This window comes from Phoenix dactylifera, chromosome 11 (genome assembly GCF_051530095.1).
Source record: "Phoenix dactylifera cultivar Ajwa chromosome 11, Ajwa_hap1_PhDact_Kaust_v1.1, whole genome shotgun sequence".
Lineage (NCBI taxonomy): Eukaryota > Viridiplantae > Streptophyta > Magnoliopsida > Arecales > Arecaceae > Phoenix > Phoenix dactylifera.
The window spans coordinates 18,399,515-18,460,462 of NC_143200.1; the positions used below are offsets into that span (position 1 = coordinate 18,399,515).

The following is a 60,948-nucleotide window of genomic DNA, read 5'->3' on the forward strand; positions in this document are numbered from 1 at the left end:
TCAAGCCATTAAATTAAAGTGATCATAGCTCCATTGCACCTGTTGCTGGAAATTGGACCCGGGGGCAATCTTCGGTCGAGTAAGAGGGAGCAGCGGGTCACCACGGCGGGGAGGCGACCAGTCGGCGGGCGGCGTCCTCCGCTTGGGGTGGCCGGAGAGAGGGAGCTGGGGGTCCTCACGGCGGGGCGGCGATCCGTCGGGGAGCGGCGTCCTCCGTTTGGTGTGCCTGCAAACAAGCCGGTGGCCGGGTCTTCCGGCGCCGGCCCTCCGACGCTCAAGTCAGGGAGGGGGCAAATAGTGTTGAAGAGGAGATAAAGTGTTTGTAGAGCGTGTAATTTCCCCTCCCCCCCCCCCCCGCCTGAGAAGCCAAGGTTCCCTTTTATAGGCGGGGGTCGGTGTACCTGTGATGTAACGGGGCGAGGCCGTAGTACGGCTTGGCATGTTGTCCAGGTCGGCGCATGGTCAGGCGAATTATTACATCGATGTCAGCGGTGAGGTCGTCGTACGACCTGAATTGGGGCGCTGCCAGGCGAATTATTGCATCGGTGTCGGAGGTATGGCCGAGATCGGGGACTTATCATGGTTGACTAGACTCTGCTGGGCTAACTTGCCGTGGAGAGTCGAGGATCCGTAGATGTCAGGAGCCATGCGCATTAATTGTGGAGTAAGCCGGAGATCCGCATTAATTGTCGAGTAAGCCGGAGATCCGCATTAATGGTGGAGTAAGCCGGAGATCCACATTAATTGTAGAGTGAACCGGAGGGTTACAGCGGCCATGCGCAATAAATGCTGAAGCAGTGGCAGGGTATGGTCCTCAGTTGGACCTCGGAGGAGTACGGCCGTAGTAGGTGGCTGACAAGGGTAGACCTTGAGCATCAAGATTTTTCTAGGTCGGATGTCTTGAGGTCGGGCGTTCCGAGGTCGGACGCCGACTTCGGCTGTTCAGGGTCGGCGATTGTGCGGCTTCTTGGGGGCATTCGTGTCACTTGGGGGAAAAATCTTATTCCCCCAACACTACCCCCCGACTTCCGAGTTCGAGCGGCTTGCGGGCTCGGACGTGGGAAGTAAAGTCTGTCATTAGAGTTAGGGGGCGAATCTCGTCCGCGCCCTCGTGTTTCTCGGAGTGTTTATGGCGAGACCCGCGCCCTTGGGCGTTTCGAGGTTGCTTTATTCAGCGAACTTATGGTGGAGCCCGTATCCTTACGTTTCTCGGAGCGGATGTAACGGGGGTGGCGTCTCTTGGATCGCCAAGACCGCTTCGTGCGGCGGACCCATGATGAGGGTCCTCGGGCTCAACGAGGCGACGCCTTGATCCCGTAATCGGAATTCCCCGCTCATCAATGAGCGTGCCGTTACGGGGTTCAAAACGGACACACGGCATGACCTAGGATCGGACGCTTCCGATCTCGTATTACTGGATCATGGATCCGGCGAGGTGAAGGCTACGTCGGGGCTCCACGTGCCCAGGGCCTTATTAAATGAGGGAAGCGGAGGTGCCGTCCGTTCGTTCTTCAAGGCGATTCGATTCTGCGGACCCATAATGAGGCCCCGAAATCCGATGGGACAGGGCTTCGATTTCGTACCCGATTTATTGATCCGGAGTGAATACGGTGCCTCGGTCTCCGAGGTCAACACGTGGCGCAATCCGATCGGGGGATGGGAACCGACCCTGCCGATCTGGACCGCCGAGGGGGTCTATATAAACCCCTCGAGTTTGCCCTAAAGGTTTTACTTGGCTGCTTCTTATTTTTGTTGTCTTTCTCCCTCGCTTCCTTCCTCAACCGAACCTCGCCGTCGGTGCCCGGAGCGATTTCCGGCGATGTCTAGTAGGTTCCTACCCTGCAACTGCTAGGGTTCCCCTTCCTTTTCCTTCCCCAGTTTTCATTCTCTGCTTTCGATTTCACTTCGCTCCTGTAAAATGGGTCTTGGTCCGGAGGAGGTAGGGTCCAGCCTATCAGGGGAGGAGTTGGAGTTAATCCGCTCCCGGTTTTTCTTCCAGCCCGGGTTTCGTCTCGAAACTGCGGGGCCGGAAGACAGGGTGACGCGGCCGCCCCCAGGTCGGATCGCGATTCACCGCGAGACCCTCTGGGCCGGCCTGCGGTTCCCTGTCCACAGGTTTGTGAACGACTTGCTGGTCGAGTACCAACTTGTCCCAGCACAGCTCGCTCCGAACTCGTGGAAAACCATCATCGGGTTCCTGTCTCTGTGCCTTGGGCATGGGGTCCCGATTTCAGTGAGTATTTTCCGCCGATGTTTTCTGTTGAAGAAGAACCCGGCGGACGCGGAGTGGCTATACTTTGCCTTCCGAGGCGGTATGTCGCTCTTCCGCGGGGCCCTTTCCTCTATACACGAGTGGAAGGAGAAATTTTTCTTTCTGGCGTCTGAGGTGCCGTGGGGGTTTAATCCGAGGTGGGGACACCCTCGGTTGAAGGCCCTTAACAAGCTCTCCGAGCCCTCGGGGAGGGAGCAGAGGACCCTGGATTCTCTCCGAGCCCTCGGGAAGGGCTACGACCTGACCGAGCTCCCACGGGAGGACGCCCTGGCGAGCGTGGGTCTGAGCTCGGCGCGCCCCGAGGGTAAGGGTAGTTACATTACTTTTTTTTTTGTCCTTTGTTTTTACTGCTAATGGTCTAACACTTGATGATATTTTTGATTTCAGATATTCCCCATATGCCGACCAGCAACACGTCGCTTTTTTCTCGCCTGAGGAGGCGGGAGGCCAAGGCCGGGGGAGCTATGCCCCAGCCTCGGAAGAAGGCGAGGCTGGCCGGCGCTTCTACGTCGGCCGAGACGAGCGGCCTTGAGGCGGGGGCCTCTACAGCCGACCCGAGGCGGGCGCGGGTCGTCGACGACGCGGGCCCGTCGGCCCCTCCTTGCCCTGCCCCCGTTTCCCAGCGGGAGGGCCCGGCTTCGGGTTCCTCACAGCGCCCGGGGCCCGAGCCGACCAGGGGCCCTGAGGCAAGCGGCCCCAGGGTCCCGAGGCCGGACGCGCCGAGCTCCTCAAGGTACTTCGAAGAGGAGTCGGATGAGCCGGACTCCCCTATCCCTGTGGGGAGTTCGGCTATTCATGATGCTGAGGTCGCACGCGTCGTGTTTCGGCGTGCGATGCTTCCGGCGGACCGGGCCGAGTTCCGGAACATTCCGTTGGAGGACATTGTTGACAGTGCCTACTACAACACTGCCCGGGTAAGTCCTTTTCTTGATTTCCTTAAAGTTATTAGCGAGTCCAGATGTTTTTAACTCACGATCATTTTGTCTCTTTCTTTACAGCATATTCACGAGCTCGATTCCCTGGTGTTCATCGCCCGGGGATGTCAGGAAGAGACCCGGCGGGTCAGCCGGCAATTGGAGCCGACTAAGAAAAGGATCGCCGAGCTGGAGGCGGCGTTGGCCGAGGCCGAGGCTCGGAGGGCGGCCACCGAGGCCGAGCGCCTCGCTATGGCGGAGGGGCTCAAGGAGGAGAAGGCTGCTCATGCCCTAACCAGGTCGGCCTTGCGCGCCTCGGAGGCGCGCCTGGGGGAGGTCCAATCCGAGGTTGCGGGCCTCAAGAATGAGGACGGGGTTTCCCGCCTCCGAATCGAGCAGCTCGAGGCCCGAGAGAGGAGGGCACTCGAGCGAGCTGATCATGCCGTGGAGCTCTTCAAGGGGTCGCAGGAGTTCCGCGACATGTTAGAGGAGGAGACGGTCGACGGGTTTCTCCGAGGTTTCGAGAACTTCCGGCTACAGATGGCCCGGTACTGCCCCCAGTACGACCTCTCGACGGTCCGTCCGAGGATGGACTTGGGCTACGGGTCCGACACGGAAGACCTTCCTGCCATTTTGACATCCGAGGCAGGATTGTACGAACAAGACCCCGCCGAGCCTTCGATGAGGGCGGCCGAGACGGACGGCCTCCCGGAGGCGGCACCGGCGGCCGAGACGGACGACGTCCCGGAGGCGGCACCCGAGGCCCCTGCCCCCGATCCCGAGCCTGTGCCGGCTGAAGATCCCGAGGTCATCACAGTGCCAGACGATCCCCCGGATGTAGCTGCCGCCGCTTAAGGCTTGGCGCATTTTTCCTTTTTCATTGTATCCGGGGTCGGCTCTTGAATGGCCGACCTCCAATTTTGTAATTGGCCTTCCGGCCCTTTGTCAATGAAAAAATACTTTTGTCATTCTGTGTTCGTCTTTTCCTTTCTTGTCGTGAATGACGCTAGAGCCTTAGCTAACCGCCTCGACGACCTCTAACTTTGCATTTTAGTTTTCGGGCTACTTAACGAAGTTGCCCTTTTCCTGAGTTATATCTTAGCCTTCTCGGATCTTAGTCATTCCGAGCAAAGGGAGCTCCGAGCTTAGGTTTCCAGAAAATTTTCCTAAGTCCTATAACTCGGATCTTAGAATCGCGAAAGTCGTCACGTTCGGCCTTTAGAGAAATCCCAAGGCATTGAGGTCGGGCCTTAGCCCTTCGAGTAGGACCGGGCTAGGTCTGTTCGTGCCGCTATTCGGGGGAGTCTAGTCGGGTTTCCGAACTTGACTTCCGGGTCCTTTGTAGGGAGCGCGGGCTAATAGTCGAATTATCGCCGAAGGTTTTCATAGTTATTGTTCTCGGACTCTGCCGAGATTTCAGTGAGTAAGGCTGGAATCTCTGAAGATCGCCTTAGTATCTGTGTTCGGCTGGTGCATTCGCGGCCGGGACCGCTTTCTCAGCTAGACATCGGAGTTATGTATGGGGGCCGAGTTGGGCCCTAACTTACGAAGACTTTGTTCAAGTTGAAACTTGACGAGTGGAGACTTGTCGAACGGAGCATGCATAATGTAGTTAGGAGATCAGTCTTAAGCCGACCCATTGGAGTAGCCAGACTTTGGGGCGAGATAGGACTCCAACGTTAGATGATTAGCGGTATGTAGATAAAATTTGACAAGGAGGGCATCGAGTTAGATGTACCTCTTGCATTCTCAGAGTTGTGTTTCACATGGCGGAGTAGGTTGCTTCCCTTCCTCGTCGTCCTCCGGAGTCATTTTTGACTTGTAAGGGGGCTCGGGCTTCTCACGGACCCGACGACACCCACCGAAGTTAAGAGGATCTGGGGAGGCTTCATTGATCTACAGTTCTTTTCGAGGTCGAGGGAGCTTGAGACCCTCTGGTCGGACCCCGGGGCGCCCCAACCTTAGTCGAGGAGTCTTGTGTCAGGTCGGCGGGCCTGTGGGCGCTCTACCGAAGTAGGATGCACGCTAGTTCAATGGCAGAGCTCTGCTTCAGAAAGTATTGTCCGCTTCGGGGATCGGGGATCGTCGACCGCTCCCGGGGGTCCATTTTGTGGCGCCCCGGGTGGAACCACCCTTTCCACCCCTCACGGCTTCGTCCCGAGGTCGAGGGAGTTTGGAACTCAGCGGTCAACCCTCGGGGCATCCCGACCTTAGTTGAGGGATCGTTCGTCAGGTCGGTGGGTCTGGGCACGCTCTACCGACCTGCGACGCTTCCCGAGGTCGAGGGAGTCTGGTTCTCTATGGTCGACACTCGGGGCATCCCGACCTTAGTCGAGGAATCGTTTGTCAGGGGATCGGGGATCGTCGACCGCTCCCGGGGGTCCACTTTGTGGCGCCCCGGGTGGAACCACCCTTTCCACCCCTCACGGCTTCGTCCCGAGGTCGAGGGAGTTTGAGACTCTACGATCGACCCTCGGGGCATCCCGACCTTAGTCGAGGGATCGTTCGTCAGGTCGGTGGGTCTGGGCACGCTCTACAAACCTGCGACGCTTTCCGAGGTCGAGGGAGTCTGGTTCTCTACGGTCGACACTCGGGGCATCCCGACCTTAGTCGAGGAACCGTTCGTCAGGGGATCGGGGATCGTCGACCGCTCCCGGGGGTCCACTTTGTGGCGCCCCGGGTGGAACCACCCTTTCCACCCCTCACGGCTTCGTCCCGAGGTCGAGGGAGTTTGGGACTCTACGGTCGACCCTCGGGGCATCCCGACCTTAGTCGAGGAAATCTTGCGCCAGTCGACGTTTCGTCCTCCTGCGATACTTCTCGAGGTCGAGGGAGTTTGGGACTCTACGGTCGAGCCTCGGGGCATCCCAATTTTGGCCGGGGAATCTGAGGATCATAGACGACCCAACATTAGAAGAGAATTACAGTCATCAAAATGAGAGAATTATTTGCAAAAAGGAAGCTGAATCCATTGTCCTAATTGTCTTGAACCCCTAGGGGTTTCATTGGTGGTACATTCGTAGATTCTCGGAGTTCCAGCTTCGCGGGATCAGAGTCCCCTCCAGGGACTTCAATTTGTACGCCCCTGGTCGTTGTACCCGGGCGATTCTATACGGCCCTTCCCAATTCGGGGCGAGCTTTCCTTGCTCGGTCGGTTGAGAAGCCTCGGCTCTCCTGAGGACGAGGTCCCCTACTTTGAAGAGCTTGGGCTTGACTCTGGAGTTGTAGTATTGGGCCGTTCGCTGTTGGTATCTTGCCATGCGGACCCGGGCGACCTCTCGTGTCTCTTCGACGAGGTCCAAGTTGCTCCTGAGCTGGGAGGAATTGGTGTCGGGGTCATAATGCTCCACCCTTGGAGAAGGCAGGCCGATCTCCAACGGGATGACGGCCTCAGTGCCGTATGCTAGGTTGAAGGGGGTCTCTCCCGTGGGCAGTCGGAACGTGGTCCGGTACGCCCAAAGGACATTGTACAAGTCCTCGACCCACTGTCCTTTGGACCGATCAAGCCTAGCCTTGAGTCCCTGCAAAATAGTGCGGTTAGTTACCTCAGTTTTCCCATTTGTCTGGGGGTGAGCAACCGAGGTGAAGCGGTGATCAATGCCGAGCTCGGAGCAAAATTCCCTGAAATGAACATTGTCAAATTGTCGACCATTGTCGGATATAAGGATACGGGGTAGTCCGAATCTGCAGATTATGGACTTCCACACGAAGTCCCGCATCTTTTGCTCGGTGATCCGGGCGACAGGTTCGGCCTCGACCCATTTGGTGAAGTAGTCGATGGAGACGACCAGAAACTTTTTTTGTCCGGAGGCTTGGGGAAAGGGCCCCAGGATGTCGATCCCCCATTGGGCAAATGGCCAGGGGGCGATGATAGAAGTCAGCAGGGCCGAAGGTCGGCACTGGATATTGGCGTTTCGCTGGCACCGATCGCATTTTCGGACGAAATCCGTCGCATTCTTCTGGAGTGTGGGCCAGTAATATCCTTGCCGCAGGATCTTGTGGGCCAGTGCCCGACTCCCCATGTGATTTCCGCAGATCCCTTCATGGACCTCTCGGAGGGCATAGTCCGCCTTGGAGGGGCGGAGGCATCTGAGAAGGGGAGAAGTGAATGATCGACGATAAAGTCTATTCTCGTACAGGACATACCGGGGGGCTTGGCGCTTGATTCGGCGAGCCTCCGTCTCGTCATGAGGTAGCGTCCCGTCTTGGAGGTAGCAGACGAGCCCATCGATCCAGCTTGGCTCGGAGTCGATGCACATGGTGGGCTCGGGTTCCTCCGTGCTGGGGATCTGAAGATACTCGAGCGTTGTTCTCTTGGGAAGCTCGCTCATGCGGGAGGTTGCCAATTTGGACAGCTGGTCTGCCCTAAAGTTTTCCGCCCTGGGAATGTACTGAATATTGAAAGAATTCGGGGCAGACGTAAGTTCCCGCACCTTTTGGAGATACTTTTGCATGGATGGCTCTTTAGCTTCAAAGTCTCCTTGGATCTGGTTCACTACCAGCTGGGAGTCGCTGAAGGCCGTCAGGTCTTCCACTTTCAGTTCTTTCGCCAGCTTGAGCCCGGCAATGAGAGCCTCATACTCGGCCTCATTGTTCGAGGCCGGAAATTCGAGGCGCAAGGCTTGCTCGGCCACTACTCCGTCTGGACTGGTGAGGATGAGTCCGGCTCCGCTACCCCCCGAGGTTGAAGACCCGTCCGAGTGCAGGACCCATGGCTGCCTCGGGGCTTCCTCCGCGGATACGGGTGGCAACTCGGGGTCGTCCGGCAGAGTACACTCTACGATGAAGTCGGCGAGTATTTGGGCCTTGATAGCCGGCCTGGTCCGATACTCGAGGTCAAATTTCCCGATCTTAACCGCCCATTTGGCGATCCTCCCCGCACGATCCGACCTTTGCAATATTTGCTTCATAGGCTGGTCGGTCAATATAGCTATTGTGTGGGCTTGGAAGTAAGGCCTGAGTCTCCGAGCCGAGATGATGAGAGCGAAGATGGTCTTCTCAAGTTTAGAATATCGGGTCTCAGCATCCCTGAGAACCCGGCTGGTGTAATAGACCGGCTTTTGGAGCTTGTCCTCTTCCCGGACGAGGACTGAGCTCACTGCAGCTGGGGAGACGGACAAGTATAAATAAAGGACCTCGCCCTTCTGGGGCTTGGTGAGCAGCGGGGGAGAGGCCAGAAGGCTCCGGAGCTCTTCAAAGGCTCGCTGGCATTCTTCTGACCACCGAAAGTCTTTCGGCCGTTTGAGGCTCTTGAAGAAAGGAAGGCAGCGCTCGGTTGATCGAGAGACGAACCTTCCCAAGGCGGCAACTCGCCCTGCGAGCCGCTGCACCTCCTTAACTGTCTTCGGAGGCGACATCTCTTGCAGTGCCCGGATTTTCTCCGGGTTGGCTTCAATTCCGCGCTGGGTCACTATGAAACCCAGGAACTTGCCCGAGGTGACCCCGAAATTTCGCCGGGTTGAGCTTCATTTTGTATCTTCTGAGCTTGGCGAATGTCTCGTCGAGATCGGCTATGTGGTGTTCCGCCGCTCGGCTTTTCACCAGCATGTCGTCCACGTAGACTTCTATATTTCGGCCGATCTGGTCTTTGAAAATTTGGCTGACCAGTCTCTTATAGGTGGCCCCAGCGTTTTTCAGGCCAAAGGGCATCACCTTGTAGCAGTAGGTGCCCTTGTCGGTGATGAAGGCCGTCTTCTCCTCGTCTTCCGGCGCCATTCGGATTTGATTGTACCCTGAAAAGGCATCCATAAAAGTTAGCAGTTGGTGCCCTGAAGTAGAGTCGACGAGCTGGTCGATGCTTGGAAGGAGAAAGCTGTCTTTCGGGCAGGCCTTGTTCAGGTCGGTGTAGTCCACGCACATACGCCATTTTTCATTGGCCTTCTTTACGAGGACTACGTTGGCGAGCCAGTCCGGGTAGGAGACCTCTCGGATGAAGCCGGCTCCGAGGAGTTTGTCCACCTCCTCGGCCGCAGCACGTTGCCGTTCCGGGGCGGAGCCCCTTTTCTTCTGCTTTACAGGCCTGCTGGTTGGCCTCACCTGGAGTTGGTGAACCATGACCTCAGGGTCAATTCCCGGCACGTCCGCAGGCGACCAGGCGAAGACGTCAGCATTGTCCCGCAGGAAGCTGACGAGGCGATCCCTCTCGCGGGCGCCGAGGCCAGAGCCGACCTGCACGGTTAGCTCGGGAAAATTTTCTTTTAGTGGAACTTGAACAAGAAGCTCACCGAGCTCTACTTGCTTCTTCCAGAGGGTGTCCCTCGCATCGAGGGTTTCTATGGGCAATGAAGGGCCCGTTGGCTGAATTGTCGCCTCGGTCGGTTGCTTTACTCCGTGGGCCGCCGTGTAGCATTGCTTGGCGACCAGCTGGTCTCCTCGGACCTCGCCTACTCCTTGGCCGGTGGGGAACCGCATGAGCAGATGGTGGGTTGAAACTACGGCTCGAAGGGCATTCAGCCCTGGCTGCCCAAGGATGGCGTTGTAGACCGAGGGCAGTCGGACCACCAGGAAGTCCGTCCTCACAGTGCTCTCCCGGGGGGCGAGGCCAACTGTGACAAGGAAGCTGGTCTCACCTTCGACCGGGACCGAATCTCCGGTGAACCCGACCAGTGGGGCGTTGATCCTCCGGAGATGTCCTTCTGTCAACCCCATTTTTTGGTAGGCATGATAATACAAAATGTTGGCTGAGCTCCCATTATCAACTAGGACACGCTTTACATCAAACTTATTTACAATCATTGAGATGACCACAGCGTCATCGTGAGGGGGTCTCGACCCCTTCTAAGTCCTCGTCCGAGAACGAGATGACTTCATCAGTGCGTGGGCGTTTCGGGGGTGCTCCCGGGGCGGCTGCTCCTGCTGAGGCCCTTCCAATCATGTTGATGGTGCCGGCAATGGGCCTGTTGTCGTCCGGATTTTCGGTTGGTACGACATCCTCCGCCGGCCTCCTTTCCTCGCGCCGGTTTCTCACGAACCGGTTGAGTACTCCTCGACGGACGAGTGCTTCTATCTCGTCCCGGAGCTGGAAGCAGTCCTCCGTGTCGTGCCCACGGTCTCGGTGGAAGCGACAGTACTTCCTGGGATTACGGGGAAATCCCGTGTCTCGCATAGGCGGCGGGGGTCGGAAGAAGTCCCGACCCTCGATTTCCATCAGGATCTCGGCCCGGGGGGCGTTGATGGGTGTATAGTTCTCGTACCTCCCCGGGTACGTCCGAGGCTGTGGTGGGGACCTCGGTCGAGGAGGGGTCCTCTGCTGAGGTCGCCCCTGCTGACGGGGCAGGCTCCTCAGTCTGGGGAGATTCTTCTTTCGACGGGGGGATCGGCTCCTTTGTCGGTCGCGCTCCTCGCGGCACTTCTTCTGCTTCTTAGAGGCGGGCTCAATTGCTCCCCGCCTAGAGGCAACTGCCTCCTCGGCCTTGGCATACTTCCGAGCCCGGGCCAACATTTCGGTGAAGTCAGCCGGGAAGCTCTTCTCGATGGAGAAGAGGAATCGGTAGGAGCGAACCCCAGTCTTCAGAGCCGACATGGCTATCGACTGGTCTAGCTCGCGAACCTCCCATGTGGCGGCGGTGAAGCAGTCCAGGTATTCCTTGAGGGACTCCCCCTCTTTCTGTTTGATGTCGAGGAGGGAGTCTGACGTCCGTCGCTGGCGCCGGCTGGCAGCAAAGTTGGTGGCAAACTGCCTGCCGAGTTGCTCAAAAGAGGACACCATGTTCGGCTTCAGTCCAGAAAACCAAAGCCGAGCGGTCCCTCGGAGGGTTGCTGGGAAGGCCTTGCAAAGTATGGCCTCCGAGGACCCTTGTAGGGCAATGAGGGCCCGATAGTTCTCCAAGTGGTCGAGAGGGTCGGTGATTCCGCTGTAGGGCTCCATCTGAGGCATTTTGAACCTCGCGGGAACCGGCTCATCCTCGATCCGGCTGGAGAAGGGGGACTTGGTAGTGAACTCAAAGTCTCCCTCTTGCCTCGCCTTCTTGCTGTGGAGTGCCGCGATCTGGCGCTCCAGATGCTCAACTTTTCGGTCGAGCTCCCCTGCCTGCGGAATTGTTGTCGTGGTTTGCACCGGCTCACGGCGGTCCGGAGCTGACTCAGCCTCAGAAGGCTGGAGTCTTCTGTCGAGATCTTCCCCCGGCAGCTCTCTCTAGGGGGAAGTCCGCTCCTCGTTATTGGCTCTGGAGGAGCCATGTAAATTCTGGCCGGGGAGAACCAGGCCGTTGGGAGGAAATTCCGGCGGGAACTGGGCCCGCGGGGGAAGCGTTGGTAAAGCTTCCTCGCGTCGCAGGCCCTGAACGGCGGCGGCCAGGGCCTGGACTTGCTGTACTAAGGCGTTGAACTGTTCCGGCTGGACCTGAGGAATTGGGTCAGCCGGAGTTGGAGAATTCTGGACGGAGCGTCCAGGACTTTGCGGGGGACGCCGGGAGACGTTGGAGGCTCCCTTACTTCTCAACTTCATGACTGCTACTCGGGCCCTTCCTCTAGCGCCAACTGTTGCTGGAAATTGGACCCGGGGGCAATCTTCGGTCGAGTGAGAGGGAGCAGCGGGTCACCACGGCGGGGCGGCGACCAGTCGGCGGGCGGCGTCCTCCGCTTGGGGTGGCCGGAGAGAGGGAGCTGGGGGTCCTCACGGCGGGGCGGCGATCCGTCGGGGAGCGGCGTCCTCCGTTTGGTGTGCCTGCAAACAAGCCGGTGGCCGGGTCTTCCGGCGCCGGCCCTCCGACGCTCAAGTCAGGGAGGGGGCAAATAGTGTTGAAGAGGAGATAAAGTGTTTGTAGAGCGTGTAATTTTTTCCCCCCCCGCCTGAGAAGCCAAGGTTCCCTTTTATAGGCGGGGTCGGTGTACCTGTGATGTAACGGGGCGAGGCCGTAGTACGGCTTGGCATGTTGTCCAGGTCGGCGCATGGTCAGGCGAATTATTACATCGATGTCGGCGGTGAGGTCGTCGTACGACCTGAATTGGGGCGCTGCCAGGCGAATTATTGCATCGGTGTCGGAGGTATGGCCGAGATCGGGGACTTATCATGGTTGACTAGACTCTGCTGGGCTAACTTGCCGTGGAGAGCCGAGGATCCGTAGATGTCAGGAGCCATGCGCATTAATTGTGGAGTAAGCCGGAGATCCGCATTAATTGTCGAGTAAGCCGGAGATCCGCATTAATGGTGGAGTAAGCCGGAGATCCACATTAATTGTAGAGTGAACTGGAGGGTTACAGCGGCCATGCGCAATAAATGCTGAAGTAGTGGCAGGGTATGGTCCTCAGTTGGACCTCGGAGGAGTACGGCCGTAGTAGGTGGCTGACAAGGGTAGACCTTGAGCATCAAGATTTTCCTAGGTCGGATGTCTTGAGGTCGGGCGTTCCGAGGTCGGACGCCGACTTCGGCTGTTCAGGGTCGGCGATTGTGCGGCTTCTTGGGGGCATTCGTGTCACTTGGGGGAAAAATCTTATTCCCCCAACAGCACCAGTCTTCTATGATATGGGCAATCAACAGCATAGCCTTTCTCCTTAGTCTTATTGCGAGCTTCTCTATGCTTGTATCCTTTGCTGGCCTTGTACTCCAACTCATAACTGTAAAGAAATTTTATTGTGAGGATGAGGTGAAGGTGGGCGGAGATCATCCAACGTCCGATTCTTACTTGGATTTTTGTTGCCAATTGCTCGTAAATGAGGGGGTGATATCAGAAAAAAAAAGGAGATCATGCCTAGTTCTTCATGCTGATCATCAACAGATTAGAGATATTCCTACTTTAAGTCCAATTTGGTGGAGAATGCTAATCATTGTACCTGCTTAATTATATTGGCGCATATTAAGAGTGCAGGATACTTATAACCAGACAGCTGCCATCCAGCACTGGGAGCCGGTAGCTCTTTAGTCTTTCCATCGTGATCTCGTGACAGCCCCTTGCCCTGTTAAGCAAGCAGACAATATTATTACATGAGCTGGAGCATCTCTCGAACCTTATGTTCTTTTGACTAAGCTGAAGTCACAGGAGCTCTGAATCATGAGTTATCGGATCCTTTGCTGTGCAACTTTTACAACATAAAATCATATGGTATCATAAATAGCCACCATATTATCCATTTTGGAGACGAATGGTTTTCATTCATTGTTGAAATATGATGAGGCATTATTAGTGTGAAAAATTGATGCCGGACCAAATCTGGAGGAAGAACTTCAGCGGGATTTTAAACCAGAACAGAAGAAGAGGGAGAAGAGAAAGAGGAGGAGGGGGAGAAGAGGGAGAAGAGAAGAAGAGAGAAGGAGATTAGGTGGGGAGAAAATTTCTAATTCTTCATTAAAGCCCTAATCAACATAAAAGTTCCCTTTAAATAGGGCCCCATAAGAACAATTAAAATAAACCCCTTACATAAAATAATTCCCCACAAATAAGCCCTAAAATGCAAATAAGCCCAGAATAAAATAAACCACAAATAAATCCCTAAACACAAATAAATCCAGAAATAACAATAAGCAAATATGCAAATAAAATGGGGACCTAGCTGATGTCCACATCAACTCCTCCCGGGTGAGAAAAAAAACTCGACCCCGTCGAGTGTAAATCGGGTCGGCTGTCGTACTGCTCCAGAAGATCCGGGTCAAGGCGCTGCAACTCAGCTCGCGAAATCCACGACACATCTGATTCGGGTCGACCTTTCCACCGAACAAGGTAACGTTGGTAGCTTCCTCTCCTGGTAGATATAACCTGCTCATCTAATATATGTTCTATATGTTCTCTGCGTGCATGAAACTGTAGAGGTGGAGGCTCACTAGCAGGTGCTGGAGCAGGGTGACCAACAGCAGTGGATGTATCAACAAAAGGGTCAGAAGGAATGAATGTTGATTTCTTGTATGGGACTAAATCTTCAATATTAAATGTCGCACTAATCCCATAGTCTTCAGGAAGATCTACAACATACGCATTCGAACTGATTTTCTTTAGGACTTTGAACGGTCCCGCACTACGAGATTGCAACTTTTTGAACGTCCCCGAAGGAAGTCGTTCAGGTCTAATTCTTACCATGACTGAATCACCTACATTTAATTCTTTATAACGTCGGTGCAAATTAGCAAAGGATTTATATTTTAAGTTATTAGAGTGAATAAGTTTGCTGATCTCCTGATGCAATGAATGCAGGTGTGAAGCAAATGATTGTGCAGACTCAGAGACTCTATGTTGATGAGACATGGGAATTAAGTCATGGGTTGCCTAGGTTTATAGCCATTCACCACTTCAAAAGGACTCATGCCTATGGTCCTATTGACCGAACTATTATATGCAAACTCGGCAGTTGGTAACACGAGATCCCAAGTCCTAGTATGCTCACCTACCAGACATCTGAGAAGACTCCCTAGACTTCGGTTGACAACTTCGGTCTGGCCATCCGTTTGGGGATGATAGGCAGAGGAAAATTTTAATTTGGTACCCATCATGTGCCAAAGAGTTTTCCAAAAATAGCTCATAAATTTAACATCCCTATCGGACACAATAGATTTAGGGAGACCATGGAGTCTAACGACTTCGTCAAAATAGAGTTTTGCAATCCTAGAAGCATCAGAAGTCTTAGAACATGGGAGAAAATGAGCCATTTTAGAGAACCGGTCCACTACTACAAGAATGGAATCGTGTTTGGTCGAGGTACGTGGAAGTCCTAACACAAAATCCATGCTAACATCTTGCCACGGACAATCAGGAACAGGTAATGGAGTGTAAAGCCCAGTGTTCTGTTTACGTTGTTTGGCTAATTGACATGTGCGGCACTGAGCGACGATTTTGGCCACGTCTCTCTTGAGACTCGGCCAGAAGAAACGTCTTTCTACCATCTCAATGGTTTTGTCTCTCCCGAAATGCCCAGACAGTCCTCCAGCGTGTACTTCCCATACTAGAAAATCTCTCAAAGAAGTTCGAGGAATACACAAACGGTCGGAGCGAAAGAGATAATCATCGTGTAAAAAGAAATCATCGTGCTCTCTCTCTACTCCATCTCGTAAGGTCAGGTATACATTACTAAAATCGGGACAGGTGGTATATTGTTCCCTGATCCTTTCAAAACCAATTACTTCAGTGCTCATCATGGATAGGAGGAAGATCCGTCGACTGAGCGCATCAGCAGCCTTATTCTCAACTTTAGCTTTATGTTTCAGCACAAAAGTATAGGCTTGTAGAAACTCAATCCATCGGCCATGTCGAAGGTTTAATTTCTTTTGAGAATTGAGATACTTTAAAGCCTCATGGTCTGAATACAGGACAAATTCTTGCGGTAGCAAATAGTGTCGCCAATGTCGCAAAGTTTGCACTACCGCATAGAATTCCTTATCATAGGTGGAGTAACGCAACCTGCCGTCACTTAACTTTTCGCTAAAGAACGCAACAGGGTGACCTTCTTGGCTTAACACACCACCTATGCCAACGCCAGAGGCATCACATGCGACCTCGAATACCTTAGTGAAATCAGGGAGGCGCAAGACAGGTGCTTCGGTCATCCTATGCTTAATATCTTTAAATGCTTGGGATGCCGACTTAGTCCAGATAAAGTCTCCTTTCTTCATGCAATCTGTGATGGGAGACATTATTGAACTAAAATTCCTAATGAAGCGACGATAGAAAGTAGCCAGACCATGAAAACTACGTACTTCGGCTAAGGTCTTGGGCTCAGGCCAATCGACTATCGCGCATACTTTTTCTGGATCAGCGGAGACACCCTTGGAAGATACTATGAATCCTAAGAAAGTGACGTGATCAGTCAGGAAGGCACACTTCTTAGGGTTTGCAAAGAAGCTTTCTTTCCGCAGGACTTCACAAACCTGCCTTAGGTGTGAGAGATGGAGCTCTTGAGTTTGACTATAAATAAGGATGTCATCAAAGTATACAACGACAAATTTGTTCAAGAAAGGTCGAAAGATCTGTGTCATCACCCTCATAAAAGTACTTGGAGCATTTGTTAATCCGAAAGGCATTACTAACCATTCGTAGAGTCCATCTTTGGTTTTGAATGCAGTTTTCCATTCATCCCCAGGACGAATCCGAATCTGGTGGTACCCACTCTTTAGGTCGATCTTGGAAAAAACTGTAGCACCAGACATATAGTCTAAAAGGTCGTCCAGCCTAGGAATGGAAAAACGATACTTTACCGTAATTTTATTGATAGCACGGCTATCGATGCACATCCTCCAAGAGCCATCTTTCTTGGGAGTGAGGAGTGCAGGTACAGCACAGGGACTCAAACTCTCACGAATATACCCTCGAGTGACGAGTTCGTCAACTTGACGTTTTAGTTCAGTGTGCTCGTTTGGATTGAGTCTATGGTGGGGAAGATTTGGCAGTGACGCTCCAAAAATGAGATCAATTACGTGCTGGATATCACGCATTGGAGGGAGTGCCTCTGGAAGATCAGTTGGGAAGACAGAGCGAAACTCCTCCAACAGAGGAACTACGGCGGCCGGATGTTCGACATTTGACTCCACATTAATAACTCTAGCCACAAGGGCGAACACAGGTGAATGGCTTTCGATATCTTTCATTACTTCTTTCGAAGTAATGATGTGAAGTGGCTCTTCTTTTTGTGGTGTAGCATCCCTCTTCTCAGGGCCGGGCTCTCTAGGAGGCAATGAATTCAGTATAATTTTCCGACCCTGGAACATAAAATTACACGAATTTGACCGACCATGAAGTGTGACGTCCCTATCGTATAACCAAGGTCTTCCTAGAATGACTTGACCTACGTCCATCGGAAGGCAGTCGCACCAAATCTCGTCTTTATAAGATAGGAATTGAATCGGGACAAGGCATCTTTCTGAAACCGAAATGGACGTCTTATCTACCCAGGCTACTTTATATGGATTAGGATGAGGGGTAGATTTCAGGCCAAGGCGAGAAACAACTCCAGATGCAATGGCATTGATACAACTCCCGCTATCAAATAAGATTTTGCATGTTTTACCATTGATCTTAATAAGTGTATAAAATAGGAAGGTTCTTAGCCAGTCTTGTTCGGTCTTTGTTTGGGCTAGTGTGCACCTAACCACATGGAGCCTATGGTTTTGGTCATTCCTATCAGTGGGCTCATTTTGGTATTCAGTCTGAACAAACTCTAACCTGGTCTTTTCGTCTCCAAAGTCATCTACAAAATCCTCGATGTTTGGTTCATAGACTTCTTCGACACATTCAGTATCCTGGGTTCCTACTTCCAGTTCAGTCATTAAATAGGTCTTGGCATTACATTGGGACGCAATATGGCCAAACTTTTGGCACCTGAAACACTGGGTTTGGTTTCTTAAGGGCGGGTTGGACCCTAATATGCCTTTTCCTTTATCAGTTGATGTACTTTGAGCAGGCACCGGGAACGTCCTAGTCGGTGTTTGGCTAGAACCGGGTTGGGAGGGCTGGTTGGAGAGTGGTCTGGGTTGTGGGAGATGGCTTTGATTAGGTCGAGCTCCTGGAGGTAAAAACCGTGAGTCGGTACGTCTCACCACAGGGACTCGTAAAAAACTATCCACGTCTTGAGCCAATTGGTATGCCTGGCCAAGGGTAGTAATCTCTCGGAGGATCAATTCTTTCTGGATCTCCTCGCGGAGTCCTGCTCGAAACCTAGAAAGAGTAACAGTCTCCTCTTTGATTACACCGCACCTCATGTGAAACTCCTCAAATCGTGCAATGTAATCGGCAACAGTTGAGGTTCCTTGAGTTAGTTTCTGCCACCTATCCATAAGGCGTTGTCGGTAAGAGAATGGCAGATACTTCTCATTCAGTTTTTCTTTCATATCCTCCCAAGTGGTGATGCGTGGAAGCCTTTGGGTCTCACGCCGATGTTCAATGTTATGCCAGTACCAGTGAGCTTGCCCAATAAGCTTCATTTTGGCAAACCGTACTCTTCTATCATCAGTCATATCGTACCACTCAAAATAATTATCCATGGCTGCTCTCCAATCAAGGTACACGCTCGGCTCTAATTGACCAGCAAATGTGGGGGCTTCTACTCGCACGGTACGAAGTAGTCTCTCGTCAAGATCGCGCTGGTGATCAGGATGATGTTGGTTCCTAGGGGGATGGGAAAAAGCTGCAGGCGGTGTGGTCAAACCAAACTCGGAATAAGCTGCGATTGGGGATGATGGTTCCGGAGTCCTAGGGTGTTGTACTAGAGCACGGATCTCACGTTTGAATTCGTCGTTATCAGCTCATATTGCAGCTAATTGTTCCAGAATATCTTGTATGACTCTGGGGTCCATGGTGGATGAAGGGGTCTGAGAGTCAGTGAGGAGGTACTCTCTACCACTACGGGTGGGCATACAGGAACTACTCTAGTTGGTAATATGATATGCAATACTACTAATGAACCCTAATTGTCCAAAGGTAATGCAGGACAACCTACTGATGCAACCCACTAATGCAACCTACTATGAATTCGGAAATCAGCAACTTTTCACAAAAATAATCTTAAAATTAAATGTTACTAATTTGTACTTTGGTTATTTCAGAATTAAAGTAGAAAATTAGTCACTATAAGAAGTTAGGTTGCAAACACGTTTTACAGTCATTCAAAGTCTGAAAGTAATCTGATCTATGGATGTTGATGATGTCCTGACACTAAGGTGTGCTAATTTAATATTTAGATTTAATTGGTAGGTAGAACGGGTGTGGTGGAAGATGTTCTAGGTTTTGCAGTTTGACAAGAAAATAAGTTTCAAAATAGGGCTGTCATGCAAGAGAACTAGAACATATTTAGATAAGCAAGCCCAAAGGAGGAAGAACCTATTACCTGTGGTGAATGCAGTTGACCAGAATCGTCTGCGCGTGGAGTCTCGAATACGAAGTTGGCGCCGGGCAGAGCTAGCTGGAGTTATGGAATTGGATCTACAGCACAAAGCTTCCTGGGCTGTTGAAATGGGCTGAAGAACACCCTGGCTTGGACCTGAAACAGGGCCTGCGGCCAAAGGCCTTGGGCCGCGCTCAAGGAGACGCGCACGGCTTGGACTAAAATGGGCTTTGGCCTGCAATGGAGAGAAACGTTGGCGGTCTGTGGAGTGTGATCGGGCCAGTTGAGCTCGGGTGACTCTGTTGGACTTGAACGGGATGAAGGAGGGGTGCTGTGGAGTCAAATGAAAGGGGCCCGTTGAAAGGGGCTCTGCAGGGGCGGCCGGGCTGATGATCTGAGCTCGTGAGAGGAGGAGTCGGTGGTGAATGACGGAGGGGCGCGGACGGTGGAGCTCTGGCGGCGGTGGCGAGATGAAACAGGAGGCGGTGAAAGGCGGCGGAGGTCTCGGGCGATGGTGCTGTGGTCGACCGCGAGAAGGAGGCGGCCGAGGATGTGGTGGTGGCAATCGGGCGGTCGCGGGAACGGCGGGGACGGCGACGGCGAGGCGGCGCGGCTCGGTTGACGGAGGAGAAGGAGGCGGCGGAGGTCTCGGGCGATGGCGCTATGGTCGACCGCGAGAAGGAGGCGGCCGAGGATGTGGTGGTGGCGATCGGGCGGTCGCGGGAGCGGCGGGGACGGCGACGGCAAGGCGGCGCGGCTCGGTTGACGGAGGAGAAGGCGTCGGCGGCAGAGATGGCACGGCAGGGGCGGCGGCAACGGCGTCGGCGGCGGAAACCCTAGGATTTCCGTTCGACAGAAACAGAGGTAAGTTTTTTTTTTTTTGGAAACACGTGCAGGTCACGTGATCCTATGGGATTTTTTTTTTTTTTTTTTTGAACCCTAACGGGTTCGGATTATCGGTTTCGGGTTTCGAATGAAACCCGCTCCGATAACTGTGAAACTCAGCACGTGCGGGTCACGTGCCAAATTTTTTTTTTTTTTTTTTAACTTACTGGATGTGAACCGGGCTATCGGGTTTGGGGTAACGGGTTTAGAACTTACCCGTTACCACCCGTCTCCGTCTTCAACCTCCCGAACGATTCGGGAGGACGTTCCGGCCGCTTCGGCGGTGGTTGCGGAACGGCCGAACGGCACGGTGACGGTGGCTCCGTTGTCGGCGACGACAGGCGGCGGCTGGTCGTGGTGGCGGCCGGAATCTTGTTAATGCCTGCAACAAGTTTGTGATTATAATACAAGAATACGATACCACTCATAAGAGGTCGAGCTCTCATCTCTTGGTTTCATCATTTGATCAACAAAGATTGAGATCGAGGAGGAGTCACCGTTGTTGTCATCAATAAGGATGGATGTTAAGAAGTGTCCCTACCATGAAGTCTGGATAAAGAAACAAAGCAAGTGGTTCGCTCAGAGCCTAGAGCAAAAAAAAACTAAGGCTAAAAACCATCTCTGAGCAAAGCCAAGTAGTTCAAACATAAGGCAAGAAAATAAACGTTTTTTATCTTTAATTCTAATTTAGAAGAAGCGAACCCCTCAGGTGGATCATTAATTCATTAGACTCAATGTGAACTACTTTGACCACTACGAATAGGGCTGAGCAAGGTCTAGAATTAAAATTTGTCAAATAAGGAAACTCAGTCATGAGCCAAACTTTTAAAAGCCATTGGTCATATGACGTCTGATCAAAATTATCTTTTTTTTAAAAAAAATAGGTAAATTTTAGAGATCTACAACTTGGGGCTAATCCTAGATCTCTAGGATTAAAACTGGTCGAAGTTCTATAGTTTGAGGCTCGAAACTAGCCAGTTAAACTGAAAGTTTTTTTTTTCAAAAAAAAAAAACTTTAATCAAGTGTATCTTTTAATCCATAAATAATTAGGTGGTATAACAAAAGACAAAGTTGAGGTAGAAGTTGAGATCTACCTCTTGTAAAATTTTTATTTTTATTTTTTTGTGATTATTTTTACTAGGCATATTTATTTTTGGAGATCTCAATATATTCAAATTAGGAGAGGAATCTGACACGAATTGTGAAAGAAAGGACCTCGCTACTATTATAAATAAGAGTTATTTTAATCAATAAAAGAAAAAAAGGGCATAAACCCTATTTTTGTAATTTTTGTATATTTTTCTATTTTGTAAAAAAAATCGAGTTGAATGGGTTAAGAAATTTTTTTTCTTCTCTCCGATTGAATCAGATAGCCACCACATCATCTATCTCGGAGATGAATAGGTGGTGCAGGAGATACGTGAGATTTTTTTTAAACAAATCGAGTTGAGTAGGTTAAGAAAAATTTTTCTTCTCTTCGATTGAATCAGATAGCCACCACATCATCCATCTTGGAGATGACTAGATGGTGTAGGAGATACATGAGATATATGGCACCGTTGGTGGCGGTGAAGGAGCGATGCCTCTCCAAAATAAATGATGTGATATTTATTTATGGCAATACAGGACCTGCTGTGCAAAAGCCAATCCTGATTCCTTAGTCATGCCCATGGAATACGGCAGACAAGAGTGACCAAGATTAGATTGGCTACAGATGGGAAGGAAAGATGATGGAAAATCATGAAGAATCTGAACTAGTGACTTTAGGAGGTGCAGGGTCAAGGGCCTGAGTGGCGGGTCCTCTGAAAACAATTTTTTTAGTAGCTCGTGGTGGATCCTCCATGGTTATTCCCGGTTGCTTTGTTGTTAAGAGAATCCCCTAAGAGACCTTGTGATGTTGGTCAATTCCAGATGAATCCACTATGTTTTTATCTCTTTCTTTCGAGTCAGAGAGAAGACTAATGGGGATTGGGCCACATCGCTCACCCAATTTTATTAAGACGCAAGAGAATAAAATCTGGTGGGCCAAAAGAGCTGATCGAGATGAGAAAACAACTTGTCACAACCGAGGACCACACCCAAAAATATTAATCAGAAAATATTATTTGGTTTTGTTAAGCTACAGGTTCAAATCCATGCAAGTCTAATCACAAGTACCACGATCGGCCCGTGATCAATCTCAATGAACCCGTGATTGCAGTGTTCCATAGTTCACATAGATTATAAGTCAGATCTATTTTAATACCATTTATCACAACTCAAGACCTCATCCAAAATAATTACTTGAAAGATATTATTTGGGTTTCTTGATTCTGTATAAGTATCAAGATCTATCCAACGAATAACTGATATAAAACTAAACATACATCCATACAGATCTCAACTAGACTGAGGGATCATAGGAGAAAAACCGGAGATGCTGCAGACTCAATAAAGAAATAGCTCAAAAACAGGGGCTCAGAAGCGGTGCTATTCATTAAAGAAATTGATGCAACAGAAGGGGGTCCCGGACTGATCGCACTGCTGCAAAACCTCCATCTTTGTCTCCATCAGGAAGTTGCCACCCCTGATGGGTCCTGGAATTTGCCACCCCTGACCAGTTCCACAGACATTAGCCGAGTAGAGCCCAGGAGTCAATAGTCAAAAGTGGAGTTTCCCACGAGAACAAGTTTAGCTTGATACCCAAGACACTTCATCTACAAATATCATCAGAACGTCAGAGACAAGCACAAGAAGCTGTTGGAATATTTCAAAATTCTAAATCTGTCATCCTTTGTCTTTTGTCTTTTTGCCTTTTATCTAATGTACTTTTTTTAGTCCCACATTGGAAGGAGATAAAACTCAAAAGATCTTTATGTAGTATTCAACCTTTTTAACTTGGTGAAGCAAAGAAAGTAAGTAGCCCACGCGCGCACGAGCTCAATGAAGGTCCAAGGCAAAATCATCGCGCGCAAGAGGGGTCCCCCCTGCGCGGATGTCTTCTTGAGCAAATCTGGGTTGTTCGATAGAGTCACTGCATCTGCGAGTGTACGATTGGAGTGATCCAGTTGTTGTATCCTGAAGGATAGGCCGCTATTATCTGCTACATCGAGATTCATTCTCTAATGGAGGTCCGAGGCAAAATTGGCGAATCCGATCCGGAAACAATTAACCGGGCGCGTCGCGCTCAATCATCGTGCATCTGCGAGTGTACGCTTGGAGTGATCCAGTTGTTGTATCTTGGAGGATAAGCCGCCATTACTTGCTACACCGAGATTCATTCTCCGAGGGGCGCAATCTATTCTTAAAAATAGTGAAATCATGCCTCAACTGATAAATTCTTCCTTCTTTCCATCTATTATTTTTGCAACAGAAGCATCATCTCCAACGCCATCTGCTCTCCTCCAGGCCCTATTCCTCACCTCCCCTCATTCAAATTACCTTCTTTGTTGCAACCGAGAGTTGCAGCATTGGCTAGGGATCAGAAAAATCAGCTTGTCGACCAACAGGAAGAACATGGCTAAGAAAGGGAGCTCGTGCTTTTTGCGGCCTTTAAAGTGGTGGTTCTCATGGTGGCATTCGGGCGGACGGGAAGATAGGTCGTCAGCCACGCCGCTCACAGGGACTGCAGCCGCCATGATAGCTGCAGCTAAGCACTTCTCCAGTGCTCACAAAGTGCACCTGGGCTAGCTTGTTTTTGTGCTGTTGATTCTCCTGTAGTTGTATGTAATCTATGGCAAATATTTGAGATGTACCATACTTCATCAGAACAATTAATCATGTAATCAATAGATGGCACAGTATAAAGCTCCGCTTGAAAGTTAGTCTGTCATTAAAAGGGTTGCCTTACGAAGGTCAGCCACTTGATCCATGATGGGGGGAAGATCTTTTCCAAGAGAGATCGATTATTCCACTCGATGAAGGTATCTTGAATTAGATCGATGCTGGTAGTTAATTAATGGCTTACAGAGATCAAATTTGGAAGCAATTCGATTGTGTTGCTAATTAAACAGTTTTCAGAATAAGCTGTAAGACCTTATACGGCTTGTAGAGGATTTGGCTGCCATCCTTCCAGAGAATGATCTTAGATCCTTGTCAGGTGAATGCATGTCTTCTACTTTTGATTTGTTTTTTTCAACCCCTCCGTCTTTGTAATATGAAGTATGCTGCTAATCATGTCTCTAGTATTAGTAAGACCAGATTTGGTTAATCTCCATAATATGCCTTTATACATATAGGGCTCGTTTGGTTCGTGAGAAGCATTTTTCCTCATAGAAATATGATTCTTGAAAAGCAGATTCCTAAGATGATGCTTGAGAAAGTACTTTTGACATGTTTGGTTGACCATGGAAAAGTGATAGATTTCCAGAGTGCTTATGTTTGGTTGACCATCAACTTTCTTGAGAAAGTTATGTGTAATTCCTATTATATCCTTAATAAAAATTAGGTTTTTAATGCTTTGGATCAAATAAAGAACCTTAAAGGGCCTTTTTTGGAAAAAAATAAAAAAGTTTCGATTCAGATCACGGAAAAGTAACTTTCTCATATTCTCGTGGGAAAGACTTTTCTATGAAACATGAGAATTATATTCCTACGGGAATACAACTTTTCCATCTCTCTTTTTTGAAAACTCCAACCAAACATGAGGCATCTTTTTACTTTCTCGTTGACCACACTTTTTTCTTTTCTTTTCCCACGAACCAAATGAGCCCATAACTTTGTGGAGGAAAGCTGATCCTGCTTCACCACTTAAGCATTTCTCTAATGCACATAAGATTCATTTAGGCTTTAATTCTTTGAACTTATTCATGTCCATATTCATTCTATTTGACCGTCTTGAACTAATCATTCCATGATTCATTTAGTATGATAGAATTGCAAATAGTTGGCAAATTGGATGTAGCTACGTAGTTGAGCTAAATATTTGTCATACGTAGTGCTTCCAACATTACACGCGCCCATATGCATGCACACGCGAGCGCGCTCGCACCGCAGACATTTGAAAAGCTTGCCGGTTTTGCAGTACAAAAAAGTAGATTATGTCGGGAACAAAATTTTTGACAGAATCGGTATCTCTGTTCAAGCAGTGTCATGTGAAATGGAATCAACCATCGACTGTTTCCTTCTAAGCTGCCATGAATGCAGAGTTTGAAGCGCAAATGGCATAGATTAATGCGATCATTAAGCTGCGCCTTGTCGCATTTTTCTGAGAAAATATTTTCGAGCAAAATCTTATGAGTAAATATGACTTAAGAAAAATATCATATTTGGTGCAAGCATGAGATTAGATCATCGTAGTTACATGGAAATCTCGTATAAAAATTGCACAACAAAGAATGCCAGATTCAGGAGCAATAAGTTGGTTGCATGCCATCTTTGTATAAGATTCTGTGTTCCAAAAGCATTTTTAAACTACTATACCTTTACTTTGCTCCTTATTAAATACTGCAAAAATCCCCAACCTCCAGCCATGCATGGTTAACGGGGGGATCCATTCTAGTTGCCAACAGAAAAAATTTGAAAACATGAAAAATTAGAAGGTAAAGAAATGCATGTGGCTTGAAGCTAGAAAAATCAACTTATGGTGGCAATCTTGATGGCTTTTAGAAAAGATCATAGAGCATGATTATTGAATGTAACACTGACGGACTTGGCATTTACAATGTGCAATTTAATATTTCACATATAGCAATGCAGGCAGGACGCAAATTTCTTACACAAATAAGTCTGTCGCACAGTTGATTTGTAGAAAGGCAAGTTGCAGATTAGTTGTGTAACACTTTTGTGTGAAGCATTTATCTCTTGCATATTCTTGTTTTTTGTCGATTTGCTCTAGAGTTGGGGAAGGCCTCAAACTAAATAGCAGATACATCAATATTTTACATATCCTGATAGTAAAAGTAAATTGCATCTACTAATACATGACCAACATGGATGAAACAAGAATAAACAACCAGGAAATAAGTACAAAATTAACCCCCAAATATAACATTAAATTCTCAAATTGAAAATATAGCTTTTTAACTTTTGTATTGTTTCATCTGGGAAAATTAAGACTCTATATGTACTGATACATAACAGAGACAATATCATGAAGCTCCAATTCCCTTGGGGGAAAAAAAGAGGTAAGGTCTTGTTTGGGAAATCCAGCAAGATTGGGTTGGATTTCTATAGGATCATAGAATATATAGTATATTTAAGCAAGGCTCATATCAACCCAATCCCTCTTCAGTTCAAATCTTATAAGAGGAAGATAGGTCTTTTTCTGATCCTACAGTCCAACAGACCCAATATGAGATTTAGGCCGAAACTAGAATAGGTCTTTAGAAGAAAAATTGATTGAGGAAACTAATATGTTTGATTTTTATGGGAAAACCAGCCGAGTTCGGTTGGATTTACCAAACAGGCTCTAAACTAACATGTTTGATTTTTATGGGAAAACCAGCCAAGTTCGGTTGGTTTTACCAAACAGGCTCTAAAAAAGTGTTCCAACTTCCTATAGAGTAGACTTAAACTTATTTTAGATCTAGACTTGGAACATACATTTTTTATTTTTGGGACTGGAGACTTAGAACATAGCAGCTGGATAAAACTATAGGCAATTCATGCAGAATCACTAAATTGAATAGCTGAGCTCAAATTTGTCGTTACAGGTAAATGCCACTTACATTTTATAGTTGAGGTTAGAGATGGATGAAGCCAAGCTCATATTTGTCGTTCTGATCAAGTCCAACCTACTAACACCAATTACTCCTTCATTCCCTAATGTCACCCCTTCTGGGACTACTAACAACCCTAATATTTGTGTCTTAATTATAATTCTACCACAGAACCAATAGAATTTAGTAGTCACAAAAAATTTCCAAATTGTTCAACAATTTTTACAATTTCTAATACAATTTAAGTTGCCTTTTATATTCAGCATTTTTTCTTGCATTATATATTCATTCACCAGCTATTAGGTAATGCATGACTTTGACAAACTATCCATGACTTCGGGACTTTTGCAGATTTCGATGATTGAAGTTGCATTTTCTTCTTGACATCGTTGTCATTCTATTAGTCAGACACATTTGCATCCACTTGCACATTAATAGATCAATATAATTACATTAATTTCTCTTATAATAAGTCTATGATAACTACTCCCAAATTAATGTTTCTGAAATTTCAACAAAATTTTCATTTCACTCCCATATTTCACAATTGTCCTCTCCCCGAATTAAAGGGAGAATGCACTCAACCCGATCCAATGCACTCAACCCGATCCAATGCACTCCCATTAACTCCAAATTAAGACCATAGACAGCAAATTTAATACTAACATGGGCCTAAGCATGTTAGTATAAGAACAGATGGAAAGAAAACTTATCGTCGGTTGAGACTTTTTGTTTTCCAAGCGTACACTCGCAGATGCAGTGACACACGTATACCGTAGGGGGGTCCCTCCTGCGCAAAATGATCGAGCGCAATGCATCCGGTTAACCTGTTTTCAGATTGGATCTGCCAAATTGTCTTGGGCCTCCATTGGGCTCGAGCGCGCGTGGGTTTCTTACTTTCTTTTTTTTCACCAAGCAAAAAAGTTTGAAGACTATATAAAGATCATTTGAGTTCCATCTCTTTCTAATATAAAACTAAAGAAAGTGCACAAGAGAAAAGAAAGGATAGGCTTAGAATTTTGTAATACTCCAACAAAGCATACTTAGCAAGCTTAGTCCTTTGTCTCAACTCCTCCAAGTTCTCGTTGCCATCCTTCTCGCAGGCCGCTTTGATTGCTCTTCTTCTTCATAAGATTCATTCCATGCTGGAACCTCCGAGTGGTTGAATTCAGTGAATTCATGAACCTCTCCAACCATCCAATCATCATCCGACAAACAAACCTTTGTAACCAATCTCCCTAAAGACATGGTTGGGATTCGGCTTATGGCTGCCAACAAAGAAAGATCGAAGAATTAAAGGATGCATATACTGGGCAAGAAAAGAAAGAAAAGAAGATAAGAGAAAAGATGAGGGTGGCACAGAGTTTACAAGCCTGCAAGGAGGTCTTGCTTCGTTTTCAAGGCATGAGAGCTTAAAAGAACAGGGGTGAACCGAGTATCATTAGACTTTGAGAGAGAGAAGGCAAGGGAGATAAAGATGGACGAAATTCAGGAAAATTGCTGCCTTAGTTTTCCCTCACTGTTAAGGTTTTGGATACGTGGAGTATTCATTGGCATGCATGCATTTTATTTGCATCGATATAACTGGGATTTCATTGGCATGTAAATAATATGGTTGAATATGGGGCGTGGACTTTGAACAAAGCAGTTTGAATAGGAGCAGCACAGCCCAAAATAATAAGCCCACTGGCCGGCCCATGAATATTTCCAGCCCTGGGGACCCAGAAGTTGATGAAGAAATCTTGAACCAAGAAGAGCTTCATCAACCCATTTGATCAATGGGCATGCATGGTTTCATTCAACCATGGAGAGAGCCAAGAATTTTTCACTAGGGATAGGTGCGATGCATGGACGGCGACGACTTTTGTGTTTAGAGAGGATGATGCAAGTAATAAATCAAAGATCGATTCATGCAGAAGCAATCATGTGCTTAACAGAAATCTCAGTTGGTCAAGTGGTCTATCCTGCAATGCAATACATTGGACCTAAGACAAGCTAAATTGAGTTCATGATCGAAACTATTTGTATGAGCCACATTGATTAGTACTTTCAATATTGGTGGTCAAACTAACTGCAATTACTCAAGAATCTTTTTCTGAAACTTAAAGTAATTCCTCAAGAATCTTTTTCTGTGACTCATTATTCAAGAATATCTGAACTCTGAGTGATATGAAACTATAAAGAGAGTTTCGACGATTTGGCAAATTGATCAATTCGTATATAAATCCAAAGCCTTGAACACAAAAATTCTGCTACAAGTTGAATCTTGCCACACTTGATTACGTCAAAATTTTTATAAAATTGATATTAAATTTCCTCACCCCAAAAAGAAAAGAAAAACAGATTTGAACTTTCTTAGTTATTGTTTCATGCAATTACCGTAGTCTTCAATTACTGGAAATATGAAAACATTCATATTCCAAATTGTAACAAGATGTTATAAGCTAGACCACTCAGTTGGCCCATGGGCTTAAAGGCCAATTAGAACAGCCCATACATAGGTGAAAACCATGTGCCGACAAAACAGCATCAAATTAGAGCACAGCATTCTCTCTCTCTCAAAAAAAAAAAAACGACCAATGATCAAAAATTGTACCTTTTGGATGGACATTCGGACTACCATGCACCTTCTCCTCCTATTTATATGCCATCTACTGATTTATAGCATCCATCTCACCATCCGACTGTACTCCTCAAAGCATGATAACGCAGAGGAATATAAGATTGCTTGATAGAGGCAGAGATAGAAAGGTAAATTGTTGGCTCTAATACACTGTTCATTGTTATTAACTGAAAAGAGAGGGGGAAAAGCCTATTCTCCAGAACAGACACAATTGAGCAAGATAGCATGTCTCTATGCTTTTTGTTGATGTTAACCATAGCCATCCTTTTGTAATCAAATGTTATTGATCGGGCACCGATATGAACGAGCACCATGCCAATGGACTTGCTTTCTTTCTATAGGCCGATCATCGAGCTAAAAAAAAAAAAGGGGTAGTTTTTATGCTGAATAGCCCGCATATTTGAGTACGTTATTTTTTAAGCTATTGTACCAATATGATCGTGCACCACGTCGATCGGCCCATATTCTTCCTATAGACCAATAATTGAGATGGGCCTATGAGAAGGTTGCATGATTAGTTGGACAAAAATTTTGGTGGGATAAGTGATGGGGCGCAGGGACTAGGGAGTACGTCGGGACACGTGTCGAGCACGGAGGGAGGCCACGCCCGTGGACGGCCAACGGGAGATCTCACTTGAGAGGCCACGTCATCCCCCCCGGTGCACGTACCAAAATTGCGACAGGTCACTTCGATCGGAGGAGCACATGCCACGTTGGTTGCCCGCCGAATCCACGCGGTACGTCACGAGATTGGGCGAGCACCGGCCCTGAGTGTTCTAAGTCCATAAAAAATAATATGAAACCATTGAGATATAAATAATATTAGTTATTGTGGCGGATTCACAAGCAAGCATTGCATGAGCTTGGAGCGAACAGGACGGCTCCGTGACATGCTTGACGACACCAGACGAAACGCCGTCACTTCCTCCGCCCGCGCCGCGACGAACGCCACCTGGTTCGCGGGGACCACCGCAGTCGCACGTGAGGTCCACCCTGCCGCTCACGTGCCTGCTCTCGAGCCCGACCCGCTTTCCGCCTCTCAAAACCGCCGCAAACCCGGTTTTGAACCCCCACTCCGCACCCACCCCCGGTGGGCCCCGCGGTGCCACCCGCCCTGAGTTGGCCACGTGATTCGGGTGGCGGAGGGGGCGGTTGGCGAGTCCTTTTCCTCGTCAACTTTTTAATCACGTGACTGTTGGCCGCAGATCCGCCGCCCAGCTGCCGGGCCGCGAGATTAGCGGAAAACATCTTTTTAAGATCCCCACCGCTGGGGGTTAATCATTATTTACTGATCCCTAAACGGATATACCCTTACAAAGGAGCAAGGGAATGTCCTTAGATCCAAACAAATTAACAAGCTCCACCTTACTTTATTTATTAACTTTATGAGTCTCTTACTACTTTCTTTTAAATTTTTTCTCTGTCTAATGACTTGACGAGCCTTCCAACCTGTGTTCATGAATGCGGTATGCTTTTTGTAGGTATTGGTATGTTCATCTCTGTCCTTTCTTTAATCTTTCCTCTCTCTTTTTTTCTTAAATAAAGTTGCATGTCTCTTTTGTGTGCCTCCCTATGCTTCTTCTTTTTGGAGGAATATGTGAAGACATAAAGAAAGAACTGCTTAATTAAATATACGTAAATGGATGCATATTTTCTTTTGTTTGAAGTTGTGTTGGTACGAGTCATGTGAATCTATAATTGCTAGTGGGGCATTTGTTATTGTTACAGGAGGTTAGGGTTGGGTATGTAGGTTGTTTGTTAGAAAGCTTTTTGTTTTGTTTTTTTTTTTTCTCTCGGGTGGGATTGTGCATGCATGGACTCATGTTCATAAATGGCGTTGCCTCCTAGGACTGCGGTGGGATAGGGTATTCTAGCGATAACTTGGCTTAGGGATGTGGGAATGTGAAGCAAGTTGGAGTTACGAATGGATGAAGAGATTTAGTAAGAAATGATTGGTACTGCAAAGTCCTCAGATTCGGATGGTGGCAGAAATTTAAAGAAGTCGTCGACAACATTTTTTTATTTATTTATAATAATTGCAATATAGCGCCGCTCGGTTTTTTGAATCATTGCAATCACTTTGTGCAACGTTAATGGGGGGAATAGCGAGGCAAGTGATAAAGATGTCATAGCCCATATCGTCTTTTCGTAAAAACAAAGGAAGGACGTATGCGATCGATGCCCGTGAGAAAAGTAAAAAATATCTACATTAGAACAAGGAAGAGAGAGAGAGTAACCAGGATAACAGATTATGGCAAAAGGGAGGATTCATCTTTCTTTATGAGAATCTATCGTTGGATCATCCACCATGCATGCAGATTTCAAAGCAATCCAGAGATTATCATTTATCCTCCTACATAAACCTCAAAATGACTGGAGGATGATTCAGTGATGGATTCATGGGAACATTTGAGAATTCCTGAATTGATGATGTTTCCTTATCCTTCTCTAAAACAAAAAAAAAAAACTTATGATGCTGGATGATGCAATTGTTTTAAAAATTATTTTCGCATAATTACTATTTTTAAACATGCAATAACTCATATATGATCATTAACAACTATATCAAAGACAAGGTATCCAATGAAGATTTAATGAAAAACTAAAACTTAACATATGCTCTGACTTCTTTTTCTTATGGCGAAAATACACTCTAGAATAATATTTTATATATTTTTTTGACAAATGTATGTGCATGCATATATTGGCAGCTAACAAGTTTCTGCTCTTAATTATGTGTACCTCATCATAACATCCAATATCATGTATTTTCTATCATCTGTAGGATAGTGCTACCGCATGCAACAATATTCCACATCGAGGCTTAGTAGTATTTAGATTTTTTTTCAACTAGAATATGGGTTTGCAAGCTAATCACTTGATGCTTAATTTGTAATTGCTTGGTGGGATCCTTTAACAGTATTAGGAACATACAATGCATGTAGTTCCATTTGTTAAGACCTTAAAGTCCCATATCATGTTTCAATATAACTAACATAAAAAAAGCTTCAAAAGCTAGGATGGTATGAGAGGATACAACTGACACTCTCCTTATAGGATCTACAATCTCATTTCTGCTGCATAATATAGAACTTTTAGTCTATGTGTACGTACATACCTTGAAGTTAACTTTGTACGGGTGTGGTGGAGATAAAAAGGTATTTGGAGGAAAAAAAGAGTATAAATCATTTGTATTATGATTTTTTTCTTCAAAATATATAATTTATGTCCCGTTCTTCTACGAGTAAAAAAACTTCATGAGACCATAAAAAGAAAATAAAAAAAAAGTTTCTCAGGATTACCACTTTGTAAAAATCATGCACTTAACATGTAGACATCATGCCAACGGAAGTCAGCATACATCAAATGCATAGTAGAATTTGTAGCCTTAATGTGTTACGAATTAGCTATTAAATTCCTAGTTTTGATGTATTATCAATATAAAAATGAACTTGTGTAAGCTGATAAGACACATCCATGTGAGTATATATTCTTTTCTTGGCAGTGAGATGGGAAACATGGGATCCACGGTTCTGTTCTATAGAAGTAGAGGCCTTGTCCTTTTTCCCCACACAGCAGTTGTATAAGCCACCGCCCTTGCATCCGAATACTCTAGCTTTTCCCGAACCCATTTTATATACCGAATTCTTCATCTCGCCAGCTTGGAGAAGCTCGTGGCCTCCCCTCTCTTGGAAGTGGTGCCGGCCATACTAACGACAGTGCGTAGTATCGAAAAGAAGGTGGTGGTATTCACGCTCAGCCACACAAAGCTAATAAATATACTATACGTACATCCTCGCTTGTTACAAGTTCTCTGCCTGGTCTCCTATACATGGACTTGCAATAAAAATACTAAGTTAGGATGCTATTAGGTTCTAGGAACCAAACGTGCCATAGATATACTCTTTGATAGAAAACAAAATACTTTTCACTCCTTATTAAGCTGATTTTTATTGTAGCATCTCACTCAAGAGATGGACCAATATATTGATCAAGGAGTGTACATGGTTATGCATGACACCTCAAGCGTGGCATGGCACAGGAATTACAATGGGCATGATATTGATAATTAACCTATCCGTTTGTCACCAACTAGGTTTTCTCAGGTGCCAGATGGATGGCAGTGCCCACCTGACCTCCTGTAGCTGGTTTCAGCCAAGTGGCTCTGCACGTAACCAGCAAGGTCACTGTGATGCAGCAGTGTTAAATATATTCAATGTACTGAACTCCTCCTTTCTAGATCCTTGACCCACTGTTTACTCCCTTTTACCACCTTTTTCTCAAAGAGGGTGCTTGTCCTCACCATTAATGAATAATGATACCAAAGTTTTTCCTGGTGGCGTAATTCATGGGGTAGAGTTTGATGGGCGAAGGTGGGTAAAAGAAGAAGGAAAACTAAATGGTGGCAAAGGGCAGGTCATTTAGGGGACACCTCGTACACTCTTTCGAGTAGTTGAACTTTTTAGGGCCATGCACAGTTTGACTCTCGAAATATTGCTGGTCTCACGTCAGGGCAATTACCCCACTGGCTGCACGTTCGCGTGCCCAGTTCACACGTGTCCCAACCTGCCATTCTCGGCGTTGGGGGCCTGGCCTTGATGCACGTAGTAGGCCATGAGAGGATCAGACATAGAACACGTCTTCGCGATCGTGCCATGCACTTGGTCCTTAAGTTAGAGGCGGACTTAATTTTTATTCCCATATATGGGTGCAAAGGATCATGGCAACTTGTGGTTAATAATATTAAGTTGAACTTGATTATTGTTAAATGTGATTTGATAAAGTCATGAACATAGTCTTGGAATGAACTTTCAACTTTAAACAATCCAGTGAAAACCATACACTACAAGAAAAATAGTTTTTCCCAATGTTTGTTTTGGCCTTTCTTTTCTGTTGCCTTATTAGTTTCGAAAACTTTTATTAACTTCCCCTCTCACTAAACTTTCTCAAGTAAATGCCAGTAAACTTTCTCGAGTCCTGTGTTTTATCACTCTTGCTGAAAAACCCCTCCAACCCCTTCTTTTGTGTGCACTCGAATATATAAACTCTCTCTGTGGTATAAAATGTCTCATCTCTCTGGACCAGTAGCTAGTTTTTCTGAACATACATACAGTTGTTGAGGCAGTTGTTACTTAAATTATCATGTTAAGCAAATTTCAAGTGGTTGGCACCACAAAGTTATCATCTGAATAAGTGTGTTCATATTCAACAGCAAATGCTGTATTCTCATTTACGCCACCCAGTTTAGCTAGAATGTTTTTCTTGGGTTTTACATTCCTTGATACTAGACACCTGTTCAAGATATATGTGATGTGTGTGCATGCAGTCAATTAGTTAATCATCTAATTCTCTTCAGGCCTTGATATTTATGCATCTTCCAAATGCTTGGAAATTTGGCCGCATTCCCAGGATGAACAAACCTCAGCAGCTCAAGACTCTTTTTCTTTAGAAAATTAAAAAAAAGGAAAACGAAGCTTTACAGCTTATATCACCACTTACCATAATAAAAAAACACTAAAAGGGCAGTTTCTTAGAAGTATGTAAACTTTTTTTCTTAAATATATAGAACGGACTGCTCACACTAATTTAGTATAAATATATCTAATAAAATTAAAAAATAACTAATGCCCTGAGCAAGTGGAGTGTGGGTGCTGGAGAGCTCAGCGATCAGCCGCTTAAATTGGACCGGGTTGAGACCTAACACGGGCAGTAGTTGTTGGAATGCTAGTTTACGATCGTACTTCAATTTGAAATAGCACAAATAAAAAAGTCCTCTATGCCAGGGTGTATCCGACGGGAGACTCTCTGATGCCTGAGCGAGGACGATACTTAGAGAACAAAAAAGGTTCTTAGTAATCTGTCAATGAACTAAGAAAAGAAGTATTCCATGTCTGTTATTGTACAATTGATTAATATAACCTGAGTCATCTATATACATGACTCAGTCAATGTGACGGAAAAAAGCCAAGTGTTTGGTATGTCACCCTGAAAGTTTCAACATGCCTAAAGCCAAGTGCTCTGGTTATTTCCATGGCTTATCTGGACATGCTTTTTCACAGATAAGATTCTTTCATAAAGTTAGCAGCTTTCCTGCCCTAGTGACAGACTCAGCGATACTAATTTGAAATACAAAAGTCATAAAATGCTGATTATTGCTCATTTTCTTTATTCTTCATTTTACCAACACTATATTTCACCAAGTTAATCAAAACATTTAGAGATTATAACGCTATCACGAGATCAAAACTGCGAAAATAGAATGGAACAAGAAAAATATCTTCCATACCTTCGGCCGGAGATTCGTCGGGAGAAGCGGTTGGAGGAGAGGGTGCGGAGGACGCCGAATGCTGGACCGCCGCCACCGGAGAGGAGGGAGGAGGAGGGGACAAGGGTCGGCGCTCAGGAAACCCTAGAAACCCTAGGTTTTGGAGAGCGTGGAGGCGGAGGAAAAGCATTCGAAAGTCAGAAAGCGAAAACCGTGAATCAGAAAAAGAAAAAGGTGAAAGAAAAAAAAAAGTCTATGGAAACGGCAAAGAAAATACTGAGTCTGTGACCCAGGGCCTCTCTCTTTTCTCTTCTCTTAGATAGCGTGGTCCAGTTCGCCGGAGAGAACCCTAATCCCATACCTTCTACGGATCCACAAAAACAAAAATCCAACAAAAGGTTTCTTCCCAAATGATCAAACACAAGAGGGATTCAATCAACAATCTGATTAAATCGAAAGAAAACAATGGATTCGAAAAAGGGGAAGAACAATCATACTTTCAAGGCTCTCCCGGTCGGCGCTGCAGAGGAGAGAGTAAGAGAGGAGGTTGCGCCGCAGAGGAGGGAGGAGGAGAGGACGTCACTTGGCGCCGGAGAGGAGGGAGAAGGACGGGACAACACAGTCGGCGCCGGAGAGGAGGGAGGAGGAGGCAGAGGAGGGTCGCGCGGCTATTAGGGCTTGATATGTCGATCGAGGATGGAGGAGGGGGCGGACGTGGGTTTTGAGGGGTATTGGGTTTTCAACGACGCGGATAAGCGTCGTCTTAGGCGAACCCTACGACGACGCTAAGGAGTGTCGTATATTGCCCACGCTTTTAAAAAGCGTCGGCTGTTTTTGGCGCTCGGCAGAAAATTGCCGACACTTGTAGTACTAAGCGTCGGCAAAAAAACGTCGTTAAAACCCCTTTTTCCTGTAGTGATACCTTGAAGGTAGAAGCAAACCATTTTAATTATACTTCACCTAGCTAATAGAAGTACTACAAAAAGATTATTAATAGAATTATTTCTTCCATTCATTGGCTAAGAGGTACATTGATTTAAATAATCTACAAAGTATTCTGTCATACGAACATAATGATTAGTGATGCATTCTATTCATTTTAGAGCTAATTATATCAAACAATACAATGTTCCATCTCCCAAAACATACAAAATATCCATACCTTAGATTAATTCCAGTAAAATGTTATATTAGATGCCCCGACCTTGCCTTAGCCTTGTAAGCTGGCTTGTAATTAATAATCATCATGGATGTCATTCTCCATGTTTACAGTAAATCAGATTATCTGAGCAGATCTAGGCTGTGTTTTCCTTAAATTTTTTTCCTTCTTTTCTTATTCTTTTAGTTTGTCGCATTCCACCTTAGAAGACATCCATTTACGTAACACTTATCTAAATGTGCACAAAGGTGGCAGCTAAGAGTACTTTGTGTTTTTAACTTAGTTAATCCTCATATTATATTCTCCGTTCTTCCGTAGACATTAAAAAATCATTTTTAATTGACTTTTCACGTCAAAACAGGATGCCTTACCTAGAGCTATTATTTTATATTATTATATAAAGAAGCTATATAAAAATATATACTTTTAGGGGAAAAAAAAGAAGATAACGCGTATTATATTATATTATATTATATTTTGTATATAATGAAAGGTTGGAGGGAGGTGGAAATGAGTGAAGGAATCTAACGCACATGCAGCCTCCGCGGGATGCCCGCAATTCTCGGTCATGTGCCTCGAGGGCGTGGGCCCCACCGCAACCGGCCATGCTGGCGGCCCGTCACGTGACTTCTCCCACGGCCCAACGCGTTCCGTTGTGAACTGTCCTCTTTTGTTTGTTCTTATTTAACACCCTTTTTAATCGGGATTAGCGTTCATTGTAAGTTGTACCTCCGCACCGCCGATAACTCGCATTTGTCAGCGCCCGCCAACCGCAGTCAACCCGGCATACGGCAACGGATCCCTGTTGAAACATTGTGGGCATATCTTCACCGTCTGATCGATCTAGATCATCAGTTTTTGTTAGATGTTCTGACCGTTTGATCTGGAGTAATTTTGGTGGAAAGATTTTTTTTTTTAGTACAATGGCGACTGGTACTACAGATGTAGTGCAGCTCACAAGGTCAAAAAGAATAAGAAAATGTAAAATTGATAGAATTAAAGAGTGATTATTTCAAATAAAATTTTCAAAATGCTTAGCTTCAGCCGTACTATTAGCTTCTGTATAAGTATGCAAAGATCTTGAGAAAAACGGCGGGAGGCGGGAGGTATCGTCGTTGGTTTGGAATAAGATCAAAAAGGATAAGAGAATGCAAGAACGACACAACTAAAGAGTGATTATCCCAAATAAAACTTTCTGAATACTGAGTTGTAAAAGATGCCACCCAATCAGTTGCACTGTTAATTCCTGTATAAGCATGCAAGGCTTTGGGAAAAACGACAGGAGGTGCTTGGTTGGGACGGCGTGAGAGAGACGTCCTTCTGCGGCAACGGAAAAGAAGGATAGAATAAAAGAAGGCGAGGGGGGGGCCGCAGTCCACCCCTGGTGCTCCTCCAGAGATATACCGATACATCTCTATCTGCATTCCATTCCCCACCTCGCCTCTTTCTCTCTCTCCAGATCTAGCTAGGGTTTGTGAGAGATCGGTCTTTCATTTTTTGTTTGAGATCTCTTTGACAGTGCCGAATTCTGTGGGAGTTCTGGGCATTTGGGCTTGAAGTCGACAGAAGCCTTCGAGTTGGAGGTAGAGCTTTCTCCGGTAGCGGAGCTGCGAGCTCTTGTGTTCTATTCAATAGAACGGATCGCTTCCACTTGTTTTCACGGCGGAGGTTCGAGATTCGATCAATCCGGAGGCCTTCAAACGGAAGGGGTTCAAGATTATCTGTTCTTGGAATTGATCTGCGTAAGGATTGCAGTGCGGCGAATTGTTTCGAGATTAATAACATCGAAGAGTGCGGCGACGTACGGGGATGGAGCTTCAAGGTTTGGATTACAGTACAGAAGCCTTTTTTTTTTTTTTGGTTTTATTATGATTATGTAGTTTTTGTAATTTTGGAGGTGATGGAATTTAAAATATTTCAGGTAAGAAAGCAGCTTACGATTTCCTTTCGCCTTACAACAAGGATTCGTCTTTCCCGCACCAGGATCCGAGACCTCCTTCCCAAGGTACCTGTGAATCTCTTTTGTAGATAGTTTGAATTAAAGACAACTCTGAGATATTTCCGCTGAAAATTTATTTCAATTTTCTCATCATTTTTTTGAAAATAACTCATGAATTATCGTAACTATAACTAGAAAGTTTATCAGAAGACATTCGTTAATACGTTCTCTCAATCTAGAAAGTTTACCAGAAGACATTCGTTAATATCTAAATCAGAAGCTCTCTCTCTCTCTCGCTCTCTATCTCTCGGTAGCTTGCTCCTCGCTATGATCACAGCGGGGACATACTTGGAAGAAATGCTTTCAAAATTAGGCAGCGAAGTTGGCAGCAGTTTCGGAATAAGCGTATGGGCCAGCGTGGGAGCATTCAGGGAAACAGTGCCAATCCTAGTTCTCGTAGTCCGTGACTTCTCCTATCTCTGCTCTACAGCTAGGCTATGGCATCCTGATCTTTTTACTTCTACGTCATAATTAATACGAGAAACAAGTATGGTGCATGGGTTCCATCATGGCCGTTAGGGTTTTCTAGGATTGCGGGGTCCAGTTCGTAACACCGTTTGATCAATCTAATTACACTATATATGGTTTGTTAAATTCGCAGGCTTTTTTCTGAAGACGCACGACTTCTTAAAGCCGCTGGAGCGGGCTGATAAGGGCCACCGCGATGAGGCGGCGAGCGGCGACGGCGCCGTCGGCCGTGTGGCCTCGGTGGAGCACGTTCTCCCAGGCGGCATCGGGACGTATAGCGTCAGCCACGTGTCGGACCCTGTCCCCTTGGCCATGGTGAAGCCGCAGCGCGGCACGTGCCGAGGCGTCGACGTCGAACGGAAACCCGAGGCCTATTACGGCAACGGCGTGAGTTACGGCTCCCCCTCCCTCGCTGGCGTCCCGTTCAGGCCGTGGGACGAGTCCGCTGAGAAAGACCCTGGTTCCAGAGGTAAGATCCCATCAGACGGCCCTGATCGGTTCTCCCAGGCCGTCCAATTTAAGCTGGAATTCCGTCACCGTTATGTCTGACGGGATTGGATTCCAGCTAATAAAGGCTCGTGCGCCCGTAAAGAATAACGTGACAGCAATATTATATTTGACGATAACGGACATCACGACCCACTTCGAAAGCGAGGTGGTGGGACCCGCATTCACGTGACATATTTGCTCCTAAATGGAGGAACGGATGTGGCACGCTGCGGATGGCGCACTCGGAGCCACGTGATTGTCACGTGACTTCACGCGGCTCTGGAGGAGATCTAGACCAGCCACCACCGCGCCACCCCACCCAAACCTTTCCCCCTCCCCCGCGATGTCGCCGTCGGGTCCGGTCCAGCGGGCCATCCGATGCTCCGATGGCGCAGGTTACCGACCTCCGCCCCGGCTGACGGCTATTAATTTTTCCAACCGGATCATTTTTCTTTTGAAATAGTGTAATATTTTAAGTAAGAAGGCGAGTCGCTCAGGGCGTCGTCTTTGGTTGTTTTTGGTTCTCCCGGGCGTCGCAGGGCAGTGGCCTTCTTCATTCACCGCACGCGGCAGCGCCAGCTTTGGATCGCTCTCCGCCTCCAGGTCGGTGGCCCTTCTCTTCCTCTCGCCATGGTCGCTTCTTCTTCTTCTTCTCCTAGGTTTCTTGTTTCCTATACGGTTTTGTTTTCTTGGGTTTTCTAGGGTTGGTGAGAGTTTTGGAGGGTGGGCGGTTGGGAGCAGCAATCAGGCACTGGAGAAGAAGCGATTAATGGAGTCGGCGTCGAGATCCAGCAAGGGCTTCGACGACGACGACGACGACGACGACGAGGAGGAGTCCAGCAGAAGGGAGGGCTCCTCCTCGCAAAAAGGTCGCTCCTTTTTTTTTCATGTATGTTTTAAAATTTTCGGTTCCTTGGCTTCCCCTCCTTGGTTGGGGAGCAAGTTATCGAGCTAGGTTGGAAGTTGGCTAACGTGCGCGCTGGTGGTCCTTGGCGGAAGCTTCTATCAGGGCCTTCGATCTTTTTAAAGAAACTATTTTTTATGAATAAAAATCCATTTTCTCGATCTTGTGCTGTCGTATTTTAGCGAAATTCATTGATTTAGGCCTGTGGAATGCTGGAAATTATGCTTCCGCTGTTTTTTGCTTTTTGGGGGGTGATAGAATTTCCTTATAGTTTTTATTTGTTGCAGAGTTGACCGTGAAAGTAGATGGGAAGATCAGGGGCGACAATGATCAGAGGTCCACCACCCCGAGATCAAAGCATTCGGCCACTGAGCAGCGGAGAAGGAGCAAAATAAATGACAGGCAAGTTTGTTCTGGATGACATATCTGATTACCTTTCCAAATTCAGCAGTAATCCTCTTCTTATGCTGTTTGACCTTTTTTCAAAATTAAGTTTTAAATAATGTATGTTTGTTTTAATTTGAAGTTGTTTCTTTGGTGATTTGCCTTGTGCGACGCTTTAAATTTTTGGGCAGTATGGGTCTAACAAAGAGTATTCTGTGTAAAGTATTTTATACTGGTAGATTGAATATTTATCTTCAAGTTGGTGAACCTTTGCTCGAAGAAATCTTTTCAGACTTTCTAACTTCAACGTTTCTATTTGGCTAGGCAAGGTTCTGAACACAGTTCATGACAAGCTTTTGCTTCTTTGAAGCTTTTTGTTTCCGTGCAGATTTTTTTAAAAGAATGCTTAACTATGCTAGATTTTTTTTGTTTAACTGATTTGTGATAAGCTCGGTTGTTTTCATATAGAATATTTTAAATTTGTTTTGTTAAGCCTTTTATCATTCTATATTTTGCATATTCTATATGAAACTCAAAAGACTTAGGCCTTCTTATGTCTATCTGTCTGTGGCTGTTCTTAATGGATGATGAGAGGTGATAATACTGGACTTTCAGAGCGTGTGAAACTTTAGGAATGCGCTGGAGGTTTCCTTAACAGTGTAAGAAGCGATTTTTTTTTTGAAAGTAAGCTCTAAGTTTAAGGTATGAGAAGTCAGGAAGGAACGGAAAGGATATCGGAGCACGGATTATCTTTTTGAAATAAGAGAAAATCAAGAGTGGATTTGATTACTGTGAAATTGAATAAATCTAGGTTTGAGAAGAATTAAAAAAAATAGGTTGTATTTTACAGTTAAAGAGCTTTTATAGATAGAAGAAGAGCCATGTAATTTTACTTTTTTACAGCAGGCTTCGTGTAAGGAACCCCTAACAATATGGACATGTACATGTTCATACCTCATAAGAATAAAGATGCCCATTAATGAGCTTCTTAATGACCTTTCGTCATTGTTACTGTTGACCCAATGGATTGATTATGATGAGGACAACATATTTGAGTATGATACTAATAATTTTGTGTTTTTGGAGTGGCTAATTTGTTGTATAGGAAGCTCAATGAGTTTGAGAGGTTAGAGAAGCATGGAGAAATTTTTTGAAGAGTTTTTGGAAGTTTTTGTAGTAGATGAGTCGACCCCAGTATAAACAAGTCAACCCCTAAATGGTTACAGAAGAAAAACAGAAAGCGGCAAAGAATAGCCCTTTCATGAGTCGACCTCTAAAGAATTCGAGTGAAACCGTCTGCGTCTAACAACAGTAATGGCTAGTTTTTCGTTAGTTTTTCGTCAAAACCAAAACAACCATATTCACTCCCAACGACTATTTTAGCCTCTCTAATGGCTAGAAACATCCTCCAACCAGTTGTTGAAGATATAAATGCTTGGGAATATCTAAGGATGACAAGAAGAAGAGAGGGGATTAAGGAAAGTGAGTGGATGAGGTGAAAGAAAAGGAATACAAGTTAACCACCACTTCTTGAGGACCAATTTAAGAAGTGACCATTCAAAGCCTCCACCGACTTCAAAGAGAACTTCCAAATATTGAGAGAGAGCTTCAACTTCCAATCTTCAAGTTTCATCACAACACATAGAGCAAGCAAAATGGGAAAGGGAAAGAGATGACTTCTATTCTTCATGATTCCAACATTCAGAACAATTAAGCACGAGCTACAACGAGTAAAATCCAATATATGTAGAGATCATTGTGTATGTATTTTCTATTTGAGTTTAGTACACGAGATTAGGAAATCTCATGTGGGATTTTTGGTGTAGCTGACACCGTGAAAAGTCAGCTAGCTTGTAAGGTTTGGTTGTACCCATGAAACAGCTAGGTTGTGGTTGATTGTCCTAAAAAACCGACGAAGTTTTGCTGAGCTTGAAAATCAGCAAGGAGTTTCTAAAGATTGGAACTCATGGTTGGTTTAGTTGTACCAGTAAAACAGCTTGGTTTTAGTTGATTGCCAGAAAAAATCAATTGAATTTGGTTGCCTGAAAGACAATTGAGCTGAATCTTGCTTATGATTATAGTAAAATTTTCAAAAAAAAAGCCTTGGGGAGTGGACATAGGTGAAGGGTTAGCACCAAACCACTAGAAAATCTTAATGTTTAATTTGTTTGTGCTTGTTATTATCTTCTGCATTTATTTATCATTCATTTTGCTGTGCATACTTAAATTTTAGATTAATTTTAATTAAGAATTCTTTAAGTTTATAAAAGATTTGAAAAACCCATTTCACCCCCCACCTGGATTTTCATCTTGGGCAACAGTTACCACGTATACATGAAATAGTGAACCATATATTTTGGTAAAATTCACTTTAAGAGTATGGTTTTTTCTTCAAATCCTTAAATTTAGTAAACTGTCCTTTAAGAAGATATGCCTTATAAAGATAAGCATGCTTGACACCAGGGTGGTCATTACATTTATCAACAAAGGAGATTTCCTTTCATAGTCATTGGTGTTGTAATTGTTGTCATTTGTGCTATAATCATTTTTTTTCAATGTTTGGGGTTTTTGTTGACCTCTGTTAAACATTTCCTAGCATATATTAATATTTCCCAAATCAGTCTTGTTTGTTTTTAGTGATTTTTTGTTTATAAAACATCCTATATATACATTCAATATCACATCCATATATTTATTGCATTAAGGACATATATTAATAAAGCTGCTGTTCCCCTTTTTTTTATATTGAAATAGAAGCTGAGAGGAAGGATAGAAACTGAAACAAATGGAAATTAATCACTCTTACATTTACTTATTATTAATCTTATAATAACTTGCACTACTGTTAAGAGGTGGTAATCTAAAATAAAGAGAAAAAAGTGTTGTCATCATATTCATGACACTTATAGAGGCCCTTACAACCATTAGCAGTACTATTAGTACTATCTAGGGTTGGTTGTACCATCCTGAAAAATAGGTCGAGATGGAGAACCGGGACGGTTCGCCTCGTCGGCTCGGTAAACAGTCCAAGAGAAGAAAAAAGCCTAGTTTGAGCTGTTCGATTAAATAACCCCCTCCCTCGGAGCTCGCGATGAAGCCCCCCACCTTCCAGCTCACGCAAGAGGAGCCCTCCCCCTCTACTCAATCGTCGATGAATGTTCCCTCTCTCGTTTCGGTTAGGGTTAGGGTTTCCTTTGGTCCTCTCTCTCCCCCCTTCCCTCCCTCTCTTTCTTTCTCTCTCTCCCCCTCCCTCTCCGGCTCTTCCTATTTCAGTATGCCCTGAAATAGCACGGTACGGGCCCATACCGTGCCGAATCGGCTGCCGGCCAGTACAATCTCTAGTATTGGTTCGGTGAACCTTGGTACTAATCACTACCACTAATAGATGAGAGATGGAGATTGACATTATGGACCTTGCATAAGCATAGAGAGTGCAATATCAAGATTAGGGTGGAACCTGATCTTGATAGAAAATTGCAATCATACATTAGGGTGGAACCTGAAGATTGATAGAACTTTGCTTCTTAATAAAGCATCATGCCCTGTACGAGGATGTAGAGAGTACAATATCAAGATGTAAAGGGACTAAAATACAAAAGGAATACAAATGTCCAGCAATAGCCTCACTTGTAAGGTCCTCTTAGTCTCCAGTATTCCATGATTGTGCCGTCCGAGATTTGATTAAGGAATAGATGCCAGCTTTGTTTTTCCTTCACATGCCTTCATAAATGTTAGGCTAGCATGAGGTTGTAAACTTACAATGTTGGTAATGGTCCCTTTTAATGTTTGATGCATCATATTGGATATCACATATAGGTTGTTCTGTTCAAAAAAGCATTGAAATCACAACTCAATAGATGACTCTGAGTTGAGGATATATCTGCATCAATTTGCCAGTATCCAGAGACTCCGTTAAATTGTTATGCATCGTGATGCTTTCAGGAAGATAGCCAAATAGAAGCCCAAATCTTTTGTGGAGTAGAGGTGTCTCACCTTTTCCTAAAGAACAAGACATCTTAGACCCCTAGAACTAATGAACCTAACAAAGTTTGAATTCAAGTTTAGAAGCTTGCCACCTCTGGGATATTTTTTCAGGTTATTAAATGAATGTATCAACTTAACTATTCCACCTATTCCACACCTTAAGGTTTTTCCTTTTTTAAAAAAAAAATCATGGGAGGATATTGGATAAGGTGATTGTTTGCAACCTCCATGTTAATATACAGCAGTGCTTGATTCTGTTTACATACTTGAGAATTTGTGGTAGCTGCTTCGAACTCTTTATTCCCAAACGGTATTTGAAGAAAGCTGCTGATTTCTTGACCCTCACACCAAGACTTAGTTGAACTTGAGAACCGGATAACAATCCAAGGCATCTTTCTTTTTCAAACCTTCTAAACTTCATAAAGAAATCCCTTCAATATGGTAAAAGGTGAGGTGTAATTTGATTTATAATTGAAAAACTTATGCAGGATTGCAGGTTGCATATTGATTTGGGTGCTTGTGAAGGACTTTTTTTTTTAAAAAAAAAAGCAGATAAATTAGGAGATGAAAATATTGTTTTTCTTCCCCCATTTTCTGGTTATAGGCAATGCTGGTGGGATAAGATGGGAAGATTATTCCTAGAACATAGTGGGTGGCAAAATAAGATTGTTATTATATATCATTGCATAGATTTTTATATGTGAACCTTAAAGTGGACTTTTGTGTACCTTGGCTTCATGCAGTCCACCATATATACTGCTTGTTTTCTATGCAACTTAACCGAACAGTACAGAAAACACAAATAAAGTCTAATGTAATTTCATTTTCTGTTGAATTATAACTGTTTGACGTACTTAGAATGGACCATGGACCTGTCATGCAGATTTCAGATACTTAGGGAACTCATACCACATACTGATCAGAAGAGGGATAAGGCATCATTCCTTCTGGAGGTATGCTGAATCATCTGAAGATCGTTTGACTCTATTGTTTTCCGCCTTTTGCAATTAAACTTCATTGAAAATGCCATATATCTTTATATCACTTATGCAGGTTATTGAGTACATCCGGTTTTTACAAGAGAAAGTTCAGAAGGACGAGTCCTCGTACTTGGGATGGAATCAAGATAATGCAAAGTTAATGCCATGGGTAATGTGCCTTCCTCTATATGCATATAGGCTGAGCGTGCATGCATTAGTTGCATCAGATGTTCTATAGTGAGTAGAATTAATAGGTGTGATGGGGGTAAGATACCCGTTTGCATATTCTTAGATCTGCCTTAAGGTAATTTTACTCAATTTTGCATGCATAAGCACTGCCACCCAATTGGTCCATCCCCATATGTTTTGGACATGTCGATTTGGAACATTGGTGGATGTGGGCTTGATGCTCCATATTTCTATATATTGTTTACACAGTGCTAGGTAAACTATGTGCATGCCCCTTAAGTTCATTAACTTGCAAATATTCGGAGCAAGCGGAAATATTGATGTTTATAGGAACTCCAAATGTCTTGAAAGCTACCTTGGGCCAATATTATGATCTTCTGTCTCTTAAACAGGACACTATGTTTTAAGCTTGTCATGCAAAAGCTTGCATTCTGGAACAATTGAAGGTGTTATCATTCATAACTTTTAAAGGGGATTTGAGAAACTTTTTTTTTGGACTCTACAAACAAATAGATTCTGTATAAATTTCTTGGAGGATATAACTTCTTTTATTATCTGTCAATGTTCTTATGGTGCATGTTATTGGTAAACCTTTGATCTGCTTGTGCCTTTTATATGGTATTGGTTTTCATATGTTTTTGTAAAATGTTAGAGCTGTGAATACAGATGCAGCATTGTAAGATTATTCTACTGTTATGCTGATACTGTTGTTTTTGTAAAGTTTTGTGAAAGTTAACTTAGGTTTTGCAATTGTTTGCCCCAGCCCTGCCTCTGTTTAGTGAAATGGTACTTAGTGAGTAATGTATTTTCGGGGAAATAAATAATGCCATATTTAAACCAAGTTAGACAAACACTTTTGATAATGAGTGAGTGTTCTTTTAGTCTCTTTTCTTGGTTAGTATTCATGTGTGAGTGCTAGACCATTTGTTAGATTGTATTATTTCTAGACTTCTAGGAGAACTTTTAGCTGGTCCCAACAAATATTGGTTATCTTAATCGTTTCTGCAAACAAAAAGAGTTTTTATTGATTTTCACTTTTTGGTTTTTCTTTTGACAGGTAAAAGTCTATTGTAGACAATTCTGGAAAAATGCACGGGTATCTGTCATTTAGTAAACTTAGATAAAACTGGGCATTATATCCATATTTGTGATTGGAAAATTTCTTATGATAATATTCTTCTGTCTAACAATCTTATTCAACCATCCTTTTTCTAACCTTTGCAACAGAACAATAACCAATCTACTGGGGATGGTATCTCTGACCCCTCTGAAGTCAACAAAAATGGTTCTGCTTCCCCTGGATGTATGTTTTCTGGGAATGGCAATAGCATCCCAGCTGCACCAGCAATGCTCTCAACTGCACAGAACCTGACTGAATCAGATACGGCTGCTAGAATCTCTTACAAAGCAATGGAAACTCCCTCAAATATTGCAAGTAAGATGGCAGCCACACCCCCTCTTTTGCTGCCAAATTTGTATTCTTATGCTGGAAGAGAAACTAGTATTGCTCAGTTACAGTAGAGGTTGGTTTCAGATGCAGATAACATGACAACCCAGGCCCAGCCACAATGGTTAAGATCATCTGGTCCAGCTGACTCTGCTGTCAGTCGCGAGATTTTGAATGAACAAGAAGAGCTGACAATTGATGAAGGAACAATAAGTGTGTCTAGTACCTATTCCCAAGGGTATGTATTCAAGAACTTTTTTTTTTTTGTCTTTGTTATTATCATCTCTTGGATATCATAAACACATTTTTTTCGGGACTTCTTTCTTTGCTTTTTCTCTCTGTAGGCTCTTAATTGATATCTGTCTGCTGATATCTGTCTGCATATTCCTAGATGTTGGAATGATGCCTGTATGACACATTCAAATCTGATGCCATTTACTTTTTTGGCTAAGTGTCATAATATTCTGTTTTTCTTTGGGAATTCTAACAATTTTTCGGCTTTGTTTATTCTGGTGAACTTAGCTTTATGCTACTGTGCTTTAGAATTCAGGAATAAATGTGATAATCTTTGCCAACGTATTCACATTATGCTATGCTTATCTGCTTTTGGATAGGATGGATGCTACTGATATCTTTATAGAGACAATACCAAGTTGTCTTCTGCCCTTTTTTCTTTGATTCCATTCATTTTTCTTCTTAAAAATTTAATTCATGACAGCTTGATGCTAGGTTGTCAGCCACCAGTTCCAACATATTATTCATTATTTATAAGGTTTCTTAAGCTATATCCGTACATTGAGTGACAAGGTTCATGTTGAGCTTGTTAAGGAGCATAACAATTATTTAGTGACTCTTGTTTCTTGACTTGGAATCTATATATGAACCCACCCCACCCAAAATTAAAATTTGATTTTTGCATTTTTTTTATTTTTGTGATAAGACAGGCTGTTGACTACACTAGCTCAGGCGCTACAGAGCTCTGGTATAGATCTGTCTCAGGCCAGTATTTCTGTGCAGATCAACCTTGGCAAGCGAGCAATTAATAAGAGACTGGCTGCCACTTTGACTAATTCCAATGCTAAGGTATGGACTTTTTCTTCCTGTGAACTTATGATATGTATTTATTTTTGTTCTGAGTTAGAGAGAAAGGTCAGGGTGCATATTGGATCTGTTTCTAGAGCACAATTGATACTTAATTTCATTTCCATCTCCCAATATGAACTGCAGACAGCTTGGACAATCCATTTCTACAGTCCTGTTATCTCGCACCAGTCTTTGTTACTTGGCTAATTGTTTGAATGTACACCTTTGATGCAATTGTTGAATATATGCCAAGGATCTTCTCTCTCTCTCTCTCTTAATCAAATTACTTCTTTATCTGATAGAGTATGTTAGTCTATCAGAACTTACACTGGAATATGTGCTGCAGAAAATGTCAGCTTGGGAGGTTCTTTGTGCATCACAACATGAGTCGCCACTTATCTTGATTCATTATCCGCTTAGCTGTTAACTGATCCATTTAATGTATGTAGTGCATTTCTCTAACGTAATCAATAATATGAATGTAGTCCCATTTTATAGTATTTCAGCAATCCTTGAGGTTTTCAACTGTATTTTATGATTGCTGTCGTTACTAGGACCAGAAAATACCCAGTCAACCTTGCCATTATATGCAATAGTGCCATTATATGCTGAATCATATCACCCAACCTTCTGGAGCCCATGTTTCATTGGTAGGTCTGAGAAGTCAGGATTCTAGGGGCTTGACCTCAAGCATTGCTCTTACTGGTAACATTCCAAAACTCAAAATGTAGTCACTATTATTCTATTCTGAATTACTTCACTCCAATAAAAATCAACTCTTGCCGAAGTGTACATTTGAATGTCATGCTTGATCGATTTATAATATTTTGGCCTGGGGCTTCTTTAAAAGCATTCTTATTATCTAAAATTTTGTAACTCATGATTGTTCATGCTCAAATTCAACTCACCTCTTCTTGTTGGCTGCATTATCACTCCTATCTTCTATCTTTACTCTTGATGCTCATGTCTGGTTAAATATCTGATTAATATATGAAGTTGCGGATGGTCTAACTTGCATTTTGCATCTCTGGAAGTAAATTATTATTTACACGAGTCATAATATTTATACATGCATCCCCAAACAAATATCTGCAAAATTGTAGATCTTAAGTCTTGTTAATGGCATTCAGGTTCTCATACTTTGTTATAAATCTGACAGTTCCTTTATTTTGCTTGTAGGACCATGAAGACCCTGCATCTACTAATCAAGCAAAGGGACACTGTAGGGTGGGAAGCAAAGGCGAGGAACCCTCGCAGGCACCAAAAAGGAGAAAAAGAAACAACAGCTAGTGCTACCATACTTGGGTTTCATATTTAACTTTGTCATGTCACTGAACTCCTCAGATGAATGTATATTCTGTTTGGCTTTTACTGCTTTTAGTGGACAGACAAAAGCTATGGGGTATTCTTTCATTGGTGACTACTTTCCAGAAGAGGCTTCCATTACAAATTGCGAAGCTGCTTTTCTTACAGGCTTCCATGCATGAGAAGTTTTGTTCTGTCAACGACTCCTGTTGTAAGTTATTTTGGATAATTTCTAACCGTGTTTTAATAGTAGTATGTGCAAATTAGAAAATTTATTCCATACTCTACACTTAACAATGTGACGTATTGATTTGTACTGTTTGTGCCAAGATTGAGTGGATTTTGTAGAACGTCAGATGCAGCTCTATTTTTGTGGCGTGTGCTTGGATATTTTTCTCAACTTGTCCTGGCTGTTTTGTTGTGTTTGACATCCATGCAAAAGAGTTGATTTTTATATAATGCTGTATTGATAGTAAGTTGGACATTTGTCCTTTTTAAGGTCTGTTTCCAAGCATTTTGTCATCCATGTAGACATGGAACCCTTTTCTTCATTCTATATGATACCTTATCGGCTGCTCGGGAACTCATTAGGCCATCTCTGAAAACTTCATGGCCTAGGATCTTTTGAACTCCTATATCTGTGCTGTTGCCTGACAGCTTTCTGAACACTTCAAAGGCCACACGCCTAAAGGTTTTGTTAAACCTTAACCGTGTTTGCTTGAATTTAAGGCACTCGGATTTTTGTATGACCTAATTCTTTAGGATTCTGGGAGGTTTTTTGGTTGACAAGTATTACCAAACCAAATTTATGTAAAATTTAAAATAAATTTAGTTTTACCAAAAAGATTATTATTATTTTTTTTTTTTGAGGGGAAAGGAGTAAGATTCTCCCCCAAGGAAAAATTTATTAAAATAAGTGGGGTGGTACAAAGAAAAGGATGGAATATTTCCAAGTGAGGGATTTTGGAGGTTTGAGGTCATTGACCCCATTCAGAGCTGTGGGGGATTACTGATTATTGATTGTTTTTATAAAATTCGGTTTACTATAGCTGGTAAAACTGAATGGGGCGTGTGAATAGAGTGCTTTTGAGATGTAGAATGCCGGAAATTACTACCAATGAACGTCGAGATGTGATGAGAAAGATGACATGTTATCAACGGCAACAAAAACATAAAGAAACATAAAAAAGTAGCAGGGTGTTTACATATAAGACTGGTGTAAAATGGCTGTTAAGATACGTGGTTGTGGCTTTGAATGTCTTGGAGGCCTGATTAGGAATATATGATTGAAACCTTTTGTATAACTTAAAAAAGTTTGTAGAAAGTTGGATATGAAGGCCTTCAGTATTATTACAATTTGTACACGCTACTAAGCTACTTAAGGGTGTTTAAAAGGTTTTGATCCCTCCGGACCTGGTAGGGGCAGGATTTCTGGGTGTGGTTTCACCAGTTCATTGTGCAAGGAACCATTGCAATAATAGTAATTATCTCAAGCCTGGTCCAAATAGGAAGGTGTTTTTTTTTTAGTACAATGGCGGCTCACATGCAACAGGTGTGAATGCGGCCAACAAAATCAGAAAACAATAGTTTAGCAGAGATCCTTTGTTTTTCCATATGAAGCCTCCCGAGTGGTGGGCAGCAAAAGACGCAACCCAGTCAGCTGCGCCATTTGCCTCCTTATAGACATGCGTGATCGTGTAAGAGCCACTCTTCCAGTAGTTTACAAATGTCGTGCAGCAGCAGCCGTCCCTCTGCAGTGCCTTCCCAACTTTGGATCCACTCGATCACCATGGTCAAGTCATTCTCAAGGAGGAGACGTTCTGCACCCAAGACGCGCCTTACGAAGTTGATGCCCTTCAAGTAACTTTGAGCTCGGCACAGACGGCAGTCATGTCGAAGACGCACCGACCTCCGGCCGCCACCAGTTTGGCCCCATAATCTCTGATGACGAAGTCCACGTCACCACAATTTCCGTCGTCAGTGACACTACCATCAAAGTTCACCTTGAGATAATCAGGAAGCACCTAGGAGACGAGCACATACATGGACGCTACAAGAGTAGAATAGGGGCCCCAGATTTCTCCAGCCATCCCAGAAAGTGAAACCACAATAGTGCCAATAAACTCTGTCGCCTGCAGTAAGGCTCTGTCTGCTACCACCCTCGGAGGAGCGCTACCGCTCTCGAAGAATCGAGCATTCCTGTCCAACCAACAGTGGTAGGCCAGGTAGGTGGCTCGCGTCCCTCTCTCTAAGAACCTGGGACTCCGTAGGGAGTCCGCCAGAAAATGCAATAGCTCTTCAATCGACGTCCACCTCTGCCGCTGGTCGAGATCAAATGCAGCACACCTAGATTGACTGGCCTGAGGGCGCTCTATTAGTACATGGCATATGGACTCTACCTTCAGGCATACCAGATAAACCGACGGGATCCTCACTCCCCGCCTCGCCATCACCCCTCTAGTAGGTAGACACCCTCAGGCCACCCTCTAAAGGAATAGTGTTACGTGAGGATGGATGCGCATCCTCCAGATTCACCTCCCATCCATCTGCCGGGTTGAGGGCCTCCCAAGCAACCCAGATAAATTCCAGGCTCGCACCACCGACTTGCCAGTCATACCCCAAACTCGCCGATCCACCGCCTCGCCTATAGGGATCGGTAGAGACAATACCTGCTTCGCAAGCTGCATCCCAAATGCCCTCCTAACAAGATCCTTATCATCCTTATCCCATCTCTGCTCTCCTAGGGCAAAGAGATCACATAATCTACGTCCCTCAAGCCAGCTCTCATCGATCAGTGTGGGCCACCCACGCAGGGGAATCTCAAATAACCACCTATCCTCTAGGATGTCGATAGCTTGTCCGTCCCTGATCTCCCATCTGATCATCAAGGACACGATCGAGGCTCTGGCACAAATCTCCTGCCATATGAAGGATCAACCCTGTCTGATGCAAAAAATTGTCGGATCGGCTGGATCCCTATACTTCGCCCTCATCACAGCACCCCAGAGACTCTCCGACTCTAGAAAATATCTGACTGCCAGCCTAGTCGCCAAGACTTCCTGGCGCTCAATCAAAGAGTGAACTCCCAACCCCGCGCTGCTGGTCAGCTGGCAAATAGTCTCCCATGCCAGTAGGTGAACTCTGTCCTTATCCCCACGTCGCCCCCAAATGAAATTCGTGAACAATCTCTCCATGTTTCGCAGCGCTGCGAGGGGCACCAAGGTGTTGGTCAATAAGTAAATGGGAACAGAGCTCGAGACTGGCCGTACCAGAGTAACTCTACCCATCATGGATAGCGCAGTCGCCTGCCATCCCTCTAGTCTATGCCTGACAGCTGCCTCCATGGCGGCACACTCCCTCCTCAAGCGTTGTCCAGTAATCGAGACCCTGAGGTACCCAAGAGTCCCCTCCTGCTCACCGATCTGCAGAATACTCATGACAAATGCCTTCGTCCCTGGGTTGGTCTTCGGGCTGAAGCAGACTGCTGACTTCGCCAAATTGACCTACTGGCCAGACACCACACAGTACTCTCCCAAGATCCTACGGATGGCTAGGACCGATCTTCTCGTCGCACGGGCCAGCAGCAAGCAATCATCAACAAACAACATGTGAGATAACTGAGCTGAACCCACTGCCGAACTGTATGCCTCCATCTACTGTGTCACAGATGCTTGCCACAGTGCTCTAGATAAGGGAGTCTGCTCATGAACAACAAGGGTGACAGTGGGCAGCCCTGCCTCAGACCCACCGCTGATCCAAAGAGCTATGAGGGGGATCCATTAACCAACAAGGCAAAGTACGGGGTCAAAATGCAGCCCTAGACCCACCTAATCCACAGCGATTGAAAGCCAAACCCCACTAAGTAGTGAGTTACAAAGTCCCACCTCATCCTATCGTAAGCTCTCCATATCGAGCTTGACGTCCATCAAGCCTCTATGCATTGGCGCCCTCTGTAGGTCAGTCATGAACTCCTGAACAATGAACACGTTGTCGAAGATAAAACGTCCTCCAAGAAAGACCTCCTGTTCAGGGCAAATGAGTCCAAGTAGAATACCTCTCATCCTCTGAGCCATAATATTTGTCACGACCTTGTACAGAGTGGTGCACAAACTGATCGGTCGAAAATGACTAGGCTCCACAGGATCCTGCCTCTTCGGAATCAATGTGATGAAGATTCGCTTCCACTCATCGAGCATGGCCGGAAATAGCAAGGTTTCAAAAACGCCAGCATCCCAGAAAGCAAATATGCCTCCAAATCATCATGTTCCATATCCTAACTGACATTTCTGAACATTATTTGCCAATTTGGCCTAGACTGGATTTATTTGGAAACAAGATATTAGCTACTACAACGGTTATGATTAACTGTCACAATAAGAAAATAAAAAATAAAAAATAAGTTTTTTTAAAAAAAAATTATTGTTCCCTGACCACTTTTCCCCTATGGCAGATTAATTGAATGAAAAGTAACAGTTATATTTAACAGCTGTTATAATAGTATAACATCTAAATTACAACCATTAAAAGATCCTCGGTGCATGGATATCTGCATTAAAATGTTAAGAAAAGTATTTGATAGATGGCTATGACTGCATACGATAATTCTCAATTTCCGAACAGAAAAGTGCTTGAAATAAAGACTAATTATTTTCAAAAATAAGTCTATTATTTCCGTAAGCAAGGGAGCTTCCAGAATTTCTTTCAGAGCAAATGCAGTGCTTCATAAAGTTGTCCTCAAATTAAAAACCTAGTGGTAACTTCAAGGAGGATCACATTTTCTAAAATTTTAGTACCAGCTTTATCCATTAGGCCAAGCCAAGATTTTTTTAATACCATAATAGAAAGAAAGATGTGCATAAATTGATATAATATCAGACTAGAAAGAAAAACGTAATTAAATTCCTGTTTTTCTCAGTTATGTGCTGGTCAACAAGCTAACAGTAATATAATGATCAACACCATTTTCTTCAACAGTATCAGATATATGCTTCTTCTAGACAGAGCAGTTTCCAGTCCAGCAAATCTGACAAAGTACCTCTTTAGCCAAAAAACCTTTTCATATCCTCGCAATAAGAGGCCATCTATCATTTACAATATCATTGTTAAACCATATCAGCTGGCGAACCCAATTCTACCCTTGGGGAAAAACATCCTCGCATTTTTCATGCGAAAATTTCCAGACCCACCACAAACACCATCAAGTGAAGATCCTGATTGGGCTCAAGCTATGATTAACGAGATCAGAGGGTGATATACTTGATCACATCAGTGCTGAGTACAAAAAAAATGAGTAGATACATTAACTCCTCCCTTTACTCTCAATAAAGAACATGCTTGACCTCTTTGAAACCTCAAGCACAATTATCAGAACTAGTAAAATGTCTATGTCGAACGTAAATGAGAATCCTAGCACAATTGATACAAGGTCATTGGTCCTTATCAAAGGCAAGCACATTGACAGTAGTAAAAAGGTAAACTTGAAATCATCTGTCTCCTTCTCCATCAAAGGCTTCTTTGATCTCACCAACTTCTTTAACCTTCCAATCAATATTCAAGTCTCGAGACCCTCCTGCACCAGGATTACCTAGGTCTAATGTTACAACTCTCAGATCACCTCAAATATTTGTCGCTGGCTAAATTCCCTGAAGTCACTTCTCACCTGCCTCTAATACCTATTTCTTTTACTCATCCTACCACTATTGTAGCACAATCCACCTTGGCATGCCCATCTTATTCTTACAGAACCTCGTTATTTCTCAACGATACGTATTCTATTATAGACCAGTCAGAGACAAATGTTGCAAGAAGTTCCCTTAACTTCTCAATAGTGCATGACACCTGTGGGGTGTCTCCACTCCATTCACTCTACCTTAACCTATTTGAAGGCAATCTCAACATATTTTTCCATCCTGACATACTTTCATAGACTTGAAACAGGGAAGCAAAATCATATGTCTGGGAATATGTTTTTCCTTGACTAGAGAATCATCATCCCAATCATATTAACACCAATGCTAGACTTCATAAACCTTTTCTCCTATCAAAGTTATCGTTCAAACCACAGTCAACTATCTACAGAAAATCATGCTCTTCTGTATACCTCAGTTTAAGAATTAGGAAAACCTTAACCAAACCCAATCTTTCAGTAAACTGCCATGCAAAAATAGTAAACTCATAATAATGTCATCAACCAAATGGGAAACATAGTAAACTCATAATAATGTTATCAACCAAATGGGAAACATAGTAAACTTATAATAATGTTATCAACCAAATGGGAAACATATTCAGCGAAAACGAGGCAATAACAAAAAAATTAGCTCGGCACTCAATCAGTGAAATCTGCACAATCATTGCTGTTGGCACCATTGTCAATTCTATCCAATTATAGAGCCTATTCCAACAATAATAACCATCAACCAGACTCAAACTGAAAGTTTTTTCAGTGGTTATCTAAAAGCAATATGCTTTGGCTTCAGAATCTTTTTGGTACCGCTTTTGTTGGATTGTCACTGACATTGTTGTTGCTTGCCCTAATTGCAACCAATGATCTTGGAACAAGCCTTTATGAGACAATTTGCATTATAAACCTTGGCTACTGAAAGATCAGAAGTAAATAGTCTCATATCGAATATGACCGGACACATACTTTCTAATCAAATGACATAAGGAAAATTTTGAATCCTGTCCACAACTTGTCTGTGCCAAGCTTTTGCCGTGGGCGGTATATTGATGTGTCTTCCATGTTAAATTGCATATAGAACAATGGTGGAGGTTGCTTCAACAAACTAAACTCTTTTAGAAGACCACCAAGAACAATCAAATGACTTCTGTACATATATGTATATATGTATAGATGTGTGTGTGTGTGTGTATCAATGAAAGAATTATTTAGATTTGAATAAAGAAACCCATTTAGATGCAATAAATGTAAAGGTGTCCTGATATCTTATGAGCCATAATATGTCTACATGTGCTTCTTGCCAAACAACTAATGACTAAAAGGGTTTTGCTTTGGTTCCTTTTTATGTTTATATGTTTATTATATCTGCTAGAACTAAAGCCTTTCATTTGTAATAGGGGAAAATTGGAATTTAACTTGTTCGGTCTTTTGACCAATTAGTGATTTAAGTAATTCTAATTTCTCTCAGCTGAAGAGAGCAATCGATCACCTATCTAGTGCTGTAGCTCCATTATTCCTTCATCATGGGATATAAAATTGAGATTTTACAGTTAGCCTTCATTCTTCTTCCTCACTTTTCTCTCCCTTTTGTTCTTCAAGAACTCATTGAACAACCGCAGACCTGCCACTGCTCCCCCCTCTCTCTCCTCTCTGTTCCCAAGCACTCATCTCTGCATTCATTCCCCCCCCCCCCCCCTCCCTCCCTCTTCCCCCTTCTCTCTATGTGTTTTCAAGACCTTGATGCCTACCTGCTTTCCTGGTTTTAGTCTGAGACGTAAAGAGGGCTGGACAAAGAACTAATCAGAGAGCACAAGCCACATTTGGCCACAGCTAATAGCCTAGCAAGCGTAGTGTTAGTGGGGGGAAGTTGAGGGGAGCAAGGAGGAGGGTGGGGGGCGGGGAGCAGAGAGAGAGAGAGAGAGAGAGATGGTTTAGGAGAGCAGGAGCCAGAGTAGATGTTGTGGTGATGTTTCTTCTGTACAGAATTGGCAATTGCAAATCAGGGAGTTGATCAACAGTTGGAAGGGACATCGAGAACCCAAATCTAATAAACACCATTTAGATATCTTTCAACATATCAGAGCCAAAGGCAACCAGTTCAAAGTTTAAATCCTGTTTAAAAGATAAAAATGACAGAAAAAATTCAGAATACTGAAGCATCTCCCTAACTAGAAAACTTCCATATTGTCAAAAACGAGGTGATAAGTGATCAAGGACCATAATATGGACATACTTGATCTGACCAGAAGAATCTTTGTTAAGGACATAAAATCATTTTTGAGATTAAAACAACTGATATATTTAGAAGTGCACCCTTAATGCAACTCTTTTTAATATTTTTTTCACCAAGAAAATAAATTCGAACAACTTAATTCCCTCATCATTAATCCAGATTAGAACATGATGATGAGATAATGAGGGAGATTCTATCTGAATTGTTTACTCTTTCATCAGAAAGAGTGAACAAAAAAGACTAAACTCTCCAATGATACATCTTCTTGATATGCTAATCCATTTGACAGTGTTCAAATCACAAGCCATAAGTGAAAATCCTATATCATAATGCAGCGTATCACCTTTTAATTTTCTCCCATCTTGCATTACATACGTACTGTTATTTCTCATTCATACTGACTTGAAGAAGAAATTTTACTGAAGCCCAAAAGAACTAACTTGCTCTAATACTGAAACAAACTCACATTAAACAGCATTTGAAACATATTATTATGATGCAAAAGAAGAGAGAATATAAGAACAAAGAAGGAAGAAGTTTGGAGGATGGCGAGAGAGGGAAGGAGATCCTCGGGTTCCTAAGCTCCCAAAAGTCTTGTTACCTATTCAACTGGTCGGTGTTTAATCCATAGCATATTGTACCCTCCACGGATGACTAAAAATGTTTTGGAAAGCTATCGGGAAGTACAAACCCAAGCTTACATTCAGGGGCAAGGGTTTGTCCTTCTAAAATGGGGCACTGGTATCCATTCATTGTCTCTTCTAGTGAATAAATTAGCCAGCCTGTGCCCATGTTCAGCAAACTAGGTTTATATTGCCTCTAATCACTTTAATGGCCACCTTGCCAAATACAAAGCTCAAATATTCAGGATGGTATTATTAGCATCCAGCAAAACTTACCACTAGCATCCATGAACGCAAATAGATAACCAGTATCAACAACAGAAGATGCATTATATTACCATAGACATGACATAGATAAAGATTCTTAAAAAAATAACTTCAAGCATCTTGTGATATGAACTGACAATATTTGCTTAGAAGAATCCATTTCCTCTGGGAAAATATGACAACTTTTAGAAGTGATATAACTATTGATTAGAAACAAAACACAGTAGTACGAGCAAACCTACATGGCAGACATCCAAAATAACTCATATTTGTTCCAAGGAAAAAATTGTAAAACATATACTACCAGTTACACATACACATCGATCATCCAAGACAATGGGGTGTAAGCAAACTTGACAAAACCTCATTAATTGTTACTTGTTAGTGTTACCTTTGAGGCAAGTGGATAACAATCCAGCGTACCATATGTCAATTTGCAAAAAGGGAGCGCACAAGGAAGAAAAAATAATAACCATCACTACAATCCAAACCATCAAGCCAAACCCAACCTAATTAAACTTCAAATCCCGGAACTGAAACTAGAAATGGCATGTAAGAACAAGCAACTAGCATAGACACAGATCTTCCAAACTTCATCCATGTCAACCGGACAGAAGTGCCAACTCTCCCCAATTTATCACTACTATTAGCAAGGGGAAGGGATTTCCCCATCCTTATAGAACAAAAGAGCTGAATTTTCAGTTTAGAGTATGAGATTGATAAACCACCAGCAATACAACATGAATCAACAAAACAACCCAACCCATTTCTCAATTCCACCCAATCGCATCGCGAAGCAACTTTTTTTCTTTTTGAGACCCGAGCCACCAATTAGGGGTCCAAAAAGGTAAAAGATCGAAGCTTTCCAAATCGGAACAGCTAGAAGAGAGGAGAGCAGCGGGAAACTCACATGACCTGCCGCTCGGCAGCCTCGGCGACGATTGGCAACCTGGGGACGTGCCCCAGGAGGCAGGAAGTTGATCCGTAGACCAAGGAGACCAGGAGGAATAAGAAGACGGTGCTGTCGACGCTCTGAAGGAGCCCAAAGCCGAGGCCTTCCCGGAGGTTGAAGGTGCGCTCGAGGAGATCGGGGAAGATGAGGAGGACATCGAGGACGATGGCCTGCATGGTGTTGAAGCGGACGTAGTGGCTAAAGGCGGACGGTCTGCGGACGACGACGAAGTAGAGGGTGAGGAAGAGGAGGAAGCCGTTGAGGGGGGACGAGCGGAAGAGGCGGATGGCGGGGAGAAGGGGCTGGAGGAGGACCTGGAATGCCGGGAACTGGGCCAGGACGTAGCGGCCGTACTGGACGCCGTCAAGGAAGGGGTAGAGGTAGCAGGCGGCGGCGATGAGGCGGTCGGCGGGATCGGTGCCGGAGTTGTTGTTCTTGGCCCGGGCGGCGACGGCGTGGCGCGGCCGGCCGCGGAGGAGGAGGTGGGGGTGGGAGAGGCTTTTAGGTGAGAATAAAGAGGGGAGAGGGCGAAGAAGGGACAAGGAGATTAGGGAAGAAGCCATGCTCTTTCTCTTTCTCTCTCTAGTTGCGATATCGATCGGAGGATAGGATGGAGACTGAGAAGTTATTTTATTTTGTTAGGAATTGGGATAGGATGCCAAAATGGCGCACTTTATTGCAGCCAAGATGGAGAGAGGGAGCGGGTGAGCGGGTGCGCCAAAAATCGTGCTGCCGGTGTGGCATTTCCCCAAACAGCTGGGGAGGGGGGTGGAGTATGGCTACCAGGGGGGACAAAGGCAAGGGGAAGGAGACGGAGGGATCGAAGACGCCTATGGCTGGGAAGCGCCAAGGACCGGGGAAGGCTGGGTCCTCGCGGTCCTGGTTGGAGGTGGCTAGAGGCTCGGCCCGACCACCCATGTGGACCAACCACGAAATCCCAGCCGAGGAGTCAGAGGAGGTCCAGCGGAGGTTCCCGAAGGTGCTGGAGCTGATGCCGGAGTGGGTGGAGAAGGAGAGGGAGGCCTGGAGTTCCACGGCGGTGATTGGGAGGAGCTTGGGAAGGAGAGTCCCGGCAGAGTGGGCTGCCCGGGAGATGAAAGCAAAGGGGAAACTGGACTACGAGGTTGAAGCTTTCCCCATGGCCGCTGGGTATTTCGCCCTTCGCTTCCGGAATGTGGAGGACAGGGAGGCGGCGCTGGCAAGAGGTCCGTGGATTATTGCTGGCCAGTTAATGGCGGTGGAGAGATGGCAGCCCGATTTCGTCCCTGGGAGGAAGGAGGTGAATAGGGTGGTGGTTTGGTTACGCCTCCCGGGGTTGCCACTCGAGTATTGGCGTAAGGAGTCCATCTGGGAGATTGCAACGGAGGCCGGTGTCCCAATCGAAGCGGATGGCTTCACGGTGGATCGCCGTCGCATGGGGTATGCGAGGATTAAGGTTGAGGTGGACGCCAGATTACCCGTGC

At 44.9% G+C, this 60,948-nt stretch overlaps 1 protein-coding gene and 1 pseudogene across 4 annotated transcripts; one reads left to right on the forward strand and one right to left on the reverse strand.

Moving 5' to 3' along the window:
• Positions 1-37,775: 37,775 nt before the first annotated feature.
• On the forward strand, positions 37,776-50,078 carry LOC103721297 (transcription factor BIM1-like). 3 transcript variants are annotated; one of them, XM_026810103.3, is made up of 13 exons: positions 37,776-38,317; positions 38,417-38,500; positions 39,096-39,431; positions 39,991-40,054; positions 40,154-40,320; positions 40,643-40,757; positions 45,607-45,676; positions 45,777-45,872; positions 46,950-46,988; positions 47,120-47,327; positions 47,427-47,577; positions 48,284-48,422; positions 49,602-50,078. In XM_026810103.3, exons 1-13 carry the CDS (start codon positions 38,305-38,307, stop codon positions 49,710-49,712), a joined length of 1,593 nt encoding a protein of 530 aa, XP_026665904.3. In that variant the 5' UTR covers positions 37,776-38,304; the 3' UTR covers positions 49,713-50,078. The 3 variants fall into 3 exon arrangements, with proteins under 3 accessions (XP_026665904.3, XP_026665905.3, XP_026665906.3); XM_026810104.3 differs by having other exon boundaries at positions 47,433-47,577; XM_026810105.3 differs by lacking the exon at positions 46,950-46,988.
• Positions 50,079-59,046: 8,968 nt separating this feature from the next.
• Positions 59,047-60,166, reverse strand: LOC103721299 (protein TIC 20-v, chloroplastic pseudogene; annotated as a pseudogene). Its single transcript, XR_015971222.2, has one exon. The product of XR_015971222.2 is annotated as a protein TIC 20-v, chloroplastic pseudogene (transcript).
• Between the last annotated feature and the right edge of the window lie 782 nt (positions 60,167-60,948).

What these genes read in the sequence shown, in the direction of transcription:
- LOC103721297 (XM_026810103.3), top strand. An exon ending in AGGAGCAAAATAAATGACAG is followed by an intron (nt 40,758 to 45,606) that starts GCAAGTTTGTTC and finishes CCTGTCATGCAG; the next exon opens with ATTTCAGATACTTAGGGAAC. An exon ending in AATTCTGGAAAAATGCACGG is followed by an intron (nt 46,989 to 47,119) that starts GTATCTGTCATT and finishes CCTTTGCAACAG; the next exon opens with AACAATAACCAATCTACTGG.